This window comes from Pseudochaenichthys georgianus, chromosome 11 (genome assembly GCF_902827115.2).
Source record: "Pseudochaenichthys georgianus chromosome 11, fPseGeo1.2, whole genome shotgun sequence".
In the NCBI taxonomy this organism is placed as follows: Eukaryota; Metazoa; Chordata; class Actinopteri; order Perciformes; family Channichthyidae; genus Pseudochaenichthys; species Pseudochaenichthys georgianus.
In genome coordinates, this window is record NC_047513.1 from 10,463,112 (window position 1) to 10,533,123 (window position 70,012).

Consider the following 70,012-nt stretch of genomic DNA (forward strand, 5'->3'; position numbering starts at 1 on the left):
GACTGTTATAGGTCTATACAGGTTCATGGTACAATGTATACGCTTCAAATCGAGAGACGGAACCTGTATTTTCCTTTACCGTTCTGTTTTAATTTCACAATAAAGTTAATAGTCATATTATGTTTGATATTATTATGTTTTATTAACTACACCACTGTTTTTTTAACCCGCACCGCCTAGTGGTTAAAGCACGTTATTGAATGTTGTTGTTGAATAAGTTTTATTTGATGAAAACATTTAAATATTAAGAGTAGCCTACATACAAAATTGGGGGAAAGTAGAAGGCATGATAGAAATATAGAATATAAAATATCAAGAAGATACTGTAGTGATCTCTACAATAAAACAGTTTAGTGCAGGACGTCCAAAGATATTAACAGGAGGATGTGCAAAACAGACCAACTAGGCTTTAAACATTAAAGAATACTTTAAGTTAAGATCTTCTTTTAAATAAGAAAACAACGTTGGGGTTATCCACAGATAAATATGAAGTCTGACAAAGTACTTAACGTCCAATATATTGCATAGTTTATTTTGGAACTTGACATCACCTTCACTGAATTTGACTCAGGTGTAACTAAAGTCTGATTTAAGGGTTGTTTATATTTCACATAATTAATCAGAACCTGCAAAGTAACTAAAATAATAGCATTCCTCAACAATGGAATTATGATCGGTAGAAATGGCCATGACATGGGCTCTTTAAATACATCTAAAACCCCTTCATTTCCATATAGTCCTATATGTTTTAAATAATGTTGTAATAATGACAATTAGCAATGTTAGTTATCACTTTCATCTTATACTTAGACAATATTGCATGATTTATCATCATCATTATTACATCAATGTCACTTAAAATCAAATGAAAACTTGTATTAGATAACATCTCCATTATCTAATTTGAAATATTGTCAAGTAACATTATCTCATTTAAAGTGGATACAATTAAATGATCAGATTCAGAAACCAAAAAACCCCTCTTGCCCTCCCCACTATATTATTATTAGTACTTAAATTGATGTCTATCTATTTTTTATAATAGATAAATACATTTTATTTATGGATGAATGCATGTTTAGACGTTGTTAGTGTAGCGACCCATAGGGTGCTGTGTGGGTCACTCAAGCCACTCTCTGCCAATCACAGAGCTGCACAGTAATGCTGGTCGGTGTGCGGGCCTGTGGTTGGGGGAGCAGAGAGGGGAGGGCTGGAGAGTGTGTGAAGTTGACCCTGCTGTGTTGTGTGTGAGTTATTTATTTTCATTTAATAGTTTATTTGGCAGGGACAATGCACAGTAATGAACACTTAAAACATTAAAGTGTATCAAACGTAACAGTGCCAGATTTAGCTTTGAGCTCATTTCCATCCGCAGTCCCTCACATAAAACATTTAAGAAAATTACATTTTCACAAACATAGCAAAAACAAAATACAGGATATGCAAAAAGTGCAAGAGAGCAAGAGCAGCATACACAAGTATTTATGACATGGTAATACAATATAGGTGCTGCAGGAGTATGGGGTGAGGGAGTCTCTACTCAGGGCCATCCAATCTCTGTACTCCCAAAGCGAGAGCTGTGTCCGGGTCCTCGGCAGTAAGTTGGACCTATTTCAGGTGAGGGTTGGCCTCCGCCATGGCTGCGCTTTGTCCAACCCAGTCTCATGGCATTTCGTGTTCACCAACACGATTTTGTAACTATTGATTCGTGTTCACCAACACGATTTTCCCCTTTTTTTCGTGTTGCACAGCACGATTTTAAAAGCAATGTATTTCTACTGGTAATGTGTTTTGTGGTACATAAAAACATGTTCTTACTCAATATCAAGCCACAATTATTGCTTTTATTTTAAATCGTATAATTTCGGACTTTTGTTGCCGTCTGTGAGGAAAATAAATGGGGCTCAGATACAGGATACTGAAATCTGTTTTTTTTAAATATTTGTTATTCTTTTCAAAATAACACACTGTTATTTACTCACCAATAACACACAATTATCCTTGCTTTTATTTATTGGTTTAATTCCATAATCTCGGGCTTTTTTGGCGTCCGTCAGGAACTGAATTTCAAAATAAAAATAACCGGAAACAGACGTAGGCATTTCGAGTGATTATCCAAGATCCTCAGCTATGGTTTAAGCTAGGTGATTGGATGTTTTAGCCACAATGCATGCTGGGATTTGGTGTTTATATTATATGAAATCCGGAAAACATTTTAGAAGAATAAAATAATACTTCATTCCGAGTGCTCTTGCTTTTCTCTTTGAAAGTCATCACATAACGGCATTGTAATACACGGTTCGGCTGCATTACATATTACAGATCTGCCGTAGTTCTTTATTTATAGAGCCCTGATGAGAAGACCTTTGGAAAAACTGAAGAAATGCCGCCGAAACTGAATACTTGACGTGGATCATAAATATATCAACAATTAAACAACATCTTCAATTTCTCTTCATACAATACGTCTCCTTGCAGTATCAACACTAATTCGGCTGACTTTTACATTTGATCTAATTTATAGATAGGTTATATTTACACATGGGCGTAGGAAGCATCCTGAATGTGGGGGGGACATTTTTAACGGGGGGTTTGGGGATCCTCCCCCACGGAAAAAAATAGATTTCCTGTATTCTGGTGCATTTTAACAGGTGGTTTGATACTTTTATGTGGCTCTACTAGCATGAGGAAAATGATCCGTACATTTTGTAATTTCATCCAGTAGTAAAGAAAGGAAACATATTTGATTATTAATTCAGAGCCGTCTTTGAATTAATAAAAAGCAGTTTAAATGCCCATTTTTTGTACATGTATATACAACAATAAAAATGTGTGAGTGCTTTGAGAGATATTGTTGTGGAGAGTCATTTATATATAAATCGCAAAATACATTTGTGAATCCTTCTGTGAGCATTTATTAATATTGAGACTGATCTGACTCCATACAGATGTTAAGTTCACCTAGGAATGGTATCGACTTAGATGTTCAAATAAATGTTGCTCTTCTGTCTATATTGGTGATATGATGCCCCTTGACTGAAATGTGTCCTGTTCAATATTCCCACTGATTTCCTTAACATTCTGGGATGAGAGTCCACATCACAATTGACTCTAAACTGTCATTTCCCTTTCATCACTCACCTCAGCAATGGAACTCTCTCCACTGTCATTGTATTCTGCCTCTGACTCACTCTCAAGCGCCTAGATGTCAAGAGTGGTGAAGTAATAATTATTTATTGAGCAGTATACTCTTTCACATTGAATCATAACAAGTCATACTGAATGTAAATACAACTGACTCTAAAGTAAGTCCCAGTCTGTGACATTGGACATTTTGAAGACTCAAAGCCCCAAGCAGTAGGTAGAATATTAGCAACGACGCATTACCAGTCGGACTCTGGGCAGTGTGAAGAGAGCCAGAGCTAAACCGAAGAACTGGTTCTGAACCTGAAAAGCTCTAGCACGGAGCTTGAACCGGAGTTGCGTTGGTGTGAATGAGGTATGACTGCGTCTATATGGACATCATGGTGTTTACATGAGCACAGAGAGATCGGGTTATTCATGTTCCCTGTTTACATGATAAATACTAGTAACCTGGCATTTCGATGCATTTTCTCATCTAAACTATTCAGTATTTGTATCTCTCTATCATGACATAAAGACGAAACCCCTCTCAAGAAGTGAGACGCTTTTGCCGCCGCCATCACTGTTAACTGATTAACTGCTATTAGCTGGTGACTTACTTTCCTCTTCTTTGAAAAAAATGTTCTTATGTCCATGTTGTCTGGGGGAGAAAACATATCAAACCAAGAGATTGTCAGCTTTGATTTTCGCTGTATTAACAATGTCCTGAACATTTGGTGTGTGTGCCTTACCTCCGCTACCGACATCGCTTCATACAACAGATCTGAGGTGTCCAACTATGACAACACTCCTTGAACATGCGCAAGCTATGGGAGAATCTGCCTTGGTACGGAGTTTCATTTATTTGGGCATTCTCTCAATAAGCAAGTGGAATGGATTTGATAGTGAAGCACTGACACAGCACTCTACAAAGTGTGGCGAGTGGATAGTCCGATTCACGGACTTTCCACATGGTAAAAGTGGGGGGGTCTAAACTAATCATTTGAAAAAGTGGGGGGGACTTGTCCCACCCTCATATAATGGCTGCGACGCCCATGCATTTACACCATAACGGTGCACAGCTGATATAAAAGGATTTGTAGTTTTTAAAGATATTACTGATTTTCTTTGAATATAAGAATGTAAATACTGAGTCTGAAATAGTATAGCAATATGCTGTAAAATTATGTGAAAACATGAATAAAACTACACATCTTCAGATGTTGTACATACATAAGTGTCCTACACTAATAATACAAAGTTATTATGGCTGTGTGTCCTTGTGTGCACCGCCTAGTGGTTAAAGCACGTTATTGAATTATTGTTTTTATGTGTTATATTTGATTACAAAAATATTAAGACTACATACTTTCATAGGGGGAAAGTAGAAGGTCAATGATAGAAATATAGAATATAAAAAATCAAGAAGATACTGTAAGTGATCTCTACAATAAAACAGTTTAGTGCAGGATGTACACAGATATTAATAGGAGGAGGTGCAAAACAGAAAATCGAATTAACCTTTATTTAAACATTAAATAACAGATTAAGGTCTTCTTTTAAATAAGATAAAAACGTTGGGGGTATCTATCTACAGATAAATATTAAGCCTGACAAAGTACTTAACGTCTAATATATTTCTTTCCTGCAATGTTAACTATGTTGAAGCACTTATTTTAACTGATATTATACATATGGATTATACTCTTATGTATGTAGATAGAATAAGAAATGTGCAGAATATGACAGTTTAATGGTGGAGGTACACACATATTGATAGATGTCTTGGAATGCACTGTTGAGGAACCTGTGACCCAAGTTTTTCATTCATTGCATAACTACACCGTAGTTGTGTATATGATATGTCAATAAACCTTTGAAAATCTTGAAAGGGATGTGCAAAATAGCCATAATATACAGTCTTTAATTAACTATTAGTAGAGATAACGAGTAATGAATATACTTTATTACTCGTTTCCATTCATGTTCAATTGCAGATACATGTGTAGTCTTCTCAAGCACCAACTATCAAATATCTCTCCTGATTGTTGGCACTTGACAATCACCTTACCTGAATTGTACTCTGAATTTTACTTTATATTTCACATCATTAATCAGAATCTGCAAAGTAACTCAAATAAGTGTAGTGGAGTAAACATACCAGGTTAACCTCTGAATTGTAGTGGAGTAGAATTACAAAGTAACAATGAGCTGTCATGTGGGTATATATTAATGCTGCGCATTATGGACACAAGCGACCCGAGCCTTGTCCTTCTGATAGCTCCGCCCCTTCGCTCCAACCCCCCTCCCTCCCCCCACATCTACAGGTGAAAATTACTTTTGCGACACATTTATCGCAAAAGTAGCAAAAGTCAAGACCGCAGATTCGTCGATGTATACTGCCACAGAGCAGATTCGTCAAGTTGTAATGACTGATTTGAGAGGTTGTAATAAATAAAGTTGCAGTTGTAATGGAAAATATATTTAAAAAATATGTATTTTTCTGCAAGTGAACATTTCATCACTAAGTTAATTTTTTTATTTTTTTTTCTACAAGCTACAAAACTTTTTTTTTCTTCTGTGACTTCAAATTTGGTTCAGAGTTACGTGGATATTTTTTACAAGTGTACATTTGGTTCACAGTTATGTGGATATTTTATACAAGTGTAAATGTATGCACACAAGCTCAGATTTTTTTCTGCAAGTGCTCACATCAGGTTTTACACGCTCTCACATTTTGCACCATATCTACCTTCACACATACAGTCTATGGGCGTTTCTCAATCTCCAGTAAAGCTGCTCCAGAGCCACTATTTCAAGCATACTACGTAATCGAGTGCCGCCGAAGTACTGTTCCAATGTCCAGCATACATGGAATTCTACTGAGCCCGGCGTACTTCGTTTGGAGAAACTTTCGAGGCTGCACATGTGTAGACTCCGCGGTCTTAAAATCCCCACAATGCTTTGCGCATGGACCAATTTCCCCAAATCTGAGGCAGAACATGTAAGGCCGGGCCTCTCATATGACGCACACCTGCACACTTGCTCGCCTGTTCCACTCTTTGTTTTCCGAATGCCAGGAAGTATTCTTGCCTCGCTTCTGAAGCAAGTGACTCGGAAGCTTACTCGAGATTGAGAAACACCTTTGACCTATGAACTTTGTATGCTACCAAAGGAGTTATTAAACCTATGAGGCCTGTTTCCGACTCCTATTGTGGAACGTTACAATAGTTTACACTATGCTTATTACTAAGTAACTTTCAATCAAGGTTGTTTGTTAAGGTTCGGCAAAAGTTAGGACCCAAATGCAGATTAAAAGGGAAGTGGGTTTCAAAACAAAAGCGAGCTTTATTAAAAAAGCTGATGAACATAAATAACATGGCATGAAACACATAGGTAACACGAGGAAGATACAATACCAAAAACGATCGTGACCAACATGGAGTGAGACAGGAAAAACAATGAACCGACAAGGCACACAGAGGAAGACAAGACTAAATACAGAGAGGGATAGTCACGGGACGAGAACAGCTGGGTAGGGAGGCAGAAACACAAGGGCAACAGGTGAACACAGTGAGACAATCAGACACAAGAGGAAAAACACAGGAAGGAAAACAAGAGACAGGGAGAAGAGGACAGCAAAACAAAACCCATTACCAGACAGACAAAACTAAAACAGTGACATAACACCAAGATCGTGACATTGTTAGTGTGCTGCAAAACTCATTTCCTCTCAGAACACAACCAGCCTGCAAAGTCAATGCCGAAGAACTGATGAGTAGAATGTTAGATTTAAACGTATTGATTGTCATGTTTACTTTTATAATTTCATCATGGCTTGTTAAGTAACTGTTTCATGACCCGTATATGTTTCATAAGCAAACAGTTTAAATTAAATGTTTTTGACTCAGGCAGAGAGACCTGTTCCAATACCAGTAGTTTGGATGAAACTTGAGTTAATGTCACTGCTCAGGCTGCACTGGAAATGTATTCTCTGCTGTTAATCATTTCCCTCAGTAATTATGTAGAAAACAATGCTTGCACACTCACACCGCATATCCATGTTTGTGTGTTTTGCTCATTATTGAGTTACACAATGCTAATTGTTGCTGTATGTTCGTATCAGTCATGCTGTCAGCTTGCATGTGCCCTCAATTTAAGCCTCTTATGCCATGCTGTCTTTGCGCGTCTTCTTCTTCCTTCAGCGTATACATCACTGTAACACCCCCCTCCTCTCCCCTCACACATACACACACACCAGTCCCACCTCCCTATACCCAAACTACAGTGAAGCCCATTCAACCGATTCTCCGCAGTGCTGAAAGAGCAGAGTGAAGTAAAGAAGGAGGAGGAGGAGGAGTGAGAAGAGAGGAGAGGGGAGATACGGGGAATCACGAAAGAGAAACAGAGAGAGAGAGTGTGCGGCGAGAGCAGCAAAGAGGGAGGGTGAGAGATAAGGGGGAAAACTGCAAATGTGGTGGTCAGGTCTCCCAGTGCGCACACATCTCTCGTCGGCTGCACCATCCGACCAGCTCTCCGGTCTGCAGGGTGAGTAAAGCCTTCCTTTATTTACTGCGTCTTACCAAAACCTTAATTTCTCCCATGTCCAACCTCCACCCTTCTTTCGCATCTGTTTTAAAGCCCCTCGCACTCTTCAGGCTTGTTGAGGCGCTCTTTCGGTTGCGCACGTCAGGACTTCTGTCTCGGCTGCATTAAGAAGATGCTCATGCACGTGACTGTGTTTACAGTAAATGTTAGCCTCTCTTTAAAAAACAAGAACCCAAGGCTGTTGTACAAGAGAAGAGCCTCAAGTCTTTCGGTTTGAGGAGGGAAGGGGTTTGCGCGCTGTTTAGTTGACAGCCGCAGATGAGTGTGTCTGCGCGGCTGTTTGCTGGCTTGCTTAAGGAGGAATGCACTGTTTGGTGAGATTAGAGTGGCGCATTTGGAGGAAGCGCGCCAGTGTTACACTGTACAGTCAGTATAGAGTCTGGAGAAGAGCACAGTAAAGCCCCGCCGGAGGAGTGGAGAGGGAGGGGAGGGGAGTGTGTGTTGATGATGTGATTGTGTCACTACAGTACGTGTGCGTGTCAAGAAGGGGAAAATATGGGGAGGAGAATCTAGGAGTGAGGGTGGCAAATAACGTGTGTGTGGGGGGGGGGGGCGTGTGTGTGTCCTAAAAAGTGTTCTTGGATCATACAGTTCCAGTGGACTGCAGCACTTGTTATTGGGTCTATGTATCTCGATCTCTCTCTCTGTGTATAGGCTACTGTATGCATAGTGTGTGTGTGTGTGTGTGTGTGTGTGTGTGTGTGTGTGTGTGTGTGTGTGTGTGTGTGTGTGTGTGTGTGTGTGTGTGTGTGTGTGTGTGTGTGCGTGCGTGTGTGTGCGTGTGTGTGTGTGTGTGTGTGTGTGTGTGTGTGTGTGTGTGTGTGTGTGTGTGTGCGTGTGTGTGTGTGTGTGTGTGTGTGTGTGTGTGTGTGTGTGTGTGTGTGTGTGTGTGTGTGTGTGTGTGACGATGGGAAGGTCCTTATTTCTCTTTTTAATTTCCATCTTTTTCCAGTTTGCATTCTGCTTTTCAGCCCAACTGTATAGAGTGGCGAAGTCACGCCCATCTACTTCTGCCCCATGGGACCTTATTTCTGAAAAATTATGTAGGCAAAGTCAAAGTTGAATTGTGCCATGAATTACACATATGATGTTTGTCAGTCTTAAAAATTAATTTCCATGTCAAAAGAGTCACAGTTTGTCTAACAACTGTTGAAATATAAGACTATGAATAATACGCAACTAGAAAGACTACAAATCCCAGAATCCCGGTCCCGCATGCTGGCTCTTACGGAACGACTTCTCCCCTTGTGTGTATACAGTTCTCAACATGGCCAGACTTGTACTGATTTTCACCTCTTTTAATACTTCATTCTGAAAGGAAGAGGTGAAATGTGCCAACGTGACGGCCGTTATCAAAAGATAATCTTTCTCTCTCCATTGACTTCAATACATGATTTTTCCGAAATAAGGTCCCATGGAGGTCCCCCGGAAGGGGAGGGACTTCGCCACTCTACAGTTAAATCGACCGGACTTCTTTCTGCAGATGTGAGCGTCCTTTAACAACGGTCAATAAGTCCTTGCTGCACATTATCCCTTACATGCTTCCATCTTAAGCTTTGTTAGTTAGTTAGTTTCGTAACGGACGTAATGTAATAGTTGTAACGGTTGTAGCTTTTTTCAGACGCAGAGGGATACTGACTTGTTGTGAAAAGTAACTACAATTCTACCCGTGGTATACGCTCATTATATCACGGCTAAGAACCAATCAGATTGTTTGATTTGACTTTTCCGTTTTATAATGTATAATACCCTCTTAAAAATAAGTTTAGGACTCTGGCATAGGAGACTCGAAGGCCCAGTAGTGGGTCAGAACAGAAGGTCCTGTATCCTTATGGCCTTTTAGTTCTCCAGAGATGTTTACAGATGTACACTCTGGTTGTATAAGATGTGAAGCATTACATCTCTCTGAGGTAATGGAAAATAAATCACACACTTTGCTTTTTCAAACGCCTGATTGACAGTATGAGTCACCAACATGGTAGGGTCAGAGCTGCAGTTTGCACCAGGGCTACTGTACAGTAAAGTCCTTGAGGTATATTTGTCCACCGGAGAGATAACAGCCCATCTCTAAGAATTTAAAGAGATTAAGCTAGGCCTATAACCACATTTTAACAAGCATTGGAAAACATCGCTATCAATGTTTAGATAATAGTATTTAGTAGAAGTCAAAGATAGTGGACTTAGAGTTGTACAGCAGTTCTGAAGTGAACAATTGATTTTAACCAAGGAGATTATGAATCTGCCCTGTTTGCTATTTATTTGCATTGGATTCATTAAAACTTAGAGGTATCTTTGTTTCACAAGCGACCTCTTGTGGCTGTATTTTTAATGACTGTTGGTTCTGAGAAGCAATGGTGTAAGTAGCTTGATATAGTTGTAATGCGTCTGAATCCTACACATTGGGATAAGAGAAGTCCAAATATTGGTTTTGTCTTGTTTTGTGTCTTTTGATAATACAGTACAGATCCATCAGCAGCGAAGCGCTGCGGTTTGTATTATTTCTCTTCGGTAAGAACTCAGCCTTAGTACATGGGGCATGCACTATTATGTGAAATACAGGGGTGTTGCAGTGGCAAAAACACTTTCATACAGTGTCTCTTATAATGTTGCACCCCTTAGTTCATACATCCATACAAAGCAAAGTTAGTAGTAGGGTGAGGAATGGCGAAAGATAACTTGAGAAAAACAATAAGAAAACCTGCCTATTATCTCTCCTGTGCAGATCTGGTCAATAACTGCTTAAAGTCGGCGTGCTAATGAGATTTTTGGTTTCGGAGAATATTCAGATGTGGCCCCCTCAACTCTAATGTCATAAAGGATGGAGGTAGGGAGGTATGTGTTAGGAGTATGCAGTAGTAACAATCTGGCTTTATGCAACTTTGGGCCAGATTCATGTATTTGTTCGAGTCCTTTTAGGTTTAAAAGCAAAACATAGACTTAGAACTTAGGACAAATTGGTGCAATGAAACTGAAAACACAGCTGTTTATTTTCTGATGAGCAAACATTCTGTGAAAGCTAGTCTCCAAAAAATGTGCACAGTTTCCCTTTTGGCCAAAAGCGTAATATAAGCTCAAACTCAAATCATACATTCAGACAGAGTGAAGGTATGGATGTGTGTGACCTGGAATTGCAGGTTTGGTTTTAGGAATTGGTGCATGCTGCTCTGCCCAGGCTTACAGGATGTGTCACACTTCACACTGCCTGCCTGCCAGCCCTGTGCGCATATGTGTGACGTAAAATGTGTGTGTGTAGTACAAGGACTTTCCTTCGTTTATGGGCCAAGGTCTTTCCCTGTAATCTCCCTTTTCCCTTTCTTCTCCCGTCCTCTGTTATTCTCCCACTGCATCTCTGCTTATCTCTCCTGCTATCCTCTCCTCCTCCCCTCAGTACATTAACAGACAGTCTCTTGCAGGCCTTTTCTCAATGTGTGTGTGTGTGTGTGTTTTCTTACCCGCCGCATAAGCTAATTATCTTTATCAGTCCAGCAGTCGCTCTACAGACTGCGGGAAGAGGGTTTGTTTCCCAAAGCTTTCATCGCCTTAAGCATCGCTTTGAGATGTGGACGTGGTTCATCGATGATCCGAGGAATGTCTCATCTGGAGAATTTTGATGCTATTTTCAAATCTAATTGGTCTTGGGCCTTTTAGAAGCAGATATGTTTTCTATAACACCACATACCTTCTTCACTGGCCCTTTTCTCCTGTGTTTTTTCTTTTCGTTTCTCTTTCCTACCTAACTCCATCCTATTTTACATAATCCTTTTGACTAGTTCCTCCATCTTATCGCATTCACCTTTCCCTTTTCTTTTCTCCTGTGATTATTCCCTTAATAAATTCATTAAGTCCTCTCATTCAATAGATCTGACCTTCTAACCCTCCCTATTCCTTTTATATCTCCCTCTTTATTTATTCCTTCTGTCCCTCCTTTCATCACCGACCTCTTACATGACTCCTCTTTTTATCTTGTCCTCCGTTCTTCCCATCTTTAAATATCTCTCTCTTTTCTTGCCAGTTGGCACAAGCCCCTCACTGCCGTCAGAGGGACATATTGCCTTCTCAACAGAAAACAAGCCCCCACTCCCCCCTAATGCTAGCAAGCTAACCTGTGAACGCCATCTGTGGAGCCAGGCCCGGCACCATGGTACGTGATATGTGGTGCTCAGCAGTTGTTTTGCTTTATAATGACCTAATCTTTGCCTCATCTGATTTCCTAACTTCTTCTTTTTTTATATTGTAATCCTATAAGTTCTGGATCTGGTATAGAAATACTGAGGTTATTACTCCAAATTCAAAGAAAACAACCCAATATCACCAGCCAACAACCACCTTTTTAATATGTTCAATATATAATGATATGTATTAATATCATGCTAAATTATAATCTTGTAGACATCTCAAATGTATGGACCACACTTTCCCTGTATTGCCAGCTTTGAATCTTTGATGGTGTATACTTAAAGAGGCCCTATTCTACTCGCTTTTAGGTTCATATTTGTATTATTTGCATCTACTGTGACATGTTTCGATGCTTGAACGTTCAAAAAGGTCTTTATTTTTCTCATACTGCCTGTGCTGCAGCACCTCTTTTCACCCTCTGTCTGAAACCAGAGCCCAGTCTGCTCTGATTGGTTAGCTGGCCCTTATTATTGCTAGATTTTCATCTGATTAGCAATTTAGTTCACACTGTTTGTGTGTCTGAGAAAGGGCTTTCATTGTGTCTTTATTCATTAAGGGATAAGCATGACTACCAACGCAATGATTTATAATAAAGAGACATGTTGATAGTAGATACAACCTGTCTCTCGCACTGTACTGAACAATGAGCTCTTTATTAAGTAAATGGCCTATTTCTGGAAATTAATTTATACGTACAAAGCTCCTAATTATGGGAACTTATTAGCACTCCTACACTGACAAGCCCACGTTAATGCCTTAATTAGCAACGCACACTCATTCATTAAGTTGGTCTTCATTGAGGATGCTTCTAAGCCTCCAATAAAATTAAACAGAATTAATAAATCATATAAAAATGTAAATTGTCTGGAGGACTATTACAGCAGCCCTATTGCTTTGTAATGAAGCCGCTAGATTTAACTTCTGGTATTTTTCATATGTTTTCTTTTGTAATATATACTGAAGTTTATGGACTTCCATTTGTTGATAATAGTGTTTTAGTTGATTATCAAAGAAAACAACATTCAGATGTGGTAATTCAACAAGATGATAGGCAGCAGCAAGAAATACATTGTAACAAAGACAATCATCCCTCCTGTTGTGGCCTTCAAAAAGGAAAAAAAGCAATTTCTTCTATAGTGAATACAGCACAAGTATAGGTGATTGTAAAAAAAACAAAATTGAACACCTAGATATCCTTTTTGGATCCTGTATTGGAGGCCTATGATGTTCTGTGGTGCTGTATCGACACCATGCTACTTCCTGCGCTTTGCACAACAGTCAGGACTACAAAAGCTCCTTGTCAGGTCTTCTAACTGTTTGAACAAACAAGGACAGTCTCAACTGAGTTTAGAAACTGGGTCAAGTAAACATTGAGACCTTTTGGAAAGCTGATCTATTCCATTTCCACTTGGCCTTTCCAGTTTTTCCAAAAAGGCCTAAAGGAAAAGGCGCACATCTGGCCCTGGTAGAGAAAGAGAGAGAACATGAATGAGCATGGTGGACAGCTCCTCAGCTTGCTGCTCACTGCTGCCTCTCCGGATCTCACATATGCAAAAACATGTCAAGGTGGGAGAGACAAAAATACAAAATATTAATAAAGAGGAAACCAGATGTATCTGGAATATTGTACACAAAAAGCAGACCTTAGTGGATCACAACATATCAATTGCAAACACACCATTTTTGTTTTTTTATAAAAACATTAATGTATATAAACTCCCCAGTAAAACCAAATGTCCTTTATAACCGTATGCCCTCCTTCTATCTCCCTACCGGCCTTTCCTTTATTCCTTTCCTCAATGTTCCCCATCTAATACCTTTTCATCCCACCTCACCCTTCTCCTGTTGGCCTTCGCTTCCTCCTTTCTTCCACTCCTTAACCACTTACTCCTCCTCTATCTCCTCTACCCTTCTTCCTCCGTCCATCATCCTTTCCCCCTTTTACCCTATTTTCCTTTTTTCCTTTCTCCTTTATTTCCTCCCTTCTCCTCCTATATCCTTCCTCACAAACATCCACCTTCGTTCCTCTTCTACTTTCCCTCCCCACCTTCCCTCACTCCTCCTCGGCACATCATTACTTCTGACTGTTTGTTCCTAAGCTCCATTCATCTGTATTTCATTACATCGCCTCTGCTCCTGGAATCTCCCGGCACGCACACAGTTAGTTAGTGCGTGGTGCAACCTGGGAATTGTGGTTATATTCCCAGGGCTTAAACTACAAAGACAAGCTCATCTCGGCCCAATTGTCGTCAGCTATCTCAGCAAGCACACACAGGGCTGCTTCAGTGTGTGTGTGTGTGTGTGTGTGTGTGTGTGTGTGTGTGTGTGTGTGTGTGTGTACACACGTGTGTACGTGTGTATGTGTGTGCAAGAGCTTGCTTAAAACATCTTGGTGCACTGACCCATCACAGCAGTTGCTGCCCTCCAAACCCACATTTTGTTCCAGCTTCCGTTTTTAAAGCCACAGAAAAAAAACATGCACAGTATATTGACTCGAATAAAACTGAACAACTAAATTTGTTTTGTATTGTGTAGATGCAGCCATGTGTGACTACACCCCTTCTTTTAACTCTACATTATTCTTTTTCTACCAAGTGGTCTTTCTTTTTCTTTTGTTGTATAGTCTTCTTTTTTACTGAATGGGTACAAATGAGCGAATACACTATATTCAACATTTCAACAAAATTGCACTTCTTCCAAAACAAATACAAAATAAACATACAAAGAAAATGGATATGAAACAATAATAAGTCATTAAAGAAACAAAGAAAGAGACTGAACAACAAAGTTGAAATAATAATTATGAAACCCTATTGCATGCATTCTTAGTGAATTAAATGTAGTTTTCCGTTTGTAGTAATATCATATGTGACTTGTTTTTCTCCTAGTTTTAATTGGTTTGTTAGTCTTGCTTTCTAATTTCCAATTGTTCTTGTTATAATCGTAATTAGTATCAGAAAAAAGTATTGCAAGGATTCATACACTATTTAGCACAATTTCATTTTTATGTTAAAAACAAACACCCTTTCTTTCTTAAATGTCTCTGCCTCTGTATGTTTCTTCGTTTTGCTTTTGTAGGGCAGCACGGTTTCATGTGTTTCAGAGAAATAATGAGCAACTGGATCTCAAAAGATTCATTAAATTCAAACAAAACAACCCTATCCGCAGTGCCCTGCAGCGAGTGTTAAACTCTTTATGATGTTTATGTTTTGGTGAGGAGATGCAATATGAAAGCCTGTGGGGTGACACAGTTATCTGAGTCCTGCAGGTACTCCTCTCCTCCGCTCTGAGTGGACGATGGATTGGTGTGTTTTGACTCAGCAGCTCTGAGCGTCCGACTGCCTCTCATGTTGAGCCTGACATTTCCAGCACTAAGACTCGGTGCTTATTTACACGAGACAAGCGCAAATCACCTTTGTCTTCTTTAGAGGATGTGACTTTCAGAGGCGCTGACGTTTCCAAATGTCGGGCGTCTCTCAGTGACGTAGCTCAGACAGGAGAAAGTCACAGCACCCTGTCTCACTCCTCCTATCTGCACTTTTACAGCAGGTGAACTTTTTAAACTGTGTGCTTTTAAGCAGTTTTGATATATTATGTTGAGTTGAAGGTCCTGCTTTAAAATGCATGTGTTGCCTAAAAAAGCTGTCTGCCTCCCGAAAATATCCTTCTTACGACTTTTAAATATTTAAATGTCGAGATTTTTACAAGGTCCTTTTTCAAGGTCACACCAGAAAGCTTAACTATTTCTCAGTTTGCTCAACATTAATATTCAATACGATATGCAACAGAAAGAGTGTTCATGCTACCTAAAAAGGAAGCAAGTACCAACAATAAATAATGTATAGAGCCATTGTCAGGTAATTCTTTTTGCCTGTGCCTATTTTCCAAAAGAATATACAAATGTCTTCAAAAGCTAGTAAAAACAATATCTTTAAACATTTTAGGGACTATAATTGAACTGTGTGTGTGAAAATGTATGGTGTCATGAATGTAAGCACATGTGATTTTAGATATTGCCCTTTAGGAACAGAATTCTTTATAAAATACTTATTTTCTAGGAATGATATGCTCAAACATGCAAGCCTGATAAAGACACATTTGAAGGTCATACTGACAAGTATTTATGTTAATAATGAACTACTATTTATTTGTATGGGGAATTGTTTGATTTACTCAAAGAAGGTGAATTCAAAGAGATGACAAATGTTATTTACTTGTATGGCTACAGTGCATACTGTACTGTATACATTTGAATGATTGTGTATTGACCCCTAGAGGTATAGCATATTCTATAGTCTTAATGGGGATGCTAATAAACTAAGATAGTAGTAAAAGTCAGGGACCAGACTTCATTTGGGTCTTTAAAGTTACTTGCACATGTATGTTTTTCACATGAAAGATCAACTCCATACACGACTGCCTTTGCATTTTCCTTTTTTTTCTGGATTCACCTGGAGCGACGGGATTTTACTATAATGAATCTGCTCCACAGCGCTGAGTGACAAGGTCACTCCTCACTCTCTTCCGCCTGACAGCCACTCTCTCTTGCTTCTTATCTGTCTCTCTTCTGATCTTGTCTTCTAAGCTCATTTTGTTCTCGGCTTTTCAGCTCTTTCTCAGCCTCATAAACAACATTCTAAAAAGTGACTCAACCTCCTTCAACATCCTGTTTTAATCACAGTTAAACTTGAGCTTTATACAAACCATGAAATACTTTAAGAGTTGAAACCATCTTCCTGTTTGTAGGCTGTATATATCTGCTTTACATATTTATATTGATGAATTTAACGGTATCCGCTTAAGTGTTACACCCTAAAACAAAACTGTCCAAATTTGCAACTGAAGTAACTTGATGTTAGACAATAATACAATCTGATAACATTAGCCACAATGTTGTTCTTTATCTTTTTTGTTCAATGTCATATTTAAGAATAAAGAAACTCTATCTGTACATAAACTCAAATGAATAACCCAAAACAATGCAAGAAAGATAACAACTTAAATATTTTTGAAAACATGTTGACACTCTGTCCTCTGTCTGGGTCCTCTGTTGCCAAATGTATAACTTATAAATTATCCGCTGAAACTCTATGTGTCAGACTCACATAACACCTGGTTACCCACAGCACTGAAGACAATACACATGTTGTCAATTTAAATAAACCCAAGGGCATGTTTTATTGAACTTTATTAAGATTTAACTTCAGGTAACAGCTTACAGTTTAGACTGTGATAGGAGTTTCATGTGAAATCATCTTTTACAGGCTCTGCGGGTTATTTGACTTGCACTGTAAAGCATTTTACATTCACATGAAAACAGTTCGATTGGACATATATGTCCTTGTATCATGTACAAAAGGGAAGTCTGAGTCAAGGGTGTTGTGCTTAAGGGGACTGATCAGTCCACGGTTGTGTTTGGCGACAACAGAGAGTGTGTGTGTAACCGCAGTTTTTGGTGTGTTTCTCTCTCTCTCACTCACTCACACACACACACACACACACACACACACACACACACACACACACACACACACACACACACACACACACACACACACACACACACACACACACACACACACACACACACACACACACACACACACACACACACACACACACACACACACACACACACACACACACACACACACACACACACACACAGAGAGATTGGGGATGTTTTTCAGTGTGAAGAGCTTAAATGATGCATGCCAGAGGAAACATTTCTGCCACCTAGCGAGTGTCAAACTGCACTGCATGTTACCTGGAAGGGGGGGGGCTCATTACATCACCAGAGACACCAGACGCCTATACTACGAACCTGGTTCAACCTAACCTGGATATGTTTGAGTTAGCCGGTTGGCCTAATCCAAAACATACGCGCTCTCGCTAAACTGTACTACGACGCTGGTTATCAAGTGGATCGCTCAAGCCAGCCGTGTCCTATCTAGTTAGGTGCGCGTTCACATGAAAGGGGTGGTATCTGGAGCATTCGACCAATCACAAACATGGAGAAGCGCACTGACAGCGCAGCGTCATACTTCCTGAATGAAAAGTGAACTTTAATACTAGTCAAAAATGAAGAAGTTAAACTTTAAACATCCATGACTTAAACACTTTATCCAGGATCAAAGCCACAGAGCTGCACCTGCAAGGTGAATACAGCTGGCAAAAGAAAAAGTGTTTGAATGCGTACATTAACAGGTTTATGATATCACTGCCCCGTCTAAAACACGATCTGACTACAATTACATTTGTCTCGAGTGTTTCGTCAACTTATGTGTTGCTTAAAATAATACTTCTGCATACAGTATGTGACACTGTGAGTGTTGCACGGCCAGATACGGCTCAGCTGACTCAGATAAGGAGATATATGATACATTATGAAGTGATATGCCGCGGACTGTACTTAATGTACTCTGATCCGGTTACTTATGTTGTGGCCGATATTTAAGTAAGCTTTCTTAACGCTAATGTTATAATAGTCAGATTGCTCTGAAGATGGAGGTGATATTCTATTCATGTTCACGTTCACACAGTCGGTGATTTTTGCCAGCCGTCTTTCCTGCGACGGCAGCTTTTCTGTATTTCCTTTCTCCTGTAATATGACTTGATCGCTTTAAACTCCGCACACTGAGCTCTGATTGGTCAGCAGGCGGTGCTTTCACTGAGTTGAGCTCTTAGCCTGCAACCTAACCTGGTCCCGACCAGGTTAGCTGCTTAGCATATATTACCATGGAGATCTAGCCTGCTAAAAAGAGAACCAGCTTCGTAGGACCGGAAAGACGGAGTTTTCCCTGAATTTAGCCGGCTAAGCGAAAATCCTGCTTCGCAGTATACCCCCCAGGTTAGCTGCTTAGCATATATTACCATGGAGATCTAGCCTGCTAAAAAGAGAACCAGCTTCGGATGACCGGAAAGCCGGAGTTTTCCCTGAATTTAGCCGGCTAAGCGAAAATCCTGCTTCGCAGTATACCCCCCAGGGCTGATCACAGCTACAGGCAGCGTCCTTGTACTTCAAAATGAGCAAAACCTGAAGCACTCACAACATATTACGGCCTTGCCAGACTCCATTCTTATTTATGCATTACTCTTCTAAACATTTATTCTTATTTATACATTTCCCATGTATTTACCTTTATTTTTGTATCATTTATTTTGTACATACTTCTGATAGTTGTTTATATAACTGACTGTTTTGCACTCTAGTTAGACACTCCTTAATTGCGTTACACTGTGCTTGCATTTTGTAATGACAATAAAGTAATCTAATCTAATTTACATTACAATTTTGCATGCATCAATTATTTTTGTTTTTACTTTTAATGTTTTTTGTTATTGTCAATTTTCCAATTTCTGTCTCAGGATAAACAATTAATCTGTATAAAGAGGCTTTTGGCAGAAGAAGTTTGGTTGTTTTCTAGTTACTATATCCAGAACTAACTGAGTGCAAGAATTAATAAACTCAAATACTTGATAAACATATACCTCTGTGTCCTAAAAGGAAATAATGGTATCCATATTTCCCCATTCTTGAGCCAGCATTATTACCATCATTTAAAAGTAAATTATCTTTCTTCTTTGCCCTCTGTATAATTTGAGTGTTCTGTTTGGGTCATTGAATTCAATTGCATTCCATTCGGTTAGATTTGTATCTTGAAGGATGAACTTGTTATTGGTATTCAAAACATCACTCACCTCCTTACTTTCTGTTCTGTTCTATCGAAAGAATATTTCGTGGTGTTTCTCTCCTCGCTGATGATAATATTTAGATGTTGATGAAGGTCTCTCTTTGTGTCAGGCTGATGCTTTTGTTTGCTAATGGCAACCTTCATTCCATTATATTGTAAGACTTAAGTGGTCTTCAAATGACCATGCAGACCATAGAAACACCTCAATTAGATATCTTTGTTTTCTTGCTTAACATAATGTCATCACTATGTAACACTAGTGCTTCTATTGGCTAGCTTTCCAACACATTTTACGTGATAGGCTAAGGGGCGGGATATCTCGAGGCTTTTGACCAATCAGAGCAGACAGGGCTCTGGTTTCAGGCAGAGGGTGTTGCAGTACATGTAAAGCACTTTTTGAACCTCAAACAATGTAAACATGTCACAGTATATGCAAAAAATAAATAATATGAACTTCAAAATGTGCGTAATAGGGCCTATGATGTTTCTTTGTATTCCACTTTTTCAATATCCATCAAAATCCATTATCCGTCTCCTAGTCCTTTAGTGTTCTTGGCACCGTATGTATTTTGAAAGAGCTTTCAATTATAGTCCCCTCTTTGGCACGTTAAGAAAAACATCTTGAAACCCCAGGATTGGTATAAGAAGCTTTTCAAATGCTTTGATATTTTCAACATGAAAATAGCTAATTTCTTCCAAGGTTGTTCTCTTCTTCTCCTCCCGTTGGATCTCCTCTCCTCTCGTCTTTCATCTCGTCTCCTGTCCAATATTGCATACATATTTAACAGCGTGAGTCAATGAAAGTCAAGACGGATATCAATCAGAGGTTCCACGCTCTTCCTTTTCGTAGCTCTCTGATGTGCTTCTGCATATTTTAGGATTTAAAAATCAATGAGGTAAATCAATCTTTGTCTGTCCTCTCCTCACCTGTTCTTTCTCTCATCTTGGCATCTTTTTCTCCACTTTTCTTATCCTCAAAATAAAAATGCAGACTGACATCAGTATTACATTACATTACATTGCATTTAGCTGACGCTTTTATCCAAAGCGACTTACAATAAGTACATTCGACCAGGAAGACACAACCTTGAGGAAAACAGAATCATATAAGTACATCAGGTTTCATAGAGCCAATCATTCAAGTGCTACTCAACTGGCTTTAGATAAGCCAGTCCTTTATTAGTATATAAGTGCTCTGTTAGCAGTTCTTTGTTAGTCATTCTATCGCTCGAAGTGGAGTCGAAAGAGATGAGTTTTCAGTCTGCGCCGGAAGGTGTGTAAGCTTTCTGCCGTCCTGATGTCAATGGGGAGCTCATTCCACCATTTAGGAGCCAGGATAGCAAATCCACGTGTTTTTGCTGATGGGAACTTGGGTCCCCCTCGCAGCGAGGGTGCAGCGAGTCGTTTGGCTGATGCAGAGCGAAGGGCACGCGCTGGGGTGTACGGTTTAACCATGTCCTGGATGTAGGAAGGGCCAGATCCATTCGCAGCATGGTACGCAAGTACCAGTGTCTTGAAGTGAATTCTAGCAGTTACCGGAAGCCAGTGGAGGGAGCGGAGGAGCGGAGTGGTGTGGGAAAATTTAGGAAGGTTGAAGACCAGACGAGCCGCTGCATTCTGGATGAGCTGCAGAGGTCGGATGGCACATGCAGGTAGACCAGCCAGGAGGGAGTTGCAGTAGTCTAGGCGTGAGATGACGAGAGCCTGGACCAGAACCTGCGTCGCTTTCTGGGTCAGCTGGGGACGTATCTTCCTAATGTTGAAAAGCGTGTATCTGCAGCAGCGGGTTGTAGCAGCGATATTTGCAGTGAAGGACAGGTTGTTATCCAGGATCACACCCAGATTCCTTGCAGTCAGGGTCGGGGAGACAACAGAGGTGCCGATGTTGATGGTCAGGTCAAGAGTGGGACAATCTTTTCCCGGAAGGAAAAGCACTTCAGTTTTGTCAAGGTTGAGCTTGAGATGATGAGCGGACATCCACTGAGAGATATCAGCAAAACAAGCAGAGATGCGAGCGACCACCTGGGTCTCTGAGCGGGGAAAGGACAGAATTAGTTGGGTGTTGTCAGCGTAGCAGTGGTATGAAAAACCATGCGGGGTAATGACAGATCCGAGCGAGTTTGTGTACAGGGAGAAGAGGAGGGGACCAAGAACAGAGCCCTGAGGGACCCCTGTAGTTAATTGACAAGGGTCGGACTCGGACCCTCTCCAAGTTACCCTGTAGGTGCGGTCTTTGAGGTATGAGGTGAGGAGGGAAAGTGCAGAGCCTGAAACTCCAAGTTCTTGGAGAGTGCGAAGGAGGATCTGATGGTTCACCGTGTCGAATGCAGCAGACAGGTCCAACAGGATGATGACAGAGGAGAGAGAGGCTGCTTTAGCAGTGTGCAGTTCCTCAGTGACAGCAAGGAGGGCAGTTTCTGTGGAGTGACCTGCCTTGAAACCAGACTGGTGCGGATCCAGAAGGTTGTTCTGATGGAGATAGCAGGAGAGTTGTTTAAAGACAGCGCGTTCAAGTGTTTTAGACAGGAACGGGAGGAGAGAGACAGGCCTGTAGTTTATAACATCAGACGGGTTGAGAGTGGGTTTCTTTAGGAGAGGGTTTACTCTTGCCTCCTTGAGATTGTTTGGAAAGTGACCAGAAGTTAGAGAAGTGTTGATGAAATGGGTGAGAAACGGTAGAATATCAGGAGCGATAGTCTGAAGGAGGTTAGAAGGGATAGGGTCCAGAGGACAGGTGGTAGGGCGGGCAGAGGTAACGAGGGTAAGAACCTCACTTGGCGAGAGAGGGGAAAAAGTAGTTAGTGTGCCGGTTGACCGTCGGTCAGGTGATCCAGCAGTGAGTAAAGGTGAGTCAGAAAAAGACGAGCGAATATCGTCAACCTTTTTTTCAAAGTAGTTAACAAAGTTGCTTGACAGAAGGGAGGAGGGGATTTGGGAGGGTCCAAGAGGGTGGAGAAGATGGATAATAGTTTTTTAGGATTGGAATAGGAAGATTGGATCTTGTCTTGAAAGAAAGTGCTTTTTGCCTGAGAGATTGAAGAAGAGAAAGAGGAGAGGAGAGCCTGATAGGTTAGGAGGTCGTCGCGGTGTTTGGATTTCCACCATTTCCGCTCTGCTGCCCGAAGGACGGTTCTATTAGCACGCAGTGCGTCATTTAGCCAGGGAGCAGGAGGGGACTGACGAGCCTGCCGAGATGTGAGAGGACAGAGAGAGTCCAGAGAGGAAGAGAGAGTAGAGAGGAGAGTTTCTGCAGCAGAGTTTGGAGGCAGGAGTTGGAAGGAGTCAGAGGAAGGGAGGGCTGAGAACACCGAGAGGCAAAAGTAGAGGGGGAGAGGGAACGGAGGTTACGGCGGACAAGTGCAGGATGCGAAGAGATTAGTTTGTTATGTTTGGAAAGGGGTAAAGAGAATGAAATGAAGAAGTGATCGGAGGTGTGGAGCGGGTTTACATAGAGGTTAGAAGTAGAGCAGTTCCTTGAGAATATGAGATCAAGGACATTGCCAGCTTTATGAGTTGGTGGGGACGGAGACAGTGAGAAAGCAAAGGCGGTTAGCAGAGATGTTAGTTTGTCTCTCTTCCCCGTCTGGAGGTTGAAGTCTCCGAGAAGTACAGCGGGAGGGCCGATTTCAGGGATGTGTGAGAGGAGATGATCCAAGTCCTCCAAGAAGTCCCCCAAGGCGCCTGGTGGACGGTAGAGAACAACAATGGTTAGTTGTATAGGATGGGTCACTGTGACGGCATGGAATTCAAAGGTGGAAGGAGTGAAGTTAGGTAGCTTGAAGAGGGAAAAACTCCATTTGGGAGAGAGCAGGAGACCAGTGCCCCCTCCTCTGCCAGTGGGTCTGGGTGTATGGGAGAAGGAATATGCTGTGGAGAGAGCTGCTGGGGTGGATGTGTTGGATGGAGTAATCCAGGTCTCAGTGAGAGCAAGGAAATCCAGGGACTGCAGGGAGGCGGAGCCAGAGATGAAGTCAGCCTTAGGAACAGCTGACTGGCAGTTCCACAGGCCGCCTGAAACTAGATGTTGGATCTCAGAGGAGCACATGGGATAGACGAGAGCGGGCCGGTTATAGCGATTAGGAGATACACGAGGCCAGTGATAATTGCGAGAAGACACATGAACAGGAATGGAGAAAATACACATGATTATAGGATGAGGGGCTAGAAAGCTAAACAAATTAAAAATAAAACACCAGCGATACTTAGCTCAATCAGAGTAGGATTTGCCTCCTCTTTGCCACCCTCGTGACTCCCGCAGGACTCTAATGTCTTTGTCAGTCTTAGAGACTCCCGCAGGACTCTAATGTCTTTGTCTGTCTGACGCTGAAGCTGACGCTCAAAGAAAGAGCTGCCTAAATGGACACCTGATTGCTGAGTTCTCACAGCTGTGGTGCCACTCCCCTCTAGTTAGTTAACTCTCTACAGCTGAAGGGCGACAGCTCAGAGGGCGTGCCTTATTTAAATGCAGCCCAGACAGAAACTGCGGGCAGTGAGAGTTTCACGTGGTCAGATCTGAGATTTAAATTCTCTCAAAAGTGCCGTTTTAGCTACAATAACTACAGAACAATTATACAGAGTAGAATAACTGAAATAGAGTCTAAGTCTAATTAAGTCTAAGTCTAATTAAGTCTAATTAAACAAGATTATTACTTACAGTGGTTACTGCGTCCAAAGGAGATGTCGCAGCAAGGGTCAAAAGCACACTGAGTTATCCAGTTTTTGAGACCGCTATTTAAATGCTTTTCAGCTGAGAGCTGGATACTACAGCTGTTCTACACTTCAGTATGAATGGTTGTTTCTTTCCTTTGTCTCCGCAGATGAGTTCGTTCAGTACGAGGGCTCTGACGCTGCTCTCCTCAGTTTTTGGGGCCTGTGGTCTGCTGCTGGTGGGCGTCGCCGTGTCAACAGACTACTGGCTGCTGATGGAGGAGGGGATCATCCTGCAGCAGAACCAGACCACCGAGGTGAAGATGGCGCTGCACTCTGGCCTCTGGAGGGTCTGCTTTGTGGCAGGTTGGTAACAATACTCACTATGTCCTAAAAAGGTTTAGCTGTTTGGCCTGTTCTTTTTCTATGTTGGTTGTATCTTCATTCTGTCATGCTAATTCAATGCTAGTGTTGGTGTTACAGAAACATTTATATGTATATTTTATATGAATCTTTCACTCTCTTTGCAGGGTAAACATTTGAAAGAGTCCATATTCCCAATGATCATGATATTTGACCTCTCATATCATATTTCATACTTAAATATTCAATAAGCTCCTCTAGTCAAAGTGTGACAGATTACCACCAAGATTGAGATCTCTCTTGACACAAAATCGCAATTAAGTTTCACAATCTGTCTGTGCGTTTCCTGTTTTATTCACCCCCTGTGTTATGTCTGTTTGTACTTCCTGTCTCTGTGTATTCCCTCCTGTTTGATTACCTGATTCTCTTCACATGGTGCCCTTGTGTTTTTCCTGCCCTGCCCAGCCCAGCTGTGTCTTGTCTTGTGATTAGTTCTGCATGTAATTAAGTGTAATTAAGTGTCAGATCCTTGATTTTCACCCATGGGAGAGTTGTGTTGATCGGGCGTTGGAGAGTTGTGTTACTTTTCTTTTGCCATGCCTGGTTCTACAAGATAACCTGCAATTACAGATTTGTTTTCGTTAAATCCTTTTACATCCTGCATTTGGGCCCATTCTCTGCCTATTTATGACACTTATAGAACAATGACTGGGCAGCGCGCATTAATTGCATTAACCTATAACCTCGGACTCAACTAAACATCATTTGTATTAACCTGATTCAAAGCCAAAGATTAGTTTAAAACCTAACTTTTGAAATTTGAATAGAGAGTGAATGAACAAATCGTGTCGTAATTCTGGATCGTTTGTCTGGCTTTGATGTGTTCATGAGCTGAAGGTCATAATGTGAAAACATGTACCATTTTATTGCATAGTGTTTAAACAATGCTATGATTACTGTTTCCGTTGTTGATCTAACTTCAAGGGGCATTCATACACATTTTCCAGTTTAGAAAAAAAAAAGTTCACATAATTTTGACACATAAATTCACCACAAATGCTTGCAATATTAGCGAAAGTGAAACATAATTAGTGATTTTTTCTTTTCCGCTGTCATTTGGATCAATTCCAAATGTTTGCGTGTTCTACCTCAATGCTACACCCTTCAACTTAGTTAGACTTAGACATACTTTATTGTCATTTCAACAAGACACAGAGTGTACTATTAAAACGAAATTTTGTGTTTCATGTTCGAAGTTTGGTGTTAATCGGACTTTTTTCACAATCCTGCTGACAGAAAAACAGATAAATAGACTAACTGAACCCAAAAATATAACCTCCTTGGTGGAGGTCATGAGACAATTAGTGAAGCAGTGTTTACCCTCTGGTTGAATTATGCCTTTCAAGATCATGGTGCCCAAAAAAGAAAAACAAAGCTTCATTCATGCATTCAAACAAGCCTGTCCTCCTATGAAAAATGACCACATAGGTAGATTGTTCAGCAGCTTATTACGACCCATAGTCACGTTTTAAAGTGTAGCACCTCTAGTGGTCGTGTAATAAACAACATGCTCCCGTTGATTGAAAACGCTCCGGAGGGTCGTTTATTCACAAATAACCCTCTCTAGAAAATCCTAAATTGTGGAATAGTTTGGCCATTAAAATGCTTTTTGATTAGATTTATAGCGAGAAGTGTATATTGTAATTTTAGAATCTACGTCCAGTGGATGTGTAGGATCTATAGTTTGATAGATATTACGAAGGTGATTTGAGGTCTCGCCAGGTGAACGTGTATACTAGGTCTTTACGTAACGTCCATGTAAAGTTCGCGTCAACCCTCACGGGGTGAAAACAGTATTTCCGGTCCAAAGTTTTCATAATAAAACCGGAAGTATTCCCCTCACTGTCAAATGATTACGCAGTGATATCTCCATTACTCATCCACTAAAAAACATCAGTTTATCCTTGTTAATTACACAATATTGATTGGTTTACATTGTGTACAATGCTTTTGTGTTTTTAACCTTCGATTCGGAGAAACAAATTGTTTTTTCGGAGTTTAGACACTACAGAGTTTCCGAAGACACTACACTACCCAGAATCCTCAGCTATCATTTGGGACTACAACATCCGCTTTCCTTTGCAAACCCCGTGATTAGTCCTCAAGCTCTGCGATTGGATGTTGGAGTGGCAGTGCGACAAGGTTACGCCGAGCCTCAAACAGCTCTTTGAAATGGAATGAAACCACGGCAGACTATCCAAAACTGGACTCGAGCGGGTCCAGCCCAGCCCCCCAGAACTACACATGCTGGCTATTGTGTTTCGCAATAAATTCTATGGCACGTCTCTACTGGGAATTGTAGTTTTAAAAGACGTTTTCGTATTTCCCATAATTAGAAGTTGCCAGTATTAAACTGTGTACATCCCTGGAGGTTTAGGGGATACGAAACCCATTGGTATTATCAAATCTAAAACATATAATTAATAAATGGGTGAAAATTGCTTGGGTCCATAATGGGCAGCATTAATATATACCCACATGACAGCTAAGGTTATGTCTGTGACCCCTCCTGTTGTTAATTGATAAGCCTGAAACATGCACTTGTCAAGGTTCAGAGGTACATTTTGCAAATATGGCAGTAGCCATCAATCATCTTAAAGTAGACCTATCATGCTATATTTGAAAAATATATTGCAGGGCCATACCTATATAAAACATGTCTGTGAAGTTTCTTTTTCAAAATACCAAACTGATCATGCATTTTAGCCATGCTTCATTTCGCTCTATTTCCTCTATTCCAGCCCTGTTTTTGCAAGGGTTGATTCTGTGACATAGCTTTAATGCAAATGAGCTGCAGCTGACCACGCTCCCCTGCAGAAGAGGGGGGCGAGGCACGGCCCCAGCACGAGCGTATGCACATTTGTAAAACGTATGCCAATATTGTTCATGAAAATAAATACTGGTGTATATGGTTTTATGCAATCTTTCCTTTCATTCTGTCATTGTACATGGCGTTACTATTATATTATATACTACACAGCAACACACCTATTTGTTGATGACAAACACAACCACAACCTTTTGCTTTTAAAATCTGCATACTTTACCCATCAAACATGAATAATCATGACACATTTTATATAAACTGTCGGAACTTTATTATCAAAATCAACGGTTAATTGAACCCATAAAAAATACAGTACGCAGCTTCGGTGGGTCAGTCTGACATGCAGAATCTATCATCTATCATCACAGGTTTTCCGCTGGTAGTATTTGAGGTGCTGGCCTGTATAGAAGAAACGTCGTTCGAAAAAAATCATCTCAATTTAGTGTTCAGGATGAGAAAATACTATTTGGATAATTATAATCTAAAATCCGTACGTATGGCTCTGAGAATTTGCCTTGGTACAAAGTAGCAGTGAAAACATGGTACGGAATTTCATTGATCTGGGCATTCTCACATTAAGCAAGTGGAATGGATTTGATAATGAAGCACTGACACAGCGCTCTACAAAGAGTGGATATACCGATTCACGGTATAAAAGTGGGGGTTCTAAACTAATCATTTTAAAAGGTGGGTGGGACTTGTATAATGGCTGCGACGCCCATGAGTGCTAGCCGCTAATTAGCCAAGTCACATCAACGGAGCTGTGCAGAGTTGTGTTTCCCCCCCCTCCTTGCAACAATTGCGCACACATGTGCAAACACACACATATGTGAATTCATGTGCGCAACCAAGTAATAAAGAATCACATCACGTCTCATTCGCGTAGCTTAGCTTAGCTTACAGATCTGTGATATTTGGTCATTCTTATAGACTACAATCACAAAAGCTTTTACATAAAACGCTGGAGAAAACGGCACTATACCTACAGAAGATTACGTTTGTTATTATAACTTACTCAATATGATTTTAGAGGATCAAAAATACTAATAAATAGGAGAATAAATACTTGTGGTATCGGCTAGGGCAGTATGTTACAGCAGTATGTCTGAACAGGTTAGCAAATGCCTGATAGTTTAAATAGAAAAGATTGGGGAGCTTATAAAATGTTACAAAAACATATAAACACCCAACCGATTACTGTTTGGGTTTGAGGCGACATTGATACGGCAAAGCTACATGCTACAAGCTACATGCTACAAGCTACATGCTACAAGCTACGTAGTAGAGATAACTTTATCAGGAAAAACACCGCTAAATAAAAAGGAATGCAAATATTAACATGGAAAAACGTACAGCTTCCAAATTGAATGTGTCCTGGTCTCGGATGGTTGGTATTGATCCAGTTTTTAGCCTTAGATTGGAAGCATATCCTCTTTTCACTTGAGGGAAGTTGATAAAGATGTCCAAGGTAAAATGTTTAGAACACACAAGCAGACATTTGCCGAGGTGTTCTGGCACATTCCCCTTGAAGATTAAGTCCAGCCACAGATTCCTCTGTTTTTCCAGGGATGGTATTGCATGCAGTCCCTTGTCCTGATTTTTGCAGCCAACAACAGCACAACTTTTCACTGCCTTAGACATGCTGGTAAATAACACAGATGCGACTCGGGGAGATTCATCCTGCTGACAGCCTATATGGCAATGAGAGGTTGGCCCATGGCCGTGGACGTGGCTCAACCTCTCATTCCCATGATAGGTGGAGCGTTGCCCATGTAGGCGGAGTGTCACCGCCCACTATTCCGGGCTGACGTCAGCTCGGATGGAATCTGTATCCGCTCGTTGTAGCCCCGTTTTTAAAAGATTTGGGTATGGCGGAAAAGAGAGTTGTATTTTCTGACACTTGGTGAGTTCCCCGACACACCGGGGACACATATATTTGTATAAAAGACAAGTGAATTTTTCATGATACGTCCCCTTTAAGATAAGATAAGACTTTATTGATCCCAAGTTGGGAACATATTTTGTTACAGCAGCATGTACTACTTTGTTCTACTCCACTACAATTCAGAGGTTAACCTGGTATTTTTACACTACATTTATTTTAGTTACTTTGCAGATTCTGATAAATGATGTGAAATATATACAACCCTTAAATCAGACTTTGGTTAGACCTGAGTAAAAGTCAGGGAAGGTGATTGTCAAGTGCCAAAATAAACTATCAAATCAAGTTTTATTTATATAGCACATTTATAAACGATTTTTGGTCGAGCCAAAGTGCTGTACATATAATAAAAATAGCCTACAGTACAGACACTTTACAGCAAATACAACAGCACAGATTGTTCAGAATATCAGTATGAGAAAAAACGACACCCTCTATCCTTAGACCCTCACATCGTACAAGGAAAATCGTAATATATTGCATCGTAAACTATGCAATATATTAGACGTTAAGGACTTTGTCAGACTTAATATGTATCTGTTGATACCCCCAAAAGTTTTTGTTCTTATTCAAAAGAAGACCTTAACTTAAAGTATTCTTTAAGGCGAGACACCCCAGGTGAATAGGGTACTATTTTTAACTTAAAGGTATCAGCTAGAAATGTCTCCAGTTAATTACTTACAATAAGGCAATTGTCTTTTGTATTACAAGTTTTCTGAAATAGCATGCATATCCATTATCTCATTAAATATGCACATATTTTAACACATTTCAGGAATCGAAATCTGAACTTTGGATATAGCCAGATTCAAAATTCTTGTTTCATTTTGTAGTCATATTAGTATCTAAGGCTTTTACAGAAGGGATATTGTATATCTCTTTTTATCACTCCATAAATCAGAAAATACTGTCAACAGCCCTAAAATATCCATTTTCGCCATGTTTTTAGGTATACAATGTTGTATAATTCAGGCTATGAATTATATATGAACAAACCCTTCTGTAAAAGCCTTCATAATATTGATGGGAATATAACTGGAAGGTTTGGTGTCTCTACGTGCTACTGAAGTTGAAATTTCGAACTCAGAGTAGGAGAAAAAACTCATTTTGAGAAAACGACCTTTAAAGATTGCAGTGAGGCGCTAGCTAAACCCTCCTGTTCTTTGGATGACAGCTTGCGCATCGACGCACTCCGTGAAGGTATTTCATGTTCGGGGTAATATTTTTTTGTATAACCTTGCTTCGTGCAAGTGACAATTGTTGTCGTCTTCTCTGTGAACGTTTTTCTCGCCATTCTTTTGGCATTTTGAGATTTCAATTTCTAGCTGAAAGCTAACCAGGAAGTGTTTTAGCACACCACGTGACGCATATGAACGAATCACGTTGTCAGAAATTGAAACCAGCCAATGAGATTTCGTTTCTTGGTTTAAGACCCCTTTGTGCTTTCACGATTGGTTGCTGATACAAAGGAAATGACCATATTTGGATCTGATGAGATTGTGCAGGAGAGACACAGCTTTCCAGCGATATCTCTGTTGACATGGTGCACACAGCGGTCGCGGTACTTTATTTTACGTTAGAATGCTGACTTTTGGTGAATTTAGGAGAAATCTACAGACGCAAATAGACAAACTATAGTAAAATAAACACTTAAATGTGTATTTTGTACGTTTTCCTTCCAAAAGCCTGAAAGAAAACATGTTATGGAATCAAAATAGCACAACATCTCAAAATTGACCAGTACTTGAAAAACGATGTTTTTGCCTGCCGTGTCTCGCCTTAATGTTTAAATAAAGCCTTATTAGTTTGTCTGTTTTGCACATCCTCCTATTAATATCTTTGGACGTCGTCCACTAGCTGTTTTATTGTAGAGATCACTATAGTATCTTCTTGATATTTTTCTATTCTAAATTTCTATCATTGACCTTCTACTTTCCCCCTATTTTATATATATATATCTATATAGTATGTACTGTAGGCTACTCTTAATTAATATTTAAAAGTTGTAATCAAATATAACATATTCAACAACAAAATTCAATAACATGCTTTAGGCGGTGCGGGTTAAAAAAAGCAGTGGTGTAGTTAATAAAACATAATAATATGAAACATAATATTACTATTAACTTTATTGTGAAATTAAAACAGAACGATAAAGAAAAATACAGTTTCAGTCTCTCGATTTGAAGCTTATGCATTGTACCATGAGCCTGTATAGACCTGTAACAGTCAACTGCATGAGGAGTTGGAAAGGTAGTTTCTGAAGATGTTGCAAATAACACACAGCATACAATGCCATAATAACTTTGTATTATTAGTGTAGGACACTTATGTATAACATCGGAAGATGTGTGGTTCAGGGTTTCCGTTAGCCGGTAATTACCGGTTTTTAGCTGGTAAAATGTATTAAAAACCGGTAAATTCAAAACCTGCCGGTCAACATGTCTGGTAATAATTAGGGAGGCTCCGATCGATCGGCCGCGGGTCATTATCGGCCGATATTCACTCTTAATAGTTTGATCGGTGCTCTCTATAAAGGCCGATCAGGAGAGCTGGGTCTGAGCGATATGGACATAAACGCGAGTGAAGTATAACCGGACGAGAGAGAGAGAGATCAGATCAGCTGCTGAGTCAGACGGAGACACGCAGCTCTGCATAATCACCTGAAGCCCCGCCCTCTGTTTAGCGAGCTGCTTGAGAAACTGACGTGCTGTCAGGAGAGAGAGGGAGGGAGAGGGGAAAAGAGAGGCTCCGTTTCTCCCGTGTTATTATTCAAATGTAATGTAAACTTTTGAATAATGTACGTTATCTACTACAAGTAGTTTGTTTGAATGTAATAATTATGTTGTTTGTTGTTTGTGGAATCATTTATTGAAAAATGAATCTGAATTTTTCGATCTGTTACGATTATAAACTGAAGCAATATAAAAATGAGCCCCGTGAACTGAGTTTTAAACTGAAGCATATCTGCTCATAGTCCGGTAATAACCTGCTAACGGCAACTCTGCTACACAACTCTTATTATTGAAATATGACCGGTAAGTTTCAAATTAGTCCGGTAAAATAAATTCTGCCCGGACATTTGACCGGTGAGAAAAAATCCTAGCGGAAACCCTGGTGTGGTTGTATTCATGTTTTCACATCATTGTACAGGATATTGCTATACTATTTCACATATTAGAACTACAATGTGTGAAATAGTATAGCTGATAATGTATATATATATATATTATATATGATATATAATGTAATGTATCAGATATTAATGTGTATACACATTAATATCTGATTACAGAAAGGTATATCCATAATTTAATGGTAAGCTATTGAAATTGTGATTCCATAGATGTGTCTCCCATCACCCAAAACCCCTGACTATTCTCTCAACTCAGTATTTACATTCTGATATTCAAAGAAAATCAGTAATATCTTTAAAAACTACAAGTCCTTTTCTATCAGCTGTGAATACAGCCTATTTACCAATTGGATCAAATATAAAAGTCAGCCGAATTAGTGTTGATACTGCAAAGAGACGTATTGGGTGAAAAGAAATGGAAGATGTTGTGTAATTGCTGATATATTTATGATCCACGTCACGTATTCAGTTTCAGCGGCATTTCTTCCAGTTTGTCCAAAGGTCTTCTAATCAGGGCTCTATAAATAAAGAACTACGGCAGATGTGTAATATTTAATGCAGCCGAACCGTGTATTACAATGCCGTTATGTGATGACTTCTAAAGAGAAAAGCAAGAGCACTCGGAATAAAGTATTTTTTTTTTTAAATGTGGATTTCATATCGCATAAATACCATTTCCAAATGTGCATTGCGGCTAAAACATCCAATCTCTGACCTTCAAGTTCGATGTTTTAATATCAAAACCTCTGAAATAAGAAATGTGTCTCTCAGAATCTAAAGGGAAAAACCTATGGGAAAAACACAAAAGCATTACACATTTCAAACCAATTAATGTTGTGTAATTAACAAGGATAAACTGATGTTTTTAGAGACCGGAAATACTGTTTTCACCCCTTGAGGGTTGACGCTAACTTTACATGGACGCTGCCGTTACACGTTCTCCTGGCGAGACCTCAAATCATCTTCGTAATAACTATCAAACTTTATTACATGGCTTAGTTGAATACTCGATTCTGATTGGTCAATTCAGAACACGTGACACGTTGTTAATACCGAACAGACAGACCGCTGTCAAGGACTTATTGACCGTTGTTAAGGACGCTCACATCTTCAGAAAGAAGTCCGGTCGATTGAACTGTATACAGTTGGGCCGTTTTGGAACTGGGACAAGAAAAACTGCGGAGAAGTAACGGGGCAGAAACCCTCCTTTTTACGCAGCGGTCCAGACATAGACATCAAACGGCGACACATATTCACTTGCCATTTACTTTATTATTAGGGCAGGGATATCTAGATACTTTCCAAGGTTTGACATCATGAATTGTGCTACTTTTAAAGCAAGGAGCGATGTTTTCAAATCTGTAATCAAAAAGCTCCTCAAAAACGCAAGCAGGTCCTACCGTTGGCTTTTCAAACTGACAAGAGACGCTCTAACTGTTTTTCAAATGTAACAGTTTGAAAAGCAAGCAAACTGTCTGATTGTCTTTAGTTTTCCGCTGTCGTGTGATAGCAACATGGAGGATTTTAACATTCATTTTAATATATTTGGAGAGCAGAGTAATTTGGAGTAATGGTTAGTGGCTGATGAGTCCCCAGTGAAGAAAAGAAAAAGACAAGAGGGACAAGAAAACAGCGGAGAAGTAACGGGCAGAAACCCTCCTTTTTACGCAGCGGTCCAGACATAGACATCAAACGGCAAAACATACAGTGTGCAGTTACTTTGGCATCAGGGCAGGGATATCGAGATACTTTCCAAGGTTTGACATAATGAATTGTGCTACTTTTAAAGCAAGCAGCGATGTTTTCAAATCTGTAATCAGAAAGCTCCTCAAAAACGCTATCGAAGCAGTTCCTGCCGTTGCTACGTTAGTTCAAACAGTAACAACGGACTATTTTTCTTCGCGGATGCATGTCAATTTAAATCAATACAACTATTTTTTAAATCAATAAAATCATTTTCTAAATCCATAAAAGCATTTCAATTAATATTGGGAGTCATAACGTTACTTTGTTGAGAATGTGGCCATGTAATAAGCGGGATAATGTGCAGCGACTTGGTCATTATGGGGAAAAGAACACCTTCATGCTTCATAATGAGCGCGTCGCAGCACATTATCCCTTACATAGATCCTACACACTGACTGGACGTGGATTCTGAAAGTACAAAATACACTTCTCGCTAGAAATCTGGTCAAAAAGCATTTTAATGGCCAAACTATCCTACAATTTAGGATTTTCCTGAGAGGGTTATTTGTGAATTATACAACCCAACGTAGCGTTTGCATTCAACGGGAGCACTAGAGGTCGAAAACTTTAAAACGTGATTATAGGTCGTAATAAGCGATTGAACAATCGACCTATTTGGTCGTAATAAGGGCTTGAACAGCCGCTGAGTATAGAGCTTTTGCTGATGTTTTACAATGTTTCTAATTGCCAAAGCTGAGCATTCATGCTGTATAGTGAGCAACACACACACACACACACACACACACACGCACACGCACTGACACACACCACACACAGCAGGGTGGATACAAATAACTGTCCTCATTGCAGTAGCTGTCTGTGTTTCGGGGTCATGATGGCGTTGCTCTGGGGAGGTGGCCATGTTTGTGTTTCCCTGTTGCCTGACGCCTGGTACAAAAGGTCAGGGGAGGAAAACGCTGGTGGCATTTGGAATGGCTGTGTGTGTTTGTGTATCTATGTGTGTGTGTATGTGAAAAGAGAGAGAGAGAGAGAGAGAGACAAATAATCCTGTTTGTGTTTGTGATGCTCAATTTTTTGACACATTTCCGTGTAGATTTAGTTGTTTGTGTCTGCCTACATGTTGATGTTAATTGTCGTGTCTGTATTCCGTTCTCCTCTCTCACGGCTCAGACCTTGTTTTCTCCTAAACCTCCTGACCTCCATCTGTCTCTGCCGCTAATTCACTATATCTCTCTCTTGCATTATCTGGCTCAGTGTTCCCATCTTTTCATGATCTCTTTGAGGGATCCTTTCTCACCTTTCTTAGTATTCATCATTTCCAAATCTCTTTGTTCGTCTGCCCTTTTTCCATCTTTCTTGACTTTTGTTTAAAATTGTTTGTTTATTCTTCTTTCTAGATACAAATATTTCCATATTGTATGTGACCTGATAAGACCAGTTCCTGCTCAACCGACTTCTTCTCTCTTGCCTTTCTTCTCGTTTTTCAATCTTTCTTTTTTCTCTTTCTCTCAGGACCGGAGAAGGGCAGATGTGTGGCGGCAGAGTATTTCACGGAGCCAGAGATTGAGATCACGACAGAAAATACAGCCAACATACTCAGTGAGTCACATATAAACGTACAGTACATGTGAACCATTTCAAACCCGCTACATAATAGAGTGCCACAGTGACGCGTCCTAAAACCCGGAAGTAAGCTTCTTCCGGTTCCCTCGACAAAAAAGCAATGCAATTTTGTCGAGGGAACCGGAAGAAGCTTACTTCCGGGTTTTAGGACGCGTCACTGTGGCACTCTATGTTATGTGGCCCGCAAGAGCTAGCAAAAAATATTATTTGCTTATCATTTCTATAGTGACTTTCACTAGTATCAATCAATCAATCAATGTTTATTTATATAGCCCAACATCACAAATGTTACATTTGTCTCAGTGGTCTTCACAGTGTGTACAGAATATCAGTATGACAATACGAGACCCTCTGTCCTTAGACCCTCACATCGTACAAGGAAAAACTTCCGGAGAAAACCCACAGTTTAAAGGGAAAAATGGGAGAAACCTCAGGGAGAGCAGCAGAGGAGGGATCCCTCTCCCAGGATGGACAGACGTGCAATAGATGCCGTGTGTAAATTGAAAAGATAATACATTTGCAACATAGGTAGTCCAAATGTTTGGAAATGCATGTGTGTATAATAGGAAGATGAATCCACGAGGATATCCATCCAGGACCGATGATCCAGGACCACAGCCACGACTCAAGATCCAGGGCTCGCGATGCAGGACACAGGACCGCAGGATCATCCATGTCTCTGGATCCCGGCGTATATAGACACCAAAAAGAAAGACATTTGGGGAAGCTGGGTTAATCGGAACATGAGAGTACACAGGTATAGACAGAGAGAAGGAAGAAGTAAGATGTCCCCCGACAAACTAAGCCTATATCAGCAAAACTAGGGGCTGAATCTAATCAGCCCTAACTATAAGCTTTATCAAAAAGGAAGGTCTTAAGCGCACTCTTAAAAACGGATAGTGTCTGCCTCCCGAACACAAACTGGAAGCTGATTCCACAAATGTGGAGCTTGATAAAAAAAGGCTCTGGCTCCCATTGTACTTTTAGAGTCTCTAGGAACAACCAACAACCCTGCATTCTTGGAACGCAATGCCCTAGTAGGACAGTAGGGTATAATGAGTTATTTAAGGTAAGATGGTGCCTGCCCATTAAGGGCTTTGTAGGCGAGAAGAAGAATTTTAAATTCTATCCTGTGTTCTATAGGGAGCCAGTGTAAAACAGCCAGAACAGGAGTGATGTGGTCCTTTTTCCTAACTCTGGTTAGTACACGAGCCGCAGCATTTTGAATCAGCTGAAGCGACTTGACTGACTTCTTGGTACACCCTGATAATAAGGAGTTACAATAATCCATCCTTGAAGTAACAAATGCATGGACTAGTTTCTCTGCATCGTTTTGAGGCAAGATATGCCTGATGTTTGCAATGTTACGTAGATGGAAGTAGGCGGTTCTTGAAATTGATTTTATGTGGGCGTTAAAGGATAAATCCTGATCAAATATAACACCAAATTAATGCCATCCATAGTTAGTATATCTTTAGATAATTTGTTTCGTAGATTCTTCGGGCCAAGTACAATAACTTCCGTTTTGGTCGTGTTTAACATCAAAAAGTTTAAGGTCATCCATGTACACTGTCCATAAACTACATGTCCCACTATTCACCTCGACCATGTTACATGGGCAGCAAAGTGCCTCAATATCAGCAGTGGCACTTTTTTGAATCGTCTTAATTTAATAGAAAAAGGTTGTTTAATGTTATTGCATTTTGTTTTAGTCTTCATCTCACAGCTCAGTTTTGTATTCATTTTTAACAGTATAAATGAAAATGTTGTTGGATGAGTGATGATGAGGGTTTCTTAATCTCTTTATGGGACTTATGTTATAATAACACAGAAAGTTATTGTGTGTGCCCACATACAGTATTTTTTAGTCTAAGTATATGCAAATATACTGATGCACAAGCATGCGTTTCTGTCACAAAACCCTTTTTTTATTTTCTAGGCCCTGCAATAGCACTTAAAGTCTGCTTGCCAGACTTCTGCTTTCAGAGCTAGTTATTATTTCAGTTAGTATTAAATGTAGTAACAAACAAATGCATCAATCGAATGAGTCGAAGTTGATCCTATTATGATTAGGAGTCTACAGTTACAACCGGCCTTTTGAGGGCAACCATAATACTGATTTGGCCCAGGATAAAAGTAAGTTTGACACCCCTGAAAACAAACAACAATAAAATCCTATTGTTGTTACCATCATACCTTCTCTAAATACATTTTAGAGAATTGCGCTTTAAGAACATATTTCATAAAATTAAAAACATAACATTGTAACACTTATTTTAGATAACGTTACCAAACATTAACATAGGTCCATCTTCAGATATTTCAACATGCTGAAACGAAAGCACTTTGTCTTTTGGATACTTGGTCTCTCAGGACACATAATACAGTTATACATGTTATGCCATATACAAGTTACATAAAGCCCCGTTCCTGGCAAAATAACCATTTAAAAGCCTTTTTTTTTTTTTAAAGAACCCTGTGAACATTTATCTTTTGTTTTTATGGTCAAACAGTAAATGGTTGTCAAGAGCTCTCTACATCCCAGAGGATCCATTTTGTCTCCGCGCTGCTTTAATGATTTAGGATGTTGACACTGTGAATTGGCTTCAAAGTGATCTGCCCACCACAGTTTGCTCTTTGTCTTTGAAGTAAAGCACACCATGGTGTTGGAGACACCAGAGGGAAGACATTTATTCCGTTTAATGCTAGATAAATGTCCTCAGGTAGACACACAAGTCATAACACTGTGGGAGCAGTGTGGGCGAAGTTGCTGAATAAATCATATACTGCCTTGCTCAACATAACCCCCAGTAGGCGCCATTAAAATGTATATGTATTTGGGTATTTTGAGAAAGAAATTGTATTATGTAGTAGTATTGTGTCATCATGCTGATTCAGGCCACCCAGGGCCTACTGGAAAACAGGGTGGAGCCATCAATGAGTTAATTTAATTCCAGGTTTATCAATAACATAGATTACCAGGTTAACATGCTTGTGTGTGCAGCATTTTCTAATTAAGATGCTACCCTTGTTTTAGTAGTAGTAGTGTCATTTTGGTATTTGGAAGTATAGACACTCTGGGCTGAAGAGAAAGCGGGGGTCAGTAGTCCCTTCTTGTGTTTGACACTGTTGATAGCAGAAGCAATACATGTATCCTAGGTAAAGAGTGTAATAGTTACTAACTTTAAAATATTGTTGGCAGTCAGATGTTTGCTTAGTTGCTGTTTGACTTGGTTTATGTCAGTATTTCCATTTCTGGTAAAACTCACCCCCATCAATGACATCACTGTCCTAAAATGATACAAGCCTCGATACACGCTTCACAAAAAACTCCCTGGATTACTCGAACCACGCCCCTTGGCGCAGAACGTAAGATCTGTAGGGGTTAGGACCTTCACACAAACATGCTCCAAAACTCAGTAGCACACCATTTTCCACTAGATATGATTTGATGTTAGTGTTACCCAACACAATGTGTGATGTGAAAATGTTGTGATTACCCCACTTATCTCTAGTAAGTGTGTCAGGGTCTTTCTTTTTGTTTTTAAAGCAGGTAACGCCACAGTTTTTACCAATTTTAATGGTCTCTCTAGAATTAGCGACTTGGTAATTAACATAGTGGAACATTTAGCAACCGGACATTCTGCTCAGGAATTGGTGGACACCAAATTGGAGCTAAAAGACAATCAAATCTAATATGTGCAATAACAAGGAGGTTTGTGTTCAAGGTTACTAAATGGGTTGAAATTCACAAATGTGGACTTCCTGTTGTATATATCAAACTATTCTACCACAAACTGAAAATAAAAACATTCATGTACATGCAGAAAATAAAATAAACAATAATAATTAAAAAAAGGTTTCCTTTACGGTACTTGGTTGACTGGCTTTAATCCACATGGATGAACAAGACTCACAATAGAAATTGAGTTAATGACATTCTTTATCGTTATTTATGATGCACTGTTAACATTTTCAAGGTTTCAAGTTTTTAATGCCTGCTGCTTCTAGACTTAAAGCAACAACGTTGACTCATTGAAGGAGGGGATTCTTTTAAATAAATTGTTCAAACAACGGCCTGACTTCAAATGTCAATGAGATTTTTTCAGCAGTATTTTATCATTCTCTATTAAGTTAATTCAGGGCTTTATTCTTAACAATGCACATGTCTGAAAGGTCTTGTTTTTTAATCTTGTTCATCCTTCTCATGTCTTCTCTCACAATCTTCCAGAAATGGTCCGGACTGCCACTCCTTTCCCTATGGTCTCCTTGCTCTTCGTCTTCACCGCCTTCATCATCAGCAACATCGGACACATCCGGCCTCAGCGCACCATCCTCGCCTTTGTTTCCGGAATATTCTTCATACTGTCAGGTACTGTGCACACCGAAGGAAAACGTACAAACAAAATGTAAAGTGTAAAAGAACATACTCCAGTCGTGTTCACACAGACCTCATATTAGAGCAGATTTTATACTCTGGTGGAACAACAGGCTCCAGGCTTTTCTTGTCACGGTTTGTTTCCATATTTTCCAATTATTCTGCTGTGTCTTGTAGTCTTTGCAAAGCAGCCTGGGAGATAAAGCTCAGTACATAGCGGCTGGAGACTCTGTGGAGAACAAACACATTTTCTAGGAATACAAAATGCTACTTGCTCAGTGAATTCATGCCAAAAGTAAAATTGTGTGGGCTCCATCCAACTAATGGGACAAATGGGGCTCCTGTGAGGAATATATATTCCTGTTTTATGGCCAATCCTCCACCAGCTGTTCCCTGAGGTTTATGATCAAGTGATTACACTCCTTTTCTTACCTCACTTTACATTGCAGGCCTTACAGCTTGGCATGATGATGGGAAAGACTTAAATCTGGTCTTGTTAAGATAATAAGGCACAAGGTATAGCATTGTATAATATTTTAAAAGGGCTGAGGTAGCAGTTTATGGTATTACTTTTGACTGCCCTGACCCCTTAATGTTGGTTGACTTGTTAAATGTATATTATTTTATGTTCTGCAGCATTGTGTTTGTCTTTGTCTGTCCCTGAAGTACAGGACAATTCGTTTTCATAGTTTAATCCATAGCAAATATTCATATTTTAAACATGTTTCCTAAATGTTGTGTGTCCAAATCTAAATGTATAAAGTCACTAGTAAATACATATGTAAAACAAATATGGATTACAATTTGTACATTTCCAAAATGTAATAGAGTAGAACTATAAAGAATAAAAAGCACTGTGTACTTAAGTACAGTACTTAAGTAAATGTACTTACTTTCCCCCACTGGTTTTGTGGGATTAACACTGACCATTCAGTTTCTTTAGATTAGTAAAAAATAACGTTTATAGGTCTTTCAGAGAAGTAATTTGATAGTTTGTAGATCAAGAAACATAAAGATATAAAGATCAAATCTCATTGAAAACATGTATTCTGCACAATATGCATATTGCTGCATATCGTCTGGAAAGCCACAGGACGGTAGAAACAGGACAAAATGTTAAAACACGTTTGTGAAAGTAAATATGGAGTTAAAAAGCAGCAGAGGAGAAGAGAAGCTAGCTTGTTAAAAGTCAGAATTCTTCAAGGTTAATGAAAATTAAAGATGGAAGATTTAGACTGCACTTTTCATTTCCTTTTCCCAGCTGACAGCTTGTCAGACCTCACCTTGTTCTTGCTGCTGGCTGAACAGTGAATGGGATTTAATTCCAAATAATTGCTATCTCCCGAGGAAGCTGCAGGGCAGTAATCATTTGATGTTTCCCTAACCCTAAAAAGTTAACACTTAAAACAAGTAGTCTTGAATGCGACTTTGTAGTAAAGTTAATAATTAGGTGGGAAACATTTTTTTCAAGGTGACACCTTTTTACCACTGCAGTTAATAGACTGGACCCCACCGCTTTAGTGCAGTCGAATTCTATTACAGCCACGTAGCTGAAAGTGCTGAGTGGAAAGTCACTGGAGGAAATGTTTGATCACACAATTCTTTTTATAGACCCTCATGGTAGTCTATATAAAAACAGACTTCCCTTCAATGTGTTAGATTGATCAATGCTTCACAACATCTCTCACCCCCTGCCACACTAAGCTTATAGAATATATGTTTCTTTTTGCCAATATGTTAAAATCCACCTCAGAAATCTTTTACAAGTCATGCAGCGGGGAAATATGCAACATTACAGCAACAAATGTGCAGTGCAGACAAAATTCAAAAGGAAAACAGAATGGACTTGCATATTAAATAAAAAGAAAAACACCTAATAAAAAAGTAAGCAGTAAAGCACAGTAACTTGAAAAGTAAGTGAATAAATGAAAGTGTTGAAGAAGCCAGTAACAAAGTACATTTGAATCTCAAGTGTAATTGTGAATTAAATTGACTGCACAGAGACTTGACCTCAACCCTGTTCAAAACCCTTAGTATGAGCTGGAATTTGTATGTATGGCCTAGAATCAGAGATGGATGCTGTTAATGCTGAAAGGGAGCAAATCTCAGCAGCTGGTTCGAAAATCTCAGCAGCTGGTTCGAAAATCTGATAGACAGCATGAGACAGAAGAGTGGAAGAAGAATGACATGTTTAACAGGGTATAGTGTTTACGTGTCTACTTATATTCAGCCACAGGGTGTATTTCATTCCCAGCTCCGGAGAGCTTGCTGGAAAGAGGACTTCATTTTGAGTTTCAGTTAATTTGACAGGAAAGAATTCAGAAGTAATTTGGACTAAAAAGAGAATTTACCAAACTCTGTTGTATAAATATCAATAAGCAGTGCTGTGAATAAAAAAATCCTGTGAGCATGTCCCACATGCACAAGGAAGCATACTGTATGAACATGGCTGAGTGGCACAATATATTCAGACCCGGCGCCAGAACAAATCTACAGAGAGGGCATATGATTTTCATGGGAGGGCACACAAAACCGTCATGTGCCGCGGCCAGTGGCGGCACCAGAGATTTTCTTTTGGGGGTGCTGTGGGATAGCTTGACGTTTCATAGAGGGTGCTCAAACATGTAGGGTTTCCCATTAAGGTACCGGCGCTACAGTTGAATTTTCTACTGCAACAATCCCCACACATACACATACACAGTGTACCCGCGACTGTTACAATGAAGGCTCGATAATCAGCTCACGGCATATAGGTGTAAGGCAAGGCAAGGCAAGGCAAGGCAAGTTTATTTATATAGTACCTTTCAACACAAGGCAATTCAAGGTGCTTTACAAAAATGAAAGACATTCAGACAAAGGCATTTTAAAAACAGTAAAAGATAATAAAAGAAACATTCAAAGAAAAAATACATGAATAAAAAGTTACAGTGCAGTTTAAGATATGAATAGTTCACACAGAAGTTCCACTTTACTGATGAACACAACGGCTCAGTTTCAATTAAAAGCAGCGACAAAAAGATAAGTTTTCAGCCTGGATTTAAAAGTAGTAAGAGTTGTAGCGGACCTGCAGGTTTCTGGGAAGTTTGTTCCAGATATTTGGAGCATAATAACTGAACGCTGCTTTACCATGTTTAGTTCTGATTCTGGGGACAGAAAGCTGACCAGTCCCTGAAGACCTGAGAGATCTGGATGGTTCATAATTTAGCAGAAGATCAGAAATGTATTTTGGGCCTAAACCATTCAGTGCTTTATAAACCAGCAGCAGTATTTTGAAATATATTCTTTGACACACAGGAAGCCAGTGTAAAGACTTCAGAACAGGAGTGATGTGATCCACTATCTTAGTGTGAGTGAGTACTCGAGTAGCGGCGTTCTGAATCAGCTGCAGCTTTCTAATATATTTTTTAGTGAGACCTGTGAAGACACCATTACAGTAGTCCAGTCTACTGAAGATAAAAGCATGGACAAGTTTTTCCAAATCCTGCTGTGACATTAGTCTTTTAATCCTAGATATGTTCTTTAGGTGATAGTAGGCTGATTTAGTAATTGTTTTAATGTGACTGTTGAAACTCAGGTCAGAGTCCATGACTACACCTAGATTTCTGGCTTTATCTGTTGTTTTGAACATTGCAGGCTGAAGCTCAGCGCTAACTTTTATACGTTCTGCCTTGGCTCCAAAAACCATTACCTCAGTTTTGTCTTTGTTTAATTGGAGAAAGTTCTGACACATCCAGTCATTGATTTGTTCAATGCACTTACTCAGTGTTTTAACTGGAGAATAGTCTCCTGGTGAAATGGTTATGTAAATGTGTGTGTCATCCGCATAGCTATGGTAACTTATATTGTTGTTTTTCATTATCTGAGCCAGTGGTAGCATGTAGATGTTAAAGAGAAGAGGCCCCAAGATGGATCCTTGAGGAACCCCACATGTCACATTTGTCAACTCAGATTTGTATTTACCTATAGAAACAAGTTGTTTCTGTCCTTTAAGTAGGATTCAAACCAATTTAGAACTGTTTCCGAAAGTCCCACCCAGTTTTCTAGTCGGTCTAGTAATATGTTGTGGTCAACAGTGTCAAACGCAGCACTGAGATCTAATAATACTAACACTGAAGTTCTGCCACTGTCTGTGTTTAAGTGGTTGTCATTGAAGACCTTTACAAGAGCAGTCTCAGTGCTGTGGTTTGGACGAAAGCCTGACTGGAACACATCGAAACAACTATTTAAATGCAAGAAATTACTCAACTGTTGAAAGACTACTTTTCAATGATTTTACCTAGAAATGGGAGGTTTGATATGGGCCTGTAATTGTTCATTACTGAAGCATCTAGATTATGCTTTTTTAAGAGCGGTTTAATGACTGCAGTTTTCAGGGCCTGTGGAAAAACACCTGAGTGAAGAGACTTGTTTACTATTTGAAGTAGATCTGAGGCCATGCAAGGAAAAACATTTTTGAAAAACCCTATTGGAATAATATCAAGGCAGCAAGAGGAGGATTTCAGAAGTTGTATAATGTCCTCTAGGTTTTTATCATTAATCTGATGGAATTGTGTCATGATGTCTGAATTGATATTAGGTGGACACAGAGATAAAACATTTGCTGTACCTGATGCAGAGGCACTGACTGCTTGTCTGATTTTCTGAATTTTGTCATTGAAGAAGGAGGCAAATTCATTGCACGCCCTGGTGGATAGAAATTCAGAGGCTACTGACACTGGGGGGTTAGTTAGTCTCTCGACGGTAGCGAACAAGGCACGTGTGTTGTTTTTGGCAATGATAGAGAAGAAAGACTGTCGGGCACATTTCAATTCCAAATTATAAAGGCCAAGTCTCTCTTTATAGATTTCAAAGTGCACCTGGAGATTTGTTTTTCGCCACCTGCGTTCAGCTTTTCGACACTCTTTTGTCTTTGTTCTCACGGTCATGGCCTGTAAGCAAGGGTAAAGTGCACATTTTTTAGTGGGGGGGGACCTAACTTCCACTAGGGGGGTCCGGGGGTATGCTCCCCCGGGAAGATTTGTTTTTTTATATTGAAGTTGAAAGCATCAATCTGGTGCACTTTGAGAGCAAAATGAAGAGATCTATGGATACTCTCAACACCCATATGAAATAGAACTGTAAACAGATTTACTATTTCTTTATGGATATTTTACTAATCACTCCCCTTTTAAACTGTATTCTTGTTTTACTGTCATATAGTATTTCATACCTACGACGGAGTATTTGGGCCACACTTGGAAGAAAAAAAGATTTCGAGAATACAGTCGTAATAATACGAGAATAAAGTCATAATTACGAGAATAAAGTCGTAATATTACGAGAATAAAGTCGTAATATTACGAGAATAAAGTCGTAATGTTACGAGAATAAATTCATAATTACGAGATGAAAGTCATAGTTTCATAAGTGACTTGAGAAGGAGACAACAGCAGCGTCCTGCAATACAATGAGGAATGTGGAGCATCTTGTGAAGCAGTACTTTAGTTTTGGTTTCTCAAATAACGAAATACTTAATCTTTTGGCACATGAGCATCAGATTATCATAAGTATTAGAACTTTGAAAAGGTTGTGGAAGAAACTATGTCTATTATTTCGAAAAAAGAACCAAACGGACTTGGAGGAGATTGTCAACTTTCTGCAGGAGGACGACTTTAATCTCGTAATTACTACTTTATTCTCGTAATGTTACGACTTTAATCTCGTAATTATTACTTTATTCTCGTAACATTATGACTTTATTCTCGTAATGTTACGACTTTATTCTTGTAATTATGACTTTATTCTCGTAATGTTACGACTTTATTCTCGTAACTATGACTTTATTCTCGTATTATTACGACTTTATTCTCGAAATCTCTCTGTTTTTTTTCTTCTAAGTGTGGCCCTAATACTCCGTCGTACATACCTGTTTTTCATGTATTACTCTTATATTACTATCTGAAATCACATACATCGTAGCATTAAAGTTCACAATTTATAATAAAAACTTTTTTTTTTAATAAAAAACTTGTTTATTGGGGGGGCAGGAATGTCAAATGGGCCTGGCCCTCCCTGGTCCTCCCACGGCGCCGGGTCTGAATATATTCCTGCCAATGGTTTTAATTAAACGACAGTCTGCGGTGTTAGAGTGCCAAGAAACATAGCGATGGGCCAACAAAAGGGAAGAAGAAGACTGTTACTTAGTGAACACTGATGTAAACAGTGCCGGTTGTTTTCTTAAATGTGCTAGCATGTTTTTAAAGAACCACATTTTCTATGCCTCAACACAACAAAGAAAACATTTTTTAGGGACAAACCAGTAGCGTGGCGTGGGGAAAACATGAGGGGAAGCCAATAATACGTCCTTTCTTTTGGGTCGGGGTGTGGTGGTCAATGTAATAACGTAACCAGATGAGTGATTACAGCACCCGGTATCATTTTACACACATTTGTATCATACAGATGCAGGACTTACACACGCCTGTTATCTAACCGACAGGTCCGCACGCACTCTCCAGCCGAAACTCTAATAAGCATTCCTTCACAAACTAAATCAGGAGACCTTTAACGTTTTACGTCCGATTCGCTCCTTTTTTCCTCGCTGTACACAGCTCCAGTTTGGGCATTGGCCTGTCATCAGATTTCATTTGTTGTTGCTGCTGTAGCGGAAGTTTAGTACAATTATTTTTGATTAAATACTCCAAATCTCCACCCTCCATAATTACACTTGCTTCAGTTGCTTGCTACTTTCTAACGGCGGTGAGAGTGGTGCAGTGACGCTATCTATCTTCTATCGATTAGATGTATGATTTGAAAATTATAAAAGTAGGGTAGACATGTGGATATTATCCGGCTGAACAAAACGTACATTTATCTAACAGGTTCGTTTTCCACTGACCTTATTTCGAGCTATTTTCCAAAATCCTATGGAGAAATCCCATTGCTTTTTTGTCGAGGGAAACCGAGCGCAGCTTACTTCCGGGTTTTAGGATGCCACACTAAGTTGATGCGATTTGATTGGATTGTGAGGCAAGGGAAGCCAGCCACCTCTGGCTTCCCTTGGCATGGCCCTGACCAATCACAGGTTGGCAGGGGCATGACGTGAGCCTTGTCTGATTGGTCAATCCCTGTTTTTCACCAAGGGAAGCCAATTTCGGCTGGCATCCCCTCGCAACAGAGAGTGCAATCTACTGTTTCACCATAACATCTAGAGGGGCGCTGTTTCACTCTTTGTAAAATACTCAATGAGAATGGGGGAGATACGGGCTGGCAGCAACACACAACAAAGAATTTCCGAAACTAATCGAAGTGTTTTTATTTATTTATTAAAATTATAACTACAATCCGAAAAAACAGGGGAAGCCTGGCTTCCCTTGGCCTCCAGGAGAAAACACCACTGGGACAAACAACAACTTTTTAAATGATTGGGTAACATAGTTGGCACACCAAACATGGTTGGAACATTTCTGACAGTATATAAAGGCCAGAAAATGCCACATAGAGCAAAATTCCGTCTTCCTGTTTCACTAAGGATTGGCCTTTAACCAAACTAAAGTCCTATCTGTCACGACAGCAGTGGAAGCTTTCACTGAGCTTCCTGTTTAATTTCCATCACAGTCCTTTTGTGAAGGGGAGTCAGTGAAGCCAACATTGTGACATCACTTCGTCGTGTCGCTGCAGGCAACTGGGTGACGTTGCTGTCCCTTTTTCTCGAGTGCAAGGTCGAGCGTTCAGCAGATGAGGCGGTTGTTGGGATTTTTTGGATCTCTGTAGTCTCTGAGCAGACAGGATGACATCGCCTTCCTGTTTTAGCCCCTTTTTTTTCTCCATGAGTGAGCTTTACAGTACCTCACAGATGCTAGCTTAGCATGCTGGAGTGCTGACTTCACACCATGATGTCATGAGAATGTCCTCGAGCCAAGATGGAGAAACACACATGCATACACAAATACACATAGGCAAACAAGAAGATTTATAATGCATATCTAGACTAACATTAGATCAATAGTTGTAAACTAAAAACAGCTAAAAATGTACTTTGTTCCGTAAAGTAGAAAGACACTATAGAATATTGGTTCATATTTGATTGGTATTCCTTTTCCCATATCATTTGGCTTTATTTAATGCAACAAATTATACATACACAGTCAACTATTCACCTATAGACGCAAGTTTTCAATAATTGTATACATGAAATCATTAATTTTCAAATGTAATATAAAACGTTTAAAGAAATACGATAAGTACGCATAGACATTTATTTCATTGTATTTTATTTCATTGTCTCAATATGATCAAAATGTTTTTAGTTTAAGAAAAGTTACACAATTGACAAAGCAAAAACAACTTTGGCAACAGCATGATGTGAGAACATATTCTTATTTTTAGAAAAAGGGGAAAATGTTAATTGTCTAAAAAACATTAACCATCAATTTCAACATCTAGCAATTACTAAGCACTTTCAGTTAGAAACATTTTGTTATCAGAAATATTTCAGTTATAGCACAAAGAAAACATTTTGCTCAGAAATCGATGATTTTAACCTCTAAGAAAGCAAAAGTACAATGCTCCAAAACGTGTTGTTTTTGCCATAAAAGACAATGTTTTTTAAGGCAGCAATTCAGTTATTTCACACCCAGCAGGGGAGTTATGGAAAACAACTGAAATGACTGCTATTTCTGAATGAATTTGCAGGACAAATTGTTTTTCTCAGTAGGCATGTGCAGTGGCGTTTCTATATGTACAAAAGTGGTGGGGCACAAAAAACTCAGATGTCTATATATAAGCTTCTGCAGCGAGGTTCATGGCTGGTGAGGCACTGGCACTGACTCTTCAGGTTTACAAATATATTAAATCAAAATATAATATTATTTTCAAAAGCTTTTTTTGTCTGATGCTTCAATTACTTTTAAACAGACAGTTCAACAGAAGGATACCCAAAAAAATGTAATTTTATCATTTAAATATTGAATTGTTCTCTCTTAGTAAGATCCCATTTTCAATAAAATTGCAGTCTTACCTTGACTTGAAGATTAAGTCCATTTACCTATCCTTCTGGACAAAAATCTCTATTACTTTTTTGTAAAAGTCCTCCTTATCTTCTTGTAGTTTCAAAAGTCTATTATAAATCTAATCTAATCGATAGATTTATGATTCGAAAATGATAAAAGTAGGGTAGACATGTGGATATTATCCGGCTGAACAAAACGTACATTTATCTAACAGCTACGTTTCCCACAGCTATTTTCTAAAATCCTGTGGAGAAATCTCGTTGCTTTTTTGTCGAGGGAAGCCATGCGCAGCTTACTTCCTGGTTTTAGGACGCCTCACTGCAGCTCTCTCTCCTCCTCTTCACACACCACACTTTTCGCGGCACATGTACTTACAGCCAATCAGCTCTGAATGATGTGAGATGACGTATGGTGGGGATGGCAGCACTTTGCCCCTATGGTCATTATTTTTTGCCACACACATTAAATAGGAAAATACTCTGAGCATGCGCAGTGTAGTTTTTGCAGTCACCGTTCACTTAGACAGTCAGTCAGAGGGAGGGGCAGGATCAGATTTTGTCCCACATGGCTCTAAACAGCTCAATAGGCACACTGTAGACACTAGTTAGAAGAACACATACTAAAACAGCAATGTACAGACGAATCAGATGATTAAACATGATCTTAAAATATATGTTATATATTTTTTTATTTATTTTTTGCATTTTGTTGTAATCATTATCGTAATACTTTCTGCTGACACTAGGTGGGGCTGTGCCCCACCTGCCCCTAATGACCAGTCGCCACTGGGCATGTGTGTTTTTTTTGTAAGGAACACTAACCATCAGTCACAGCGCACCCCGAGATTAACACATGGTTGCTGTGGACCAGCTGTTTTATTCCCTATTCTCGTCTCTCATGTCCTCCAGAAACTTCGCTCCTCCAATTCTGTCTGTTATTTTCCTCTCTCTCCATTTCAAACACATTTCAAACACATGAGGGACCCACAGATGAGGGCTGAGATGAGCATTGAGTCACAACACTGCCATCTGATGGCCAAAGAGGAAAGTTGCAACTCTCAAATGTTTACAACGAATATCCTGCATGTCTCCTTATGGGTCCCCTGCTTTGATATGCCCTATTTTACACAGCTGTATCTCAGCAGGTTATTCTTATCAAAACCAAATGGTTCTCTGGTAATCTTTTTTTCAAATGGTTCTCTGGTAATCTTTTTTTCCTGGACAAAACAGTCCATTTTGTTGTATATGATGCTCCACTTCAGGTACATCCTGAAACGTTTGTGCAAGTACAATGCACACAGTCTCCTTATGAATTAGCTGAAATATACATTGTAGCATATTTTGAGAATCAGAAACAGAATACCAACGTAAAGGTTTCTCAAGTGTGTAATGGTTTATTAAAGGTTGTAATGGTTTATTAAAGGTTTTACTGGTTTATTAATGGTTTAAGGGTTCATAAGCATTGTTATACAACATGTAAATGTGTCTCAAGATTTTAATATACCTTTGTTCGTCCCACAGAGGGGAAATTTACATTTTTTTTACAGTAGTAGTATTAATTAAGAAACATGCATAGAAATATTAAAGATAAGAAGAAATTACACTAAGTCATTAATTTGTGTTAATTTAATTAAAGAAACATATATAAAGGCACATGTTTCAGTCTAGATGTGTGCCACTCTATGAGGAAAGGGCCCTTAGATTAGATACGTTAAGACGTCTAGGCCTTAAACTGGTTTTAGATGGTCAGGTTAAATAAGGTCTGACTAAGCCTGTCGATAAATATTAAATAATAAAACAGATATTGAATCAGATAGCCTTCTCACCTTACAGTACGTAAGGGAAGGACGTTAGACATTTCTACCATTATTTTAAAGAAAAAAAAATATATATATATATGTGTTAGTCTGGCATTGCGACTTGTTGTTGCACAAAACATTTTTGTGCAGGTGAAATAAAAAAGAGATTCATCTTTTTCCTATAGCCACTTATAACGACATTCAATATTGTATCATACTGTATCGTAGGACATGTATTTTAAAATACATCAACAAAAGTGCAGTCAATCCTAGGTCAAATATACAATAAAGAGTACACTGTTTCAAGAAAGAATCTGTCAGTAAAGTATTATTATCATGAAAGATGGTAACAAAAAATGTAGTTGAGGTACCTGCAAATTATTAGACGTTAGGTAACACCTGAAAACCGAATCGAATATTAAAATATACCAATTGCCATGCTGTCATTGTGTTGCCTTAATAATTGTTTGGTGGCTAACATGTTGGATCTGCAGCGCTGCCATTATTATTTTTGGAGCACATCAGCTCTGCAGAGCCTCAGAGCCTGAGAGAAACCCTGACGCAGAGGCCTAAACTGGCTTAACATATTTTCAAATGAATGTCTGTGTTGGCTTGGGTTTATTTACTTCATCCCTGTTTATAGTGTTGTCAGATTATCTATCAGTGATATGTTTTTAGAGACAAAGAGCTGTAAGTTTATTTTTTAAATGGTAGCATTTTGCAGTGTTTAGTTTCACTGCTGGAGGATTTTGGAGGTCAGCTGCTGTGGTTAGTCTCTCGACAGGCACGCTGTTAATGAGGGTGTGTGTGTGACTGTCTGTGTTTATCTCTGTACCACAGCACAGCCTGTTGTTGGGGTTTTCTCAGTCTATTTACAGCACAACAAGGACACGTTATCATTAGTTTTTCCAGCTACAGAGCACACACACACACACAAGAACAAAGAGACTGAAGGCCCATTGAAATGGGATTAGTGGAACCGGGTAACAACGGTAATGTAACATTAGCCTTGCACCGCCTGCTTTGATTTATAGTCTTTAGGGCAGTTGTAAGGGATTGAACATTAAAAAGATGTGTTATCGTAATTCCTTGTCCTCTGCCTGCTCACTCAGTTGACCACTGGCATCTCCAGTGCTCTTATAAGGTTTGTCTTTAGCATTCAATCATTTGTACTCAGAAAAATGCACATGTAGCACACATTCAAAAAAGAGGCTTTGAGTGTTCCTGCAGTGATTTTTAATCTTCTCTTTGACCTCCAGGAGGTAGCTTTCGGAAAAAGACAAAATCAATAGGAAACTGAATTATCAATTCATATAATTTAAGTCGAAAAGACAACCAAGTCTATTGAATTCAGTTGAAATGGCCCTATTATCTCTCGTACACTTGGAGTTAACTTGTTAAATTAGAAAAAGCACATGGGGTAAATAAAACAAATTAGCCATGGCTCATTAAGTGTCCCAGTGAGCCATGTCAGGGAGTTAGCATACACTGCCAGAGCCCTGGATGCAGTCAGCATTAATGTTATTGATCCAGCTCTGCTTTACCTGCTTTGACAAGTTGCCGCTGTTAAATGGGTTGATGGCCCAGGTCAGCCTGTCCTCCTACAAAAACCGACCATATAGGTCGATTGTTCAGCAGATAAATACGACCCAGAGACACATTTTAAAGTGTAGCCCCTCTAGTGGTCGTGTAAGAAACAACATGCTCCTGTCGATTGCAAACGCTCCGGAGGGTCGTTTATTCACAAATAACCCTCTCTGGAAAATTCTAAATTGTGGAATAGTTTGGCCATTAAAATGCTTTTTTATTAGATTTCTAGCGAGAAGTGTATATTGTACTCTTATAATCCACGTCCAGTGGATGTGTAGGATCTACAGTTTGATAGATATACGAAAATGATTTGAGGTCTCGCCAGGAGAACGTGTACTGTATATGGGGCAACTTCCATGTAAAGTTAGCGTGGGTGAAAACAGTATTTCCGGTCTCGAAGTTTTCATTATAAAACCGGAAGTATTCCCCACACTGTCAAATGATTACGCAGTGATATCTCCATTACTCATCCACTAAAAAACATCAGTTTATCCTTGTTAATTACACAATATTGATTGGTTTACATTGTGTACAATGCTTTTGTGTTTTTAACCTTCGATTCGGAGAAACAAATTGTTTTTTCGGAGTTTAGACACTACAGAGTTTCCGAAGACACTACACTACCCAGAATCCCCAGCTATCGTTTGGGACTACAACATCCGCCTTGCTTTACAAACCCCGTGATTAGCCCTCAAGCTCTGTGATTGGATATTGGAGTGGCAGTGCGACAAGGTTACGCTGAGCGTCAAAGCTCTTTGAAATGGAATGGAACCACGCCAGACAATCCAAAACTGGACTTGGACGGGTCCAGCCCGGCCCTCCCCCCCAGAATTACACTTGCTGGCTATTGTGTGTTTCGCAACATGTTCTATGGCACGTCTCTACTGGGAAATGTAGTTTTAAAAGACGTTTTCGTATTTCCCACAATTAGAAGTTGCCAGTATTAAACTGTATACATCCCTGGAGGTGTAGGGGACACGAAACACATTGGTGTTATCAAATTTAAAACATATAATTAATACATGGGTGAAAATTGCTTGTGTCCATAATGGGCAGCATTAATACCACATGACAGCTAAGGTCAGAAGAGCTTTATTTAACAGCTGGTCTTATGTCTGTGACCGCTCCTGTTGTTAATTGATAAGCCTGAAACATGCACTTGTCAAGGTTCAGATGCACATTTAGCAAATATGGCAGTAGCCATCGATCATCTTAAGTTAAGATACTTTATTGATCCCAAGTTGGGAAATGTTTTTGTTACAGCAGCATGTACTACTTTGTTCTACTCCACTACAATTCAGAGGTTAACCTGGTATTTTTACTCTACTACATTTATTTTTGTTACTTTGCAGATTCTGATTAATGATGTGAAATATAAACAACCCTTAAATCAGACTTTAGTTACACCTGAGTAAAATTCAGCCTTATCAGTTTGTCTGTTTTGCACATCCTCCTGTTAATATCTTTGGACGTCCTGCACTAAACTGACATAATATGACTATTCACTTTATTGTGAGTTTAAAACAGAACGGTAAAGGAAAATACAGTTTCAGTCTCTCGATGTGAAGCTTATGCATTGTACCATGAACCTGTATAGACCTGTAACAGTCAACTGCATGAGGAGTTGGAAAGGTAGTTCAGAAAATCAGTAATATCTTTAAAAACTACAAAAAAGTCCCTTTCTATCAGCTGTGCACCGTTATGGTGTAAATACAGACTATCTACTAATTGGATCAAATATAAAAGTCAGCCGAATTAGTGTTGATACTGCAAGGAGACGTATTGTGTGAAAAGAAATGGAAGATGTTGTTTAATTGTTGATATATTTATGGTCCACGTCACGTATTCAGTTTTGGCGGCATCTCTTCCAGTTTGTCAAAAGGTCTTCTGATCAGGGCTCTATAAATACATATCTACGGCAGATATGTAATATTTAATGCAGCCGAACCGTGTATTGCAATGCCGTTATGTGATGACTTTCAAAGAGAAAAGCAAGAACACTCGGAATAAAGTATTATTATTATTTGTTTTAATGTTTTCCGATTTCATATCACATAAACACCATATCCCGACGTGCATTGCGGCGTGATTTTAGCCTATCAAAACCTCTGAAAAAAGAAATGTGTCTCTCAGAATCGAAAGAGAAAAACCTATGGGAAAAACACAAAAGCATTGTACACAATTTAAACCAATTAATGTCGTATAATTAACTAGGATAAACTGATGTTTTTTAGTGGATGAGTAGTGCAGATATCACTGTTAAATCATTTGATCATTGGTTTTATTATGAAAACGGCGAGACCGGAAATACTGTTTTCAACCCGTAACTTTACATGGAAGCTTGCCGCATATACACGTTCTCCTGACGAAATCTCAAATCATCTTCGTAATATCTATCAAACTATAGATCCTACATATCGACTGGACGTGGATTCTAAAAGTACAATATATACTTCTCGCTAGAAATCTAATCATAAAGCGTTTTAATGGCCAAACTATCCTACAATTTAGGATTTTACAGAGAGGGTTATTTGTGAATAAACAACCCTCTGTAACGTTTGCATTCAACGGGAGCACTCGAGGCCGACAATTTTAAAACGTAATTATAGGTCGTATTAAGCGCTTGAACAAACGACATATTTGGTCGTAATAAGGGCTTAAACAATCGACCCATTTGGTCGTATGAGTTGGAGGACTTGTTGGCCCAGGTACAGTATATGGAGAACTACTTCCTTATCCAACTGCATGCTAAGGGGTTTGCCAAAGTAGAGATCAATATATCTCTTCTGTCTCTGATGTTTTGTTTGTTTGGAACACTGTTGTGTCTCGTCAAATGTGTTAGTTATGTTTATGTATTATGTCACGTCTGGTCATGTCTGTTTATTTTGTTTCTTCATTTCTAGTCAGTCTCTCTGTTTATTGTAATGTCTCGTTTTCCATTTCCTGTTTTATTTTGTACTTACCTCTTGTCTTTCATTTCAGGCCCTGTTTCTTCCTCCCCTTGTGTGTTGTTCCCACCATCATCAGCGTCTGCCCCGCCCCTGATTGTTTCCACCTGTTCCCACTCACCTCATGTTTAAATAGTCCTGTCTCTCCCCTGTCCTGTGTCAGTTCGTCTTGTTTGTTTCCCCGAATGGTGGTGCCAAGCCTCAGCTCAGAAAGGATCGCTTTCACTCATGTCAGGTTTTGTTTCTTTTGTTAATTTTGTAGGCTTAAGTTTTTCTTAAGTTCTCTTTTTGTTATGCCTTTTTTCCTCCTCGTGAGCGCCTTTTGTTATTTCCAGTACCTACTCTGTTAAGAGGGATTACCTGATCTGTGAAATTAAAATTACATTTGTTTACATTCAAGACTTTGTCTCTGGGTCGTGCATTTGGGTTCATCCGTTTGTGTCAAGATCCTGACCAACACCATCTCTCTTGAGCTCTTAAGATTCAGTAAGTGCCGATAGAGTATATGTAAGGTGAATTGAAGATATGGTTATTACATGTATTAGTCAGGTGGTTGGTTGGTATGACAGTTATTCACCTGCCAGGGGATAATCGGGTGAATCCCAGTGGCAATCGGCAACATCTGGGTCTGAAGCAAGCCAACGTCGTTTTGTTCAGTTGTGCTTTGTTCCTACCTCCCGTATCACTGCTGGTTCAGACAACCAATATTATTCCAAAGTGAGGTTTCAGAGCTATTGTCCACAAACCAATGTGTGATGTCACAGTGTACAATTATTTTATACAGTCTATCGTCAGTCAAATCAGCACCATGTAAGAGCTTGTGTTAAAGCCTTTTACAAGAGATTATGGTTTCATCCTCAAATGGGTTGGTGCGGTATCTGTAAACTCTGTATTTGTAGTAATAACAGTATCAATAATGAATGTGTGTGTGCAGGTCTCAGTCTGGTGGTTGGCCTGGTGTTATATATCTCCAGTATTAATGACGAGGTGATGAACCGACCCAGAGAGCCGGAGCAGTTCTTCCACTACCGCTACGGCTGGTCCTTCGCCTTCGCTGCCTCCTCCTTCCTGCTGAAAGAGGTAATCAGAAAACCACACACACTCAAACACACACACACTCACACTCAGATTTTCAAGTAAACACTCAATGAGCAGTTCACGGTGACACTAATATATACTGATGCTTCACATTCACTGACGCTATGTAACTGACAAAAGAGATAAATTATGCACACACACACGCAGATTGTTTGGAATTCAGCGTGGATGTGGACCAACCACTGCTTAGCAACACAGACTCAAGCATGTGCACAAACACAGACTTACAAATTGCTTGTAGCTTGCTGTGATGCAGACTATTTCAGCTAAACACACACACACACACACACACACACACACACACACACACACACACACACACACACACACTTGTGTGCCTGCGTAGGAGCCCATCGCCCTGCCTGCATCAGTATTCATAAATGTTAATAGCTTGAATACTTGAGGGAAGCAGCTCTGTCGAGCACAGCTCCATTTGCATCAGAATATTCCTTGCTGGGGGGGGCTCTGCAACTCCTTCTCCGTCCTTCATCCTCATCTCCTAGCTCCTCACTTATATCTTCCTTTTTTCCCACCATCTCTCTCTAAGTCCTCTACTTTTATCTTGTCTCTTTAGTCTTCAGTTCTGTAATTCTCTGTTGCCCCTTACCCTCTCTTTTCTTCTTCTCTTATCGCGTCCCCTCCTCTTTGTTTTTTGGTTTAGTTCCCCTGTTACCTTATTTCTCTCCCACTTCATTTGCAGCCTCTCTCGCCCATCTCCCCTTATCCGATTTCCATTTTTTTTCTCTTTTATCTGATCTTTCCTGTCACTGTTCTTTCTCCTTTCACATATGCATTGCCTTATTTTGATTATTTCCCCACTCCCCATTTTCTTTCCTACATGTCCTCCATTTCCATTTCATTTTGTCCACTCTTCTCTTCTATGTTGTCCCTTTCAATCTTCTCTTCTCTCCTCTTCCTTGCCCCTTTGTATTTGTCATCTATCTTTTGTCTTTCTCTTATTTTGAGTTCTTTCACTATTCCAATCATCTCCTCTCCCTGTTTTTATTCTTGTATCGCCTCCATCTCTTTATCCTCTTACTGTACCTTCGATGTCTCATCTCATCTGCACACACATCATGCGCCTTGGTGACTGGACATCTCCTTCATAAAACTAATAAAAGGGGGAGTAATCGGGCAGTTCGATGTGTGTAGAGATGTGTGTAGAGTTGTGTGTAGAGGCAGTGGTGTAGTGGGGATTTTTTTTACTGGGGGGACGCTATTTTAAATTAGGTAATCCCAAACAATGCCAAACAAGTGCGCACACGCGCAGTGCACTCACAAAACGGGCAGACAGGTCCACAGAAACTACCGGTATGCTTAGTCCTACTTTACTTACTGTACTGCAAAAAGCAGACGGCGCTGTGCTCAACAGACACACAGACTCAAAACCATGGACACACTGGCACATACGTTACATAAACAATGTATAGGCCTAAATTGCATAAACTACAGTATTGAAACTAAGCAGACAGCGCTGCTTTTCTCTCTCTCTATCTCCACTTTCAAAATCTATTTAAAACTCATAACAAACAAACAAAATTCCCAAAGTTGTCCTGAAATTAACTTATTAAATAAACAAAATGAAAAATATATATAGCCTACTAATGCAAACATTGAATCTGGACTGGAAATTATTCTGATTAGGCCTAGCCTACATTGCAAATAAGCAGACAGCGCTGCTTTTTTTTCACACACACACACACACACACACACACACACACACACACACACACACACCTTGCGTTTTGAAGACTGATACATCAGATATGGATGAACAAACTTTGCAGCCCAGTTTCCCAGCTTTGCAGTCTATCCACGGGTATGTCTCTTGTTTCCTCCGCCACATCTCCTCCGTCCATACCTCTGGGGAAGGTGAGCTTGAGCTAGCCAGGGGAACGTTGCTAGCGCAGCTAACGTGCACGTTAGCTAGCATTATCCACGTCTTTAGGCGGCTCTTCTGATGATGTACTGTAGTACTAGTAGCAGCTTCACTTGTAGCTTCGGTGCTGCTAGACTCTTTCTTCTTGTGAATTGTATTCTTTTTAGAAAAGAAGTCAAGTAAAAAATGTTTGCCTGCCATTATAGAGCTTTTTCGTTAGCGTTCTTGAGGGAAAGAGCTGCCGCAAAATCGGCGGGCGGTAAACTGGCTCGCCTCGGGGTCACGAGCGTGATGACTAATCATAATTCTTTAAGGAAATCGTTTTTATTTTTTATTATAATTACTGTGAAATGTATTATGTTGTCATTATTACAAAAAATACACACTTGCAACTGATAAGACTGGCAATGATTTTATATTTATTAGACTATTACAAAAAAGATTATGCTCCAAATAAGTGGGGGTACGACGTACCCCCGCGTCCAACGCCCACTACATCACTGTGTAGAGGTGTGTGTAGAAGTGTGTGTGTAGAAGTGTGTGTGTGTGTGTGTGGTTAACACGTAGCAGCCTGCAGTCACTCTCTGTTCTGATGAAGGTAAACACAGCGAAGGCGGTGCGCAAAAAGGCACATCTTTACCCGCTGGTGCTGCACTTCTCAGAGGCGGAGTTACACGTCCCGCTGCCTCCTGATGCTGCAGCCATTTCATGAAGTGAGGGAGGTTTTCCTTCTATAAAACAGCTGTGGCAGCAGATACCGTGAGAGTCCCGGACACTAATTCATAGATCAAGGCAGACTGGTTTACTCTCCTGTTTTGCCAATCCGGTGCTTAAACAAATAGCTCTACACCTCTGGCCGAGTTTGAAATCTATCTCAAATAATGTATGCACTGCCATTTCCCCACATAAACATAACAGTCTGCAATTAAACCGTTGTCTCCTGTGCGCTCCACTTCCTACTCGGCGCACCAGTAATTTTCTTGTGCGCACAAGAGGCTGAGCCCTCTATGGCTGAGCCGCCGAATCCCTCGGAACATCATAAAAGCTATTTTCAACGGTTTTCTGGTGGAAGATTAACTAGGCTACTGGATGAAATAATATGAATATAAAAAAAATATTCTGATACATTTTTTTTATATATTTATAATTCTGCAAATATTACGATAAACTCATAGCTATTTCGCGACCCGGCAGTAACACATCCGCGTCCCGGTACCGGTCCGCGGACTGGGGGTTGGGAACCCCTGTACTACAAGACATAGAGGATATGATATTGCAATAACCCTAGTATCTTTGTGTTTCTCTGTGTCACAGGGGGCAGGAGTCATGTCAGTCTATCTCTTCATGAAGCGTTACGCTGAGGAGGAGCTGTACCGGCCTCACCCCGCCCTCTACCGACCCCGCATGTCTGAATGCAGCGACTACAGTGGCCAGTTCCTCCACCCAGACTCCTGGCCCCCCCCCCAGCGGGGCCGCAGCGCTTCCGAGGTCTCCTCCGACATCTCCATCCAGCTCAACCAGACTCCACCTTCAAAGTCGCAACCCAAGGGGGGCAGCAGCTCCCAGCAGACGCCCTCTTCCTCTGGGCCTTCATCAGCTGCCAGCTACCAGCACCAGCCGGCCTCCTCCTCCTCCACTTCCTCCTCCTACCCACACCCCCTCCATCTGGCCGCCACCTCCACCCTACCCAGAGCATCCCATGGCCACCCTCAGTCCCATCCCCACCCCAGCGGACCCCCACCCCAGTCACTGCCGATGGGGGTGCCACCATCAGCCGTGCCTCCTCCGCGCTATCACGCGCACATGCGAATGAGTGCCTCGCCATGCTAGGCTACTTAAACAAAACACAACTGGGGGGGGGGGGGGGTAGATTGGTTATAGCTCTTACACACCACACACAAACACAATTCCTGTATCTACAAAATGTGTGGGAGGAAAGATGCAGCAGAGTAGATGAAGGAGGGAGGTTTAGGGAGATCAAATAGAGGAAATAAAAAAGAGGGGAGGAGGGGAGGAGAAGCAGGTGGGCGGAGGGATGACTCACTGCTGCTGCTCAGCCCGAGACGAAGACAGAACTTTAAACATGCTGGGAGGGAAAACGGGAGGGGATATGATGATTAGTAGCAACAAGACATTTGTGAGGTTTCTGACGGGTACATACTGTACATCATCAGGGCTGTGATACCCAGGGTGAAGCAGCACAGGAAACAGGAAGCTGAATCATTTCCACAACTCTGGCCATTCACTCAAAGAACCAACCTTTGAAATAAGGTGTCTGGCTAAAAATGTATTATCCTTTCATCAAACAAGGAATAAGGATGCCTGCTTTAAAAAGATTTTAAGAAAATCGATCAAATATCTTTTTGGAATGTCATCGACATGGTTGGGAAGGTTACTATGTTACATCTTCATTACCTTTGACCACTTTCTTAACAAATAATGAAACCATAAGAGCAACCCCTGTAAAACACTGACTTGTAATTCCAAACAAGACTACAGTGATATGGATTTTGATTATGATAAGGAGTAGCCTACAGGTGATGGATAAAAAGACAATTCAGAGTGATATTGGTTCAGTTTACTGTGAATGTAAAAATAAAGGAACCCCAGAATATTTTCAAATTAGGGCTATCAGCGATGAAATGCCTAATTGTTCATTATGCATGTTAATTAATAACATATTACCCATTTACAATAAACTTTAAATAAAGAAAAATCAATATATTATAATATTCATGTCAACATTGAAGTGGACATATATGCTGAAAGAGAAAGATAACTTTTCTTTCTAACAACCATATTTCAAGATGGCATTTGAACACAACAGAACCACATTGTGATTGACCTTTACCCAATTTTAAAATGTTTGATCTCGATCACACCATTATGTTACTTACTGTCACCTTGCTGCCGTCTGTTGACATTAGCTGTAGCTGTTAGCCAAGCAGTAGTGTAGCATTACGACTCCATTATTATGTGTCATCGGCTAGTTAACTGCTAGCAGCTAATGTGAATTAGCTCTCCTCCTGCCAATAACAACACAGATGTGTTGTTTATAATGTAGCATTATCAGGTATTCTTTCCCAGTATTGCTTTCCAACAGTGTTCATGAAGAACTGACTGATATGATAAATAATGTCTATATTATAATAATCCGTAGTTTATACAGTATCACAAATATTATATACACAATCGGAGTTAAACTGTATATGCATAGAGATGTACACTTTAACTGTATAGAAAGTATTCTTCCCCCTCATGCTGCAACAAAAATGTAATCCCGTACCATGAGGTGTATATATTACAGTATGTTTTAGGTGTTTTAGCTATTACATTTTATAAGCTGTTTGTATTTTAAGAGAGAAGCTTTGGGAGAATGTTTAAATGTTGATGGATGAAACTGAGAGACTTTTTAAAGTGCCGATTGAGGTTGGAAATGTTCTGCGGTCGCGTCAGCAGGATTCTGCAACGTTAGCATTGACTGAACAAGAGGCTGTCCGTGATCATCCTGGTTACAATCAAAATGGCTGCCTTGGAGATGCTGTTGCCATGGAAGTGATTTCTTAGGTATGTACATATTGGTATTTGAAACCAGAACTCTTAAAGCCAGGTTCAGAAATGGAAACCGACTCTTCCTGGTTTTATTTATGATAATATAAGGTTTATATTAAGAACTAGATACTACAGATATGGCACTTTGATGAACACATGCGTACATGGGAGGCAAACTGAAAACCTGAGACAGATGGATTTGCATTTCAATGTACCTCCTGGTTTAATCTATTATTCATGTAAGTAGCTCAGTCTCAATGTATTGGAGTCTACATCTTTTCACTAATATCTGTTGGGTCCAGATAATTCCTTATCAAGTGTATTTCAGAGATGAAGGTTTCATCTGTCTTGGGATAGGGGACAGACTATTGTACCATTTGATTGGAAATACCTGGGAATTGTCTCAGCCACTGTAAACTACCCAACATCTTAGCCAAATTGATATTCCAAAAAGCCCCAGGTAAAATAATACTTTGCCTTTTTTTTCATCGGCTTTCAATAACCCATATTTAAGTTGTATGCTATGGCATGTCATCGTTAACAATTGAAGGGAGGAGGTTGGAAATGTCAAAATCCAGTTTTTGACAGATTGTGACAGAATGATTTACTTAACTGAATACTGAATTACTACTGTATCAACTCAAGATCCACTTGCTTGCCTGTTCTGAAGTTTTGACCCAATCTCAAGGCCCTCATCAGCAAAGCAATATGAAATTTGCATATGTTGAGTGGAACTTTTTTGGGGACATTCAGGATTTTCAGTTTGACTCCCATTGAAGTTCTCATGGTGCACAGTGAATTAAAGTGAAACACTTAAGAAGTTCTTGTTTTTGTAGCATATTAACAATCGTGCCCAGCATAGGGCATTATTTGTAGCCATTTTTAGACCTACGCTGGAAAATGTTATGCTTACATCCTGTGGTACTGTTAAGAGAAGAACAATGTATCAAATTAACTGCTGTGTTAGCATCTGTTATGAATATTTGCTTTGTGGAAAATAAATAGGAAATAATTTAGCCGCTGAATATGAGAGCTTTTGCTGATTTTTTGCGATGTTTCCTTGTAATTGCCAAAAGCTGAGCATTCATGCTGTGTAGTGAACACACACACACACACACACACACACACACACACACACACACACACACACACACACACACACACATATTTATGTAGCTGACTTCTGAGGAGTTGTTTTCTGAGACATAAACATCAGAACCAACAGTGTTTCTGAGGACATCACAGCAGAGACGTACAGTTTTGATGCTGTGAGCCGCTTTCTCAAATGTTTACTTCCTTTACTTCCAGATCCCTAACTGTGATCATGGTGTAAATATTCATACTGGACACACATTACACAGTCTACCTAAGACGTGTTGACATTATCAAGGTAAAGAAATGTTTAAAGTTTACATGTTGAGTCCAATGACATTTGACTGACTCAATACTGGTCAAAAACCGACCTAAAGATTAATGTGACTTTAATTGTTTATTTTTCATAATTTTTGCAAACATGCTATATGCAGGACTCGAGTGTGATTTGTATCTGCCAGCAGTGTTTTGTTAAGTTCAAACCAATAAAGCTTGCCTGGTTCCAGACTCATATGTATTTGTTTATTATAGTTAATTTAACACACTTGAGAAATATGCATTTGTTACAAGTGCTGAATTATGTTCTATATGAAATGGCAGCGTTTAGTGGTAATTCAAAATGTTTATCTGAATTCATCTTGGAGAAAGCAACAGAGAAAACAACCACTACATTTCTAGTTTAATTTCATATTTCCTCAAAGTGATTTATTTTTATTTTAAAGAATTTTGCATACTTTCTTTGACAAGTTTTACCAAATTGATTGTGGGGGACATACAGTACTTTGTATCTGTTCAATTGTCTTTAATTAGGACTCATTTGATTAACATTAGTAGTAATACAAATGCCACTTCAATCTCATTAGTATGCAGAAAAAGTGACAGGTCGCCCCGCCCCTTTTCGACCGGAAGTCCCGCCTTATTTGACCAGAAGTCCCGCCTTTTTATTTTGAAAACCGGAAGTCCCGCCTCGTTCGACCGGAAGTCCCGCCTCGTTCGACCGGATGTCCCGCCCCCGCTTCCGGCGGATGTCCCGCCCCCGCTTCCGGTTTTCAAAATAAAAAATAAATAAATTAAAATTAAAAAAATGAGAAATAAAATGCCGTTGTTTTCAATTAATATGCCTAGGATATATGTCCCGCCTCCTTACCACTTCCTGTGTGGTTAATCCTGTATACAGTATCGAATGTAACTTACAAATACTTGCAAATAACATGAAATTAATCAAAAGTAAGGCATCTTAAAAACATATATTTAAACCTCTCTGTTTTTGCAAACAGGACATGACAGGACATGAGGGGAGAGAACATATGGTGGAGGAGGGGGAACACACACACACACAGACTTTCCCCGCCCCTCTCCCTCTGTCTAAATAAAAAGCCATCGTTTTTAGTCACTCTTAAATATTTTTCAAGTCGAGAGAAAATGGCCAAGAGACGTCTTGATATGAATTTAATCAGCGAGACACCGGTGACAACTTACAGCCATCCGTTGGGTGCTCCCATCAAGAAACGAATGCAGTTTGTATGCCGGGTTCAGACGCCTACAGCCGAAGAACTTCACGAAGAATGGATTCTAAAAAATGGCGATGTTTGGGGTTATATATTCAACTATATGGCTAATGAACTGCATTTCTACAATCTGAAGAATGGAGAAACGTATGGACCCCGTAGTGTTAAAGCGACACTGACCTCAACAGATTGGGCTGTGTTAACTCTGGTGTCTTCCCGAGATCTACAAGCAACCATTGTATCGGAAGAAGTAGTGCATCAAGAAACCATCGTGGAACCAGAGGTGTACAAGATATTTGCAAAGAAAAACAAAGAAACACAAACAGCATGCGAGATTAAAGAAGAGCCTGCATCCTTACCCCTCAATGTGGAGGAAGAAGAAGGAGATATTCCCACACAACCAGAGGGGAGAAGAGTCCTGACAGGCACCGTCTGGGAAACTAAAAGCGGACCCTCTGGGCGTTGGTATTACCGCTCAAGCCGTTTGGTGACGTTGGGTAAGGACTCCTCTGATGATTTTGTTTTGGAGTATTTTAATTCTACCTGCGGGGTATTTCAAATGTCCTTGAGGGTGCCTCTGACTGCATGGATGGAAATGATTGATGGAAAAGCTACAAAGCTTAAAGAACTTTTTAAACAAAGTCAGACATCGATGGACATTATACTGGTGAAAAAGACCCTCACTTTTGCAGAGGACTCCGCCCCCCCCCAGTCAACATAACAAGTCCCACCCACCTCAGCAGATCATTTAAAAAGTAAGGACTCCGCAAGGACATTTTTAGAGAGCAGCAACCATGGATCTGAGAAAAACCAAGTCTCTCCCCACGATATGCAGCCTGGATCAAACGCCTACAGGACCGCCATCCTCACCAACATTTTGGACACCAGATCTGGACAGCGCTATGGCTGACATTGATATCACGGGGTGGCTGGATATGCCTCAACCTCCATCCAAGTCTCCAGAGGAATCAACAACAACAGTAGGCATTGATTCGCCATGCTTTCCTTATGCTCCCAAGGGTGATGCTACAGAACGTATTAGGACATCGGCATTCCTGAACACGGTAAAAGCGGTTGTAGTTCATCTGTTGGATAGAGTCGTGTACCTTTACAGAAAGGAAACATGTAACGGATGTCAAGTCGATCACCCCAGTCAGAGGCAGCACGAGTGTTTATTCCCTACCGATGAATACTATTTGGATCGACACTATGATGAAGTGGTAAAGAGACTGTGGACCGTTCGTTTCATTCCAGCCATTCGGGACGCTCTGCACCAGAACCACCTTCATGTGTCAGAGAGGAGAGTCTTTGGAGCTACCGAGGCGATTCTGCACAACCTCAGAAACACCAGACTCTTTGAGGCTAAAATCGAGAAACTATACGAACAGCTGGTAGAGAACGACGAAACCCAAATGAAGATTACAAGAGCAGCTTGGGCCTTCTGGCAGCATTAGGAAGAGTTTTTATTTTATTTTGATACTTTTTCGTTAAAGTATGTTTTATTTTTGATCTGTTTTTATATTTTACTTCTTTTTGTAACATGTTTTTTCTATACATGGGTGTGACATATCAATAAAATGCATTGTAAGAAAAACTGTCGTACTCATTGTACCCTTTTTTTTTTTTTGTAGGACTTCAAGATATTTTGCATGTCATACATAAACACGGTGTCATCTTCCTTCAGCCATCACAACAACAATCAAGGTGGATCTGTGAAATGAAACACCTCTTCCCAAAGCGTGACTACCCTATTGAGGGCATGCGTCTAAGGCAGTAGGGTCTAAATCGATGGGCCTGATATACTAACATGCAGAACGTACGGTATGTTTGAAAAAGACTAACCATTTATCCAGTTCAAGCTGTCTTTAAGATGTGACATCGCGCTCTGACTATTTCCCATAAAATCGTGACAAACTATTACTTGTTCTTACATTTGACCTCTTGCTGCTTGGTTGAAAATGATAGATGAAAAATAACTTTTTTAAAAAGAGTCAAACCACAAAATGTTTTAAGATTGTTACAACATGTAAAAAATAAAAAAGGTCTGGAGACAAAATTAATTCAGGTGACTCTGGCTTTATTAGGACAACAGACATATAATACAAATGGGTTAGGGGTTAAATATAACCATCGTGGACTTAATAGTCTAACAAAATACTTTTATCTGAATACATTTGTTCTTTTTAAGAGCAATTTTTGAAATTATTTATTTATTATTTCAGTGGAACAATCCAGTGTTTGTTAACATTAACGCTTTCTTCTCTTTTTCTTGTGTTACTAAGATACTTTTAAACACACTTTGGTGTATGCAACACTTGTTCAGATAAAACAAGGTTTTTTCTTTTCTGATAAACTTACATATTTTAATTATTTTATGTTACCAAGATACTTTGAGATACACCCTGATGTACACAACACTTAACAAAGGGTATAATATGAAGTAGTTGGTAAGGAAGGGGTTTTTCTTTAAGGGTGCAAAACTTTTAGAACAGGGTAAAATATTCATTAATTTGTATTGAATTGAGTTTTCTTTTTTTGATTTTCAACATACTATATGACTTTTACATATTTCTGACGTACTATACTTTTTTTGACTTTTTTCTGTAGAATCTTGACAAAACTATTACTTGTTCTTAAATGATGACCTATTGCTGGAGATGAGATGAAAAAGCTACAACGCTTAAAGAACTTTTTTCTAAAAACTCTCAATTCTACACTGACTCCCCCCACTCAACGCAATAAGTCCCACCCCACTCAGCAAATCATCTAAAACGAAGGACCCCATCAAGACGACCGTTGAAAACTAGCCATGGATCTGAGAAAAACCAAGTCTGATGTAGCCTACCCTTATATGGGCTTAATGACTGGATGGTACAAAGTAGGGGAGAGGATGTTCCCGAAGAAGAGCTCTCCTCTATATGTAATAGTATTGTAAACGAAACATTTAAAGTGGTCCTGGAATCTTCATTTTTCAGAAACATTCTGTAACATTACCGAATAAATTACACTTACTCTTTTTCTTGTGTTACCAAGATACTTTTAGATACAGTTTGGTGTCTGAAAACTGAAACTGGTTGAATATAAAGTACTTTATAAGGAATTCGGATTCTTTTAAAGGCAGATTTTGGCTTTTTTTTCTCTTGCCAAGATACTTTTAGACACACTTTGAGGGATGCAAAACCTTAAAACTAGAAAATGAAGTACAGTCTGATTAGATTTTTTCTTAAAGACTGTTTCTCTAAAAGGTAAGTTTGTGATTTTAACAATTTTCCCTGACACTTGGCAGATTTGTGTGTAATTCTCTCACAAAGGAACTGTAAGATACACTTTTTATGTATGCAAAACCTTAAACTTTTTTTTTTTTTTTGAAAATAAAATACTTTGTCTGAATACATTTTCTTTAAAGGCACTTTTTTTTATTTTAACGCTATTTCAGTGGAAAAATACAGTTTTGTTGACATCAAGGCTTTTTTTCTCTTTTCTTGTGTTACTAAGATACTTTTAGACACACTTTGATGTATGCAACACTTGTTCAGTTAAACAATGGGGTTTTTTTTCTGATAAACTTACATATTTTAGTTATTTTATGTTACCAAGATACTTTGAGATACACCCTGATGTACGCAACACTTAACAAAGGGTATAATATGAAGTAGTTGGTAAGGAAGGGGTTTTTCTTTAAGGGTGCAAAACTTTAGAACAGGGTAAAATATTCATTAAATTGTATTGAATTGAGTTTTCTTTTTTGATTTTCAACATACTATTTGTACACAATGACTTTTCCATATTTCTGATAAACTATACTTTTGACTTTTTTCCGTAAAATCATGACAAACTATTACTTATTCTTAAATGTCACCTATTGCTGGAGATGAGATGAAAAAGCTACAACGCTTAAAGAACTTTTTTTCTAAAAACTCTCAATTCTATAATTGACTCCCCCATTCAACGCAATGAGCCCCACCCTCCACTCAACAAATCATCTAAAATGAAGGACCTCGCTAAGACGATCGTTGTAAACTAGCCATGGAGCAGAGAAAAGCCAAGACTACCCCCGCGAGTTGCAGTCAGGAACAGAGTCCACCAGCAACACCACCATGTGGGAAACCCGAATCTTGCAGTACTACTGCTGCTGATGCTACTCCTCGGGTCAAGAAGTCTCAGTTTAGGGACACAGTGAAATCGGAGTTGTTTCATATTCTGGAGATGGTGATGTATCGGTACAGAAAAGAAATCTGCAAAGAATGCCGACGCAGTAACCCCGACCAGAGGCAACACGATTGTCGGAATGACATGCCCGATTTCTTCTTCAGAAACAATTACAAAGCGTTAATGAAAAGACTTTGGCTCGCCGACTTCGTTGCAGTGATTGACCAGAGTCTTATTGAAAAAGGCATTTGCGAGGATAAACTGAAGATAGGACGCGCTTCGGAAGCCTTTCTGCACAAGCTTGTAAAATGTAGATGCCTCAAGGAGAGACTTGAAATATCCATACAGAGTTGGATGGAGAAGAAGAAGACTAACAAACAGCAGTCGGATGGAGAAGAAGCCAGGGACTTGTTCGATGCAGTGACTTTTTTCTTTAAGTAAAATAAAAATGGGAAACTACTTTGCAAAACACTCTGTATATATTGATCATAATGTAGTCCTTACCCGTTTAATAAATGTGGTGATGGGGACGATTGAAAACAGAACGAGTAGTGACCCCTGTGTAAAAAGAATGGCCGAAGTTTGTAAACTGGAAGACATTTTGGATATCGTTCGTTCTAGCAGTATTATTCAGGGTCATTGGGAAACGGTTGTAAACGAAACATTTAAAGTGGTCCTGGAATCTTCATTTTCCGAAACATTCTGTAACATTATCTCAGAAATGAAACAAACATCAAAAGTGTATCATGTGCTCTCATTGTATGCTCTGTTTGTAGATGTAATGCATCTGTGTGTTGAAAACAGCATACACGTGAATATTTTGACTGAAGTGAAAAAACTCCATCACGATATCTCCAGTAATATGGGGAATTCTATGCTAGAGACTGTCCTGGGGATGCTACAATCAGTATAACTATTGATTTTGTGTGTGAAAAAATAAAAAAAGTGTTTTTTTACATCTAAAAACTGTTGTCATCATTATAACAAGGGGGGCGTGTCTGATACATGTGTATTACAGTCCTTCTTGTTGTGTTTTTCAGTATTTTCTGTGTGTCTGTACACACAAAGCACACTTCATTATCTACTTTTCAGCTTTTTTTAAAAGAAAAGTGTGTCTTTCGGTA

General features: G+C 39.6%; 1 protein-coding gene across 1 annotated transcript; it reads left to right on the forward strand.

The window, feature by feature from the left end:
* Positions 1–7,470: 7,470 nt before the first annotated feature.
* On the forward strand, positions 7,471–60,448 carry LOC117454731 (voltage-dependent calcium channel gamma-7 subunit-like). Its single transcript, XM_034093873.2, has 6 exons — positions 7,471–7,671; positions 24,419–24,614; positions 35,796–35,882; positions 40,138–40,278; positions 56,545–56,690; positions 59,902–60,448. Exons 2-6 carry the CDS (start codon positions 24,419–24,421, stop codon positions 60,415–60,417), a joined length of 1,086 nt encoding a protein of 361 aa, XP_033949764.1. The 5' UTR covers positions 7,471–7,671; the 3' UTR covers positions 60,418–60,448.
* Positions 60,449–70,012: the final 9,564 nt, after the last annotated feature.

Coding starts and splice junctions, on each gene's coding strand:
- LOC117454731 (XM_034093873.2), top strand. CDS start 24,419: ATGAGTTCGTTCAGTACGAGGGCTCTGACGCTGCTCTCCTCAGTTTTT. Junction 35,883..40,137: donor AAATACAGCCAACATACTCA/GTGAGTCACATA, acceptor ACAATCTTCCAG/AAATGGTCCGGACTGCCACT. Junction 40,279..56,544: donor AATATTCTTCATACTGTCAG/GTACTGTGCACA, acceptor GTGTGTGTGCAG/GTCTCAGTCTGGTGGTTGGC.